The sequence below is a fragment of the Triturus cristatus genome, chromosome 4_2, assembly GCF_964204655.1.
Source record: "Triturus cristatus chromosome 4_2, aTriCri1.1, whole genome shotgun sequence".
Taxonomy (NCBI): domain Eukaryota; kingdom Metazoa; phylum Chordata; class Amphibia; order Caudata; family Salamandridae; genus Triturus; species Triturus cristatus.
Window position 1 is genome coordinate 625,451,353 of NC_140586.1, and position 72,089 is coordinate 625,523,441.

A 72,089-nucleotide genomic window follows, 5' to 3' on the forward strand; every position below is an offset into this window, starting at 1 on the left:
ATTACGTTAACATAAATATGTATTGAAAAATAAAATAAAAATGTATGTTTATTTTTTTTAACTTACATTCATTATTTATTATTTTTAAGGTTATTTAAATATTTTTAAATATGTTTTAGTTAATTATAGTTATTATTTTATTATTTTTACATTACTTTTACGACATTTAATTTTTTTTATATTTTGACTAACTATATTTTTTACAACAATATTTTTGATTCGATATCTTTGTACTTACCTGTTTGTAGATAGGAATTGGATATTTTTGCATTCTATATTTTGTCAACGATATTTTGGCAGGTCAATATTTTGGCATTCTATATTATGTCAGTGATCCAAAAATCTGTCGAGAAAGGGGCGATGTGACACCCCAGACGGACGCACAGCATACATTAAGCATGATTCTGATGCCGAAATATCAATTTTCATCTTTTTATTCGAATTTCTTCCAATTTAAACGTTTTCATCCATAGTTTTTATTGACACAAGAGAGACGACTTATGTTCTTTAAATCCTTAACAACTGCAGACATGCCAATCCAGGCCTTATACTGTAGTGCGGTACATAAGTATTATCCATTCAATGATCCAAATAACCCAATGCATTTCGGACCTGTTTTCGGCCCTTCGTCAGGGGTACTCTACAATTTAAAAACATTGTTGTCAAAACGTGCATTTTAAATCACTCCAATGCGTCAATATTTACACTGAATTGTACTACTTTTAACTTGTATGCATTAACGTTTTCCCGCTAGAAAAAACCTTAGAGTTATCCCTAGGTTGATGCTCAAAACCACCTCCCCAGTTCTTATTTTTCAAACCTTTTGTAATTATGGCCCAATTCGATACCATGACACCCCTTCAAAAACACGTTATTGCCCAACACCTAAGTTACCCCGAACCTTTACCTTCTAGATCAGCTACCAAAAACGCCTCACGATTGAAGCGCAGGCCTCCGTCTCCTGAATGTTTTCCTAAATCTGTGCTTTCAACACCTGTACTCTATTTACGCCCTCCTCCTTTTCGTACCTTCCTCTGTTAACCCTATGTCTCCCTTACCATTAGGCAGTCACCTGCTCTTACGTGTTTCTCAACAATCTTTTGTGATGAATTTCGAACGTCGACGTTTTAACAATAACCTCCACTTTATCTTGCCCTAGTAATCTTATTACGTTCGAAATAAACTCACCATTCCAAATCTGTGGCTTGTCATGTTTACCAAAAACCTGATCTACTACATGTCCCACAATCCACTGCTTGTACACACCTAAAATATAACTGTACCTAATTTATAAAGATGATTAATTACTTCTTCCTCCCCCATTGCGCATCAATCCTAACTTCCCCGCCCATCCTTAAGATGACATGTAACGTTAATTCTATACAATTCATATCTACTGATCCAGAAATAACATCAGAAAGAAGAAACAACAGAGAAAAGATGGGTGGTGTTAGACCTGACATCCTTGGCATGGGTTTCCCTTAACTTTTTAGCTTCACACCTCCTGTTTTTGCTGACTATGTATTTGCTGGGCTTCAACTCTGTGCACTTTACCACTGCTAACCGGAACTAAAGTGATTGTGCTCTTTGCTTAAAATGTGGTAACATTGGCTTATTCCCAATTGGCATATTTAAGTCCCTAGTAAACTTCACTGCATATGCCAAGGGCATGCAAATTAAATGCATGCCCTTGCTACTAGTGGATCTACAGCAGATTGTGCCACCCACGTCAGTAGCTTCATAAACATGTCTGGGGCCTGCCATTGCAGAGCCTGTGTGTACAGTTTTAAACTGCCATTTTGACCTGGCAAAATAAACCTTTTGACAGATCCAAACCATCCTTCTTAATACAGATAAGTCACCCCTAAGGTAGGACCTGGATAGCCCAGAGGGCTGGGTGCAAGGTATTTAAAAATATGGACATGTACTTTCAAGTGGTACATGTCCTGTGCTGGAAGGTTGTTTGTTATTAGGTGCAGGTAGGTACAAAAGCTAATAACAACACCATAATCACAAATAAGGTCCAGTAAAGTTTTAATAAATTAGTCCTTGCTCAACCCTTGGTAGCTTGGCTCACAAGCAGTCAGACTTAACTTAGTAGACAGTTGTGTAAAGCATTTAAAACACCAATAACAGTAAATAAGTAAGATACAACACTCAATAAAAACCTAACACCAATGTATATAAATAGGAAATACTTTTATGATTAAAATGACAACAAAATGACAAAAATCCAATGTGGGGAACCGGAGATATGAATTTTTAAAGATTAAATGTAAAAAATGTGCTTTCTAGTGCTGAAAATCATAACGTGTCAACTTTGGACATGTGTTCACGCTTGACCCGGGACCAAGTCAAAGTTTCAGGCCGACCATGATGGAGCGTGGGTCGGATCCAATGGAGAAGTTTGGGCCGGTCAAAATGCTACCTTCGCACGTAATCACTTTTTTTGTTCTTTTTCTCTTGACGTTGAGTGAGTCTCCTCGGCTGGCTGGGTTACGGTTCAATGACAGCAGCTTGCTTCAGCGCAAGGTATTGGTGAAATCCTGGAGGTCTTCGTTCTTGACGATGAAGAGCTTTGGAGCATCAGTGGGATGAACATTGAATTTCAGGCTGTGTTGTGGTTCGATGTTGCCTGCTTGACTCTCATCGACAGGTCAGGCAACTTATGGAACTTTTTCACAAAAATTCGCCAAATGATTTCAAACTTTGGGATTTACTTCCAGAAGGTCCTTTTGGGGTCTTGAAGTGTCCACAACACAGCCAAAGTTCCAGAAACTCTGGGTCTCAACCTTGGAGAGTTGGGCCAACAATTCCCACAATGCACCCATTCAAATCCTTATAAAGTCTACTGGATGCTGGCCAGCTGGTCTCTTCTTGAAGGAGTTGATGCAGGTGAATTCTTGAACCTCGTTTGTACCTGTTGCTTTCAAGGACACCAGTCCTTAAACTTTAAAACAAGCCAAAGTCCTCTTTTGTGAAGCCCAGATTGTGCAGTAGGTGCAGTCCTTATGAGTTCATTCCTTCTTGGTACAGACCAGGGGTTCACCAGGGCAGTCCTTCATCTTCTTTTTTCTAGGCAGGAATCTGGGTTGCTGGGCAGCTCTCTCATAATTATTCAAGTTTCTTAGCTCGAAAGAAATGGGGTTACCCCTGATCAATGGGGTGAATAGTGCCACCCTCTGTGATGACCACTTCCTTAGAAGTGTGGCATTTTATTGTCCCAGAAAGAACTATTTCACAAAAATGAAAGTGTGGAAAACCTTGCCTGAAGCTTAAGGTCTGGCAAACCCAACTCACATGTGTTGCTAACATTTCCCTACACTCCCCTTCCAGCCTGTCTCTTAATTCAATTACAGAAGCTCCTGCCTGGCCGTGGGTTTAGAAAGTGTGGGAGGGTCTGGTTCCTATCCTTACTGTCTTTATCCCTTTGAAGACCAGTTTTGCTACCCAAACCTCTCCCTGCCCTGGCAGCTGCTGCTGTAGAGCTCCTTCCTCCAGATGTCTCATTTGTCTCTGCCCAGGCAACCTCACCCCTCATTTGGCAGCTTGGATCAGCCTGTCAAAGGCTGGCCAATCAGGAGAGGCTGCTACACGGCTGATTTGGGTAACTTTTGGAAAGCAGTCCTATAACTTCTTTCTTACAATAGCTGTGATAAATCCAACCTTGTCAAGTTGTTGAATTCATTGCAACTATTTATATGACACTTTGAATTAATATTTTAGGTCACTCCAGACAAAAGACCGACTTTATAAATGCTCACAAAAAGCCTTCCCATGTTAACCTATTGAACTTATGTACTACATGAGGAAAACAAAATTGTCAGTTTCTTTCTCACCAGGGCATATAAAACATCTTTAATAATGTCCCTGCTTATTTTAACATGGCACTCTATCCTGGGGGGCACCTAGGACGGCCCTTAGGGGTGGAATATGTGTAAAAAATAAGGTAGTTTAAGATTTTGGAAGTACCTTTTATTCCAAAGTCGAATTTGGACATAGTTTTATTTTAAAAGAAGCCTGCAAGGCAGGGCTGGCTCTTAAAATGACAGCAGGCACCACAGCTGTAGACACTTAAGAGCATTAAATCTACTGGGCCTCTAAACCTACATGCCTCACCATTTACAAGGGACTTAAAGATAGTTTGTCAATACCAATTATAATTACAACAAATTACCATTTACATTTTTAGCAGAGCACTGGCCCTAGGCCAGGTTAGCAGACCCCATCTTCAGCAAGTTCCTGACCCCTAAGTGGTGCCTCTCAGGTCCTGGAACATTGGTGTGGCTGTAGAGCTCTTGAAATTAAGCTTTTGGGCTCTCACAACATTGAATGGGCCCGTTCTAACCAGAACAGCTTGCTTGCTCTGAAAATCAGCACAAGCCGCCCCAGCCCATCTCTTTGCACTGCTGCATCGACAGCCCATTAGGGACCGCCAACATAAAGCTCCAGCCTGCTTGGCCACGATGCCTGGTCTACTCTTCTTGACACGCCGACCACTGCCTGTGACGCTTTCCTTGCTCCCGGCGCCCCTCTCCATCACGAACGGTACTTTTGCCACAAAACCTGGGAAGGTAAAACTTCAGTGGAATTATTCTGGGACTGTATCTGACCCGCGCTCCATTGCGGTCAGCCAGAATTTTTTTACTTTGAGTTCAGTGCGACCAGATGACCGCGGTTGGTGCTTTATGCTTTTAGGTGCTATATTGCAGTTTATTCTTTAAAAATTCAGAACTCTGCTTCTACTGACTGAATTATGGTAATTAAGGTCTTGTTTTATTTAGTAAATTAAGATCTATTTTTCTAACCTGGTGTGTGAGCTTTTTATGTGGTGTTTTACTGTTTGAAGTGTTGCACAAATACTTTACACATTGCCTGATTGCTCTGTGCCAAACTACCTTGGGGTGAGCACAGGTTTATTTGGGGTTTGCTTGTGTCTCACCCTGACTAGAACTGTGGTTGCTGCTTGACCAGGGCTCACACCCCAGTCAACCACCAGTAAGCCAATTTCCAAGAGTCAGTATAGGAGTTATGTATTAATTGAGGAAAGAAACTTGGGTATGATCAAGATTTTTTGCTCACATCTCAACAATGGCATCTAATAAGTGCACCGGATCAGTGCATTGCACAGTGGCCATTTTGGCCATATTTCTGTTTTTTTCAAGTATGCAGAGGGTAATAAGTGACCGTGTTAAGTCTGCACAGTATTTCATTTAAATGCTATTGTTAGTTGCAATGTTAATTGGAAGTATACTCTTTCGCAGAGGGTACATCCTTAATATGTACCACAACCAAGAGCTTCTTCCAACACCCATTTACTCAGTGGTTGGTAAGGAATGCAATTTTGACTACTGTTTGTATACTCAAATATGAAGAGTAAAATGTTGGGTTGTCCAGAAAGTATCTTTGGGACTGGGGCCAGTACTACTATGAAACAAACGTAGGTCAGGGTATTCCATCTACTATAAATGATGAATATTTTGTTTCTTACCAAGAATGGGTAACATAATTATACACTTCAAAGATATTTACTTTCCATTATTATAAACTATTTGGCATTTAGAACGAAAATTACCTTCCATGTCACCAACATGAACATTTATGAACTTTGGGCCTGATTACGCTCTTGGCGGACAGGGTTACTCTGTGACAAAATTACAATTACAATAATACGGTGGACGGGATATCCCTCACGTTTGTGATGGAGTATCCCATCAGCCAAGTTCGTAATCAGGCCCTTTGTCACAACATGCAAATCCACCAAGAGAATATTAATGCATAGTGTTTAAAACAGTTAGAGAAAAGACCCTGTTCCCATTTATGGAGGGTCCCAATTTTACAGTAACTGTTTTATCTACACAAGCATTGGACTGTCCATTCGAAAGAAACTAATATTCACACTGAAACAAACATCATGTAAAAATAAACAGGTGTTCTGAGGATATAACAAAGAGCATTATATGAGTGCAAGGGTACAGGGTACAGTCTATCACAGCTGTTTATTTATACAAGACCCTTCTAAAAGATACAAATATCAGATTCTGTCTGCAGTTGTCAAAAAAAAAAAATCTGGGCTCCTGTTGCTAATAAAGTTTCAGTAATTGGCGTTGTCGCTGGTGCGTTTAAACCATGGTGCAAAAGTATGAAAATTCTGAATTTTTTGCCAGAATGAGATATAGTCACCAGCCTCCTATCTGTAGTAAAAAAGGCATACATGTAGCAAAAATCCCATTTAAAAACAGACTCAAACAGGACGTCCATTACTCTGGCAATTGAGGTCATACTGTTTTGAATGAGCATTTATCATTTTCAGAATCACTGATAAATAGGGAAAATAATATTTCAAAAGGTACAAAAATGATTTATTTGGGAGAAATTAAATTATACAATGCAGCAATTCTTACCTGCCCTCGTGATTTGAGTCCTGTTGATATGTAGCTGTCAGTAAAGCTGTACTAAAGCATGAATAGTTTCCAAGAAAACTTTCCTAAGGTGTAGCTTGAAATGGATTTCGAACTGCAGACATTTACAAAATTTCCTGAGGTCTCACTATAGTTATGCCTAATATCCTTTGGTACTGCTGTGCACCACATTGGGAGCTGCGCATCGAAACTGCCTACGCTTGCTCTATCAATAGGGAGGCAAGTAAATTGGCCTATTGTCTTTGGAGACAAGTCAACCAGCCTGTTTTGTGTTGCTGGTTGGCTACTTCTCATGAAGTCTTCAGGTCAGTCGACCAATGGGAAGAAGAATAGCTGTGCGCCTCAGGACATCTCCTGACGATGAATGAGACGCTGCCCTGCTGGTTACTACTGATTTCAAGGAGAGGTTTCACCATTTCTTAGCAACCTTGCTGCTCGCTGGAAACCAAATTCTGATGTAGCTAGTCAAATCCCAGGAGCTGGTTTATATCTTTTAAGAGGCAGTAAAACTTTTCTCTTGTGTGCACTTCATTTTTATGTATTGTGACTTGGAAATGTGATCTGGACATTTGGGGGCCGATTCCGATCCTGTAAAAAGGCCCTACGAATCGTCGTACGGAGCGTTTTCTTCATACGACTCGCACCTCAGGAAGTACGATTCGTACAGAAAGCCTATTTCCGTACGAATCGTACAAAACACCGTACGTGGAAAACATGCCTACGATTCTGATCCGCAACAGCTTGTACGTGATGTCCGGACGCATTCAGGCAGCGGTTTCCGGCCCAGCAAGTATGATTCGTCCCTACATCACTCCGTACGGCTCTTTTTATACGGGAGTCAAACACAGCCGGAAAAGCAGAGTTCGACGCGAACCGCTACGCAACGGAGCCCCGGTACGTGACGTACACACCATGAACCCCATCGTACGTGTCATCCCAGTCCTCTTGGCCTACGACCTGGTGCGCCGCACCCGATGCACACGCTGCAGAAGGTGAGAACAACACCCAGGGGCCGGGGTGGGTGTGAGGGGCAGGAAACATACCCCATACACAAACCCAAACTCATAATATGTTGGCCAGGCTCTGGTCACTTGGGGGGGGCTTGTCCAGCAACCCCTGTGTACCGCAACAACGGAAGTGGATGTGTACGGTGCATACCACACGTACCCCTACGGCACCATGACAACTCAGGTACGAACCGTACCCACGCATAAATGCGTGGGTATGGTGCGTACCACACGTACCCCTACGGCACCATTACAACAGTGGTACGGGCCGTACCCACGCATGGATGCGTGGGTACGGTGCGTACCACACGTACCCCTACGGCACCATGACAACTCAGGTACGGACCGTACCCACGCATGAATGCGTGGGTACGGTGCGTACCACACATACCCCTACGGCACCATTACAACAGTGGTACGGACCGTACCCACGTATGAATGCGTGGGTACAGTGCGTACCACACGTACCCCTACGGCACCATGACAACTCAGGTACAGACCGTACCAACGCAAGAATGCGTGGGTACGGTGCATCCCACACGTACCCCTACGGCACCATGACAACTCAGGTACAGACCGTACCCACGCATGAATGCGTGGGTATGGTGCGTACCACATGTACCCCTACGGCACCATTACAACAGTGGTACGGACTGTACCCACGCATGAATGTGTGGGTACGGTGCATACCACACGTACCCCTATGGCACCATGACAACTCAGGTATGGACCGTACCCACGCATGAATGCGTGGGTATGGTGCATACCACACGTACCCCTACGGCACCATGATAACTCAGGTATGGACCGTACCCACGCATGAATGCCTGGGTACGGTGCATACCACACGTACCCCTACGGCACCATTACAACAGTGGTACGGACCGTACCCACGCATGAATGTGTGGGTATGGTGCGTACCACACGTACTCCTACGGCACCATGACAACTCAGGTACAGACCGTACCCACGCATGAATGCGTGGGTACGGTGCATTCCACATGTACCCCTACGGCACCATGACAACTCAGGTACGGACCGTACCCACGCATGAATGCGTGGGTACGGTGCATACCACACGTACCGTTACAGCACCATTACAACAGTGGTACAGACCATACCCACGCATGAATGTGTGGGTACGGTGCGTACCACATGTACCCCCACGGCATCAGTACATTTGGGATACGAGGCGTACACACGCCATGAATGTGGGCTTAGAGGACTGGCCCAGCATGTTAACATCATATTGGTGTGTGTGTAGGTCCAGGCCAGCAGTGTACAGCTCCAAGGGGGTGCGTGGGTGGGTGCATATGACTCCCAGCAGTGTCCAGACATATGAGGGTTGGGTGCATATGGCTCCCAGCAGTGTCCAGACATATGAGGGGTGGGTGCAGAGGACTCCCAGCAGAGGACAGACATATGGGGTGGGTGCATATCACTACCAGCAGTGGACAGACATATGGGGGGGCATATGACTCCCAGCAGTGGACAGATATATGGGGTGGGTGCAGAGGACTCCGCGCAGTGGACAGAGATATGGGGGTGGGTGCATATCACTACCAGCAGTGTCCAGACATATGGGGTGGGTGCATATCACTACCAGCAGTGTCCAGACATATGAGGGGTGGGTGCATATGACTCCCAGCAGTGGACAGACATATGGGGGTGGGTGCATATGACTCCCAGCAGTGGACAGAGATATGGGGGTGGGTGCATATCACTACCAGCAGTGTCCAGACATATGAGGTGTGGGTGCATATGACTCCCAGACATATGAGGGGTGGGTGCATATGACTCCCAGCAGTGGACAGACATATGGGGGTGGGTGCATATCACTACCAGCAGTGTCCAGACATATGGGGTGGGTGCCGAGGACTCCCAGCAGTGGACAGAGATATGGGGTGAGTGCATATCACTACCAGCAGTGTCCAGACACATGGGGGTGGGTGCATATCACTCCCAGCAGTGGACAGACATATGAGGGGTGGGTGCATATGACTCACAGCAGTGGACAGACATATGAGGGGTGGGTGCATATCACTACCAGCAGTGGACAGACATATGGGGGTGGGTGCATATCACTACCAGCAGTGTCCAGACATATGGGGGTGGGTGCAGAGGACTCTCATCAGTGGACAGAGATATGGGGGTGGATGCATATCACTACCAGCAGTGTCCAGACATATGGGGGTGGGGGCATATGACTCCCAGCAGTGGACAGACATATGAGGGGTGGGTGCATATCACTACCAGCAGTGAACAGACATATGGGGGTGGGTGCATATCACTACCAGCAGTGGACAGACATATGGGGGTGGGTGCATATCACTACCAGCAGTGGACAGACATATGAGGGGTGGGTGCATATGACTCCCAGCAGTGTCCAGAAATATGAGGGGTGGGTGCATAACACTACCAGCAGTGGACAGACATATGGGGTGGGTGCATATCACTACCAGCATTGTCCAGACATATGGGGGTGGGTGCATATCACTACCAGCAGTGTCCAGATATATGATGGGTGGGTGCATATGACTCCCAGCAGTGGACAGACATATGGGGGTGGGTGCATATGACTCCCAGCAGTGGACAGAGATATTGGGGTGGGTGCAGAGGACTCCCAGCAGTGGACAGAGATATGGGGGGGTGCATATCACTACCAGCAGTGTCCAGACATATGAGGGGTGGGTGCATATCACTACCAGCAGTGTCCAGACATATGAGGGGTGGGTGCATATCACTACCAGCAGTGTCCAGACATATGAGGAGTGGGTGCATATGACTCTCAGCAGTGGAAAGACATATGGGGTGGGTGCAGAGGACTCCCAGCAGTGGACAGAGATATGGGGGTGGGTGCAGAGGACTCCCAGCAGTGGACAGAGATATGGGGGTGGGTGCATATCACTACCAGCAGTGTCCATACAAATGAGGGGTGGGTGCAGAGGACTCCCAGCAGTGGACAGATATATGGGGGTGAGTGCATATGACTCCCAGCAGTGGACAGCCATATGGGGGTGGGTGCAGAGGACTCCCAGCAGTGGACAGAGATATGGGGGTGGGTGGATATCACTACCAGCAGTGTCCAGACATATGAGGGGTGGGTACATATTACTCCCAGCAGTGGACAGACATATAGGGGTGGGTGCATATGACTCCCAGCAGTGTCCAGACATATGAGGGGTGGGTGCATAAGACTCCCAGCAGTGGACAGACATATGAGGGTGGGTGCAGAGGACTCCCAGCAGTGGACAGAGATATGGGGGTGGGTGCATATCACTACCAGCAGTGGACAGACATATGGTGGTGGGTGCAGAGGACTCCCAGCAGTGGACAGAGATATGGGGGTGGGTGCATATCACTACCAGCAGTGTCCAGCCATATGAGGGGTGGATGCATATGACTCCCAGCAGTGGACAGACATTTGGGGGTGCGTGCATATCACTACCAGCAGTGGACAGACATATGAGGGGTGGGTGAATATGACTCCCAGCAGTGGACAGACATATGGGGGTGGGTGCATATGACTCCCAGCAGTGGACAGACATATGAGGGGTGGGTGCAGAGGACTCCCAGCAATGTCCCACTCCCAGGAGGATGGATGTCTTTCACACACTACATGACACACCACATGTGGGTGTGAGGACATATAACACATGCATACCCACCCATGGCGGATGCAGCACAATACACACCCTGATTTCATGCCAACAGACTGTATAGTCATGTAACTGCATAAAAAACTAAGATAGCCAAAGGGAACACACACTGTCACGCACATCCCAGGACTGATAGGAATGTCCAGGTGCTGGTCCAGCCACCAAGATGGTGAATCTCATGGAAGGAATAGGGTTCAATGCCATTAGATACAATGCCCACAATTGTGAGTCAGGTGCCCAAATACCCTGCATAACACGTACCATTTGTGTGTTAGGCCGGGATTACACACATGCATAGTGCTGAAAAGGGACAATTTGTCCCTGATGCCATTCCTACATACCCAAAACACAAGTACAGTGACTAGCAAGGATGGCACAGACGATTTAGCAGGAAACATCGGTGAGCAGGCATGGCCATTGTTGAAGGGATCCGTCACCAACAAAGGAAATGTGGACACAGGTCTGCACAACAATTGTGCAACTGTTTGCAGGGACGATGTCAGGTGCCACAGAGGAAGGAACACTCCTTGGGACAATGTCTCCAAAGGAAATGAACACACACTACCAATGATTATTTGCACAGACATTGTGATGACACACAGATACCATGGTCCGCATCATGACCATCATACAAAAACATATCTCAGAACCCTAACACATTACCAGAACACCAACTTCATGAACCTCATCACCAACATCAAGTACCTGAAATGCAATAGTGTTGAAAGTAAAAGAAAAGGCTTTATTCAGCACAGAAAAATAATAAATTAATAAGACTATGTACAAAGGCCAATGGCCTGTCCATTTCTCGAGTCCAAGGGTGGACGTAGGGGACCGCGTCCACCCCTACCTTGCCTGCACAAATGAACCTCAAGGATGGTCGACCGGGGGGGGTGTTAGACCTGGCACCTTGGCGTGTGTCTCCCTTCCACTTTTTGCTGATGTGCCTCATGTGTTTTGTTGGTGTTAGCTGCTCAGGGCACTGTGCCACTGTCAATCAGTGCCACAGTGCAAGTGCTCCCTATGAAAAATGTATACATTGATTGGTTTCCATGTTTGGCTTCTTTGGTTTACTATCAGCCCCTAGTAAAGTGCACCAGGAGTGCCAAGGCTTGTAAATACAAATGCTGCTGGTGGGCTTGCAGCACTGGTTGTGCCACCCACAGGAGCGGCCTAGTAAAATGTGTCTAAGGTCTGCCATTGCAGAACCTGCGTGCAGTCTGGTACTGTCATGCTGACTGCGCAAGTGCACCTACTTGCCAGTCCCTAAAACTTCCCTTAACTACATATTAGTCACCCCTATGGTAGGCCCAAGGGCAGGGTGCATTGTAAGCATAAGGTAGGACATGCCCTGATGTGTGTGGCATGTCCTAATAGTGAATTACAGCCATTTTCGTTTTTCACTATTGAAAGGCTACCTGCTCTCCATAGGCCAGAATGGGCTGCTGGAATTATTACACTCTATAATCCCAGCGGACACAGAGAGCATGGTAGAAAGTCAAGTTTAGTATGCCTGAACTCAGAATAATAACATACTTCTTTTAGTAAAGTTTATTTTAATATCCTGTGTTTGTAAATACTACTTTTAGAAAGTTAGTATTTACTTGCCTAACCATTTCAGTCCGCCTCTGCTGTGTGTGTGTGTGCTGCCTAGTTTCAGTGAGGGTCAGGGCTGGGGAATTCCAGGAGAAAGGCTGGCTGCCAGGTGGTGGGTAGAGAGATTACACCAGGATGGGTGGGAGGAGTACACCTTGACTCTGAATAGGGCTGTGCTCTGCCACCACAATGCTCGCTCTGCCCCCTGTGGAGCGGCTGATGTCTCTGCCCCGTGCACTGAAAGGAAAGAGCAGAGTCACCACAACAAAGTGCTCCAAAACCGGACTGAGCCAGGCACAGGCCCCCTGGCCACACAGAACAAAAGAAACTGTGTATAAAAGAAGGAGCCCTGCTCCTAAGAAATCAGATCCTGTTGACGCCAAGAAGAAACTCTGCCTGAGAGAAGGTCCTGGGAAAGCTACATGGAGGAGTACTGTCTCTAGCCTGAGAGACTGGCCTGTGGCGGGTGCCTTGCTGCAAGAAGGAGAGAGGAGGAAAAGACTGAAAGACTTTTATCCACTTGTGCATCTTAACAATCTCCAAGGGTTTGCTTGTGAAATTGCCCCCTGAACTGCGCCCCAGGAACAGTGGGCGCTACCCCTCCCTTGAAGAAGGAAGCTGGTGCATTTCCCCCCTTCAGCGCTGACACCGGAGATCTGAGTGCGACTGGGAATCTGTCCCGCACTCTGAGAGCCTGTGCACCCCATCCCGCCGAGCAAAGCGACCTCTGCACAACTGTGCCGCATCTAGCACCGTAACGGCCTGCCCCGTCTGGCTGGAGCACCGCGAACTGCTGCCCCCTCGAGCCAGAGCTTGCACCGCAAGAACGGACCGTCCGGTCCAAGCAACGTGAGTCTGTGGCCCCCGAGCTATAGGACCCACTGTGAAGACCGCCTGCACCGGAGCTCGCCTCCCCAGGACAACGCCCTGCTGACAGCGCCTCGCCGCTGGAATCGCCTCAAGCCGCCGCCCCCTCCCTCTTCAACATCGCAACGGACGGTGGAGTCAAGAACTGCCCCACAACGCATCGCTGCCCCCCCCCCGAGAAGCCGGGCCGCACCGCGACGTGGGACGCCCCCTCTACGACTGCTGAGTCGCCTCGACCCCACAAGAAGAAGCAAGGTACTGTAGCTGACCCGCAACGTATGGCTGCCTGGTGAAGAACTGTGCGTTTTTTAACTAAATCCCTGCGTACCTGCAGCGTACGGCTACATCGTAGAAGACTGTGCGCTCTCCAAAGCGTACATGCAGAGTACGGCTGCATCGTAGGGAACAGTATGCCTCATCCTGAAGCGAACGGTACGTCACGTACTTCCCTGAGATTGATGGCCCTGTACGCTTGCTCATGCGGGAAGCGTGAAGTGTAGTGGGGCTCTTCCGGTGGAGTGATACGACGCGTACGCAGAGCGCTACGAGGCGCGCAGACCTCAAAGAAGTGTCGTTATTACCCCAGCCTTGCATTGATAAGAACTGTGGCATCCTAATACCGAATTGGAACATTGTGACAAGTAACTGGAACCGTTTTTAAAGCCTAAAAGACTGTAATTGAAACCTGCTGAAGAAATCTATATAAAGAGATATATTTTTACAAATACAGTCTTGTGCCTCTCTGTGGTGGGTTGGTAGTTATTGTGGGACATTGCAAATTCTTAACCATATGTACTCTAAAGTTTAGCCTGACTGCTCGCGACACACTACCTAGAGGGTGAGCAGGGGTTATTGTCTGGGAGTAATCCTTTGCCCTGACTTAGAGGAGAGGGTCCCTGATTGTCGCAAGTGCATACCTGCGCCAACCAGAGACCCCCGATTCTAACAGGGGGCATCATCTGTGGCAGTACCAGGCACTTCAGGGACAGGAGGGGGTTGGGTAGATGTGGTGGGTGCAGGGCTGGATGTCTCCACCACAGGGGGTGGGGCAGCGCCAAAGGTGGAGGTGAACACAGCGCTGCACACTTCTGCTAGGGTCTCCATCCTAACCCCTTCACCTGAAGATACCCCAGGGCCAACGGAGGGTGTGGTGGCCGAGGGATGGGGTGCAGTGCTCTTTGGGGAGAGGGTGGATATGGGGGGGACTCAACTCCCCTGCCCGGGGACTTCCTCGCCCGCTTGTGGGGTGGTGTCACAGTGTGGGTGTGGGCTAGATGAGCCATGTAGATGTGACAGTTTGGCAGGGGAGCTAAGGGGAGTGGTTTTGGAGGAACTGGGTTGTGAGGACTGCGGACTATGACTGTGGCTGTATGTCTGTTGTCTTCCCCAGACCCTGTGGGTGTGCCTACATCCCCATGAGTGTGCGTGCCAGGATGTGTGCGCTGTGCCTTACTTGTGGGTGTGCTGGATGTGTCTGTTGGGGTGCGTGGCCGTGACTTTCTGGGTGTGCGTTGGACAGGCATGGGAGAGGGCAGTGTGGATGAGTCCGGGGTAGGGGGGGATGGAGCACTGCAGGGCAGTAACTGCTGCCGTCAGTGAAGAGTCCATGGACCGCAGAATCCTGCATTGGTCAGACATCATTGCTGACATGCCCTCCATGAACAACACCACCTGTGTGAGCAGTCTAGTCTGGTCATGGAGGACCTTCAGCATCGATGCCTGCCCAACCTGCAACTCCCGCAGTATGTCCACAGACTCTTCACTGAGGGCAGCAGGGGTGACAGGGGCAGGGGGTGCGGTGCCTGGCACGAAGGAGACATGGTGGGATGCTGCACGGACAGGAGGGACGGGAGCAAATAGGAGGGCGGAGATGGGAATGGAGGAGGCGGGGACAGATGTGGGGATGCTGCCAGTTGGTGTTGCAGCCTCCGCTTCCTCAGGAAGTTCAGCCTCGGACCCGTCGGCGTCGTAGCTGCTCTCGCCTCCAGATAGGTACTCCAACTGTCTCCCCTCGCCTTCCGTGCCACTGGCTCCTGCTGACTCCACAGCACTGGCGGCACTGTCGCTGGGTCCCTCCTCCAGGTCCATGCAGGTGTCTCCCTCGGTTTCGATTGATGATGCTGTGGGCAAGGATAAGAAACCAAAATGCATCAGTCACCTGTATACATCTGACACATGAGCACAAAACAATTGGTCACAGTGCATATCTGGCAATGCATCATGAGTAACAACTACATTACTCCGCACATATGTATGCCCTGTACTGCCCATTTGGTAGACCCACTATGCCACTTGGACACCATGAAAAAAGAACACACCAGGCCACAACTTGAATGAGAAATACACTGAGAAGCTAGTGTCTGTGAACTGGTGAGCACAGCAATACAATGAAGTCATGCCACCTCTTGTTTACCCTGAGAGAAAAAGTAGTGGTGCACCCAAGGTAAACTAACACACCTCAATACTCAAGGTGTCACCACACTCAGAGACCTGTAAGTACTTTGGAACACAAAACAAAAAAATGTTGTTACCTTGGGACTCACAGTACTTTACACAATCAACATGTTTTGAATGTGGAAATTCGCCATCTCGTGAAAAGAACACTCATGTGCCTGGATGAAATATGTTGCACAAGGCAGTGCACACAAAAGTACATTTACCCTGTCATTGAAGAATTTGACACCTTTTCTAAGAAGCCACAGTTAGAAATAAATGGTGTTGCAGAAAGTACATATGCATGTGCCCACGGAGGTCTTGATGTCTTGACACTCGTTAGTTCGTATCACCAACAACAAAGGAGTCTCACAAAATCCAGACCACAGTGGGAACATGTATATGGAGAATCTGCAACACCAATTAATTCTAGCAGTGGCTTCTTTGAAAAGGTGCCAGTGTGTTCAATGAAAGTGGAAAGGCCATTTGGTGTGCACTTCCTTGGGAGATATCTTTCATGCAGGCACATCTTTGTTCTTAACACAAATCATCAAATTACCACATTTAAAACATGAAGAACTGTTGACAAGTGCTGTGAGTGCCAACGTACAATTTATTTAGAGTAACAACTTGAATTATGTCATTTGTCACATGGCTATCTGTCACCTGATTACACAGTTGGCTACACATATGACCTACTGCCTGTCATCTGGAGTGGCACACATGTCCACACCCAGGACAATGCATAAGCTAATGGGCCTGCAATTGGTTTGAAAAAAAGCCTAGCTGTACTGTGGGGACACCCTCATGGCAAGCCAGAATGTACACACAGATGTCAGCACACAAAGTCAAAACTGCGTTGCATCTGAACCACACACAGGTGCCAAAAATGTATGAGCACAATACATGTTTGTAAAAAACTGACACACGCTGCAAAGCACGAACATTAAGCACTGGCCACCATCACAGGGGCACTGCACGTTGATTTTCTGTACAGCCAATTCTCACACACAAGTCAGAACTGGCAATGAAAAATCAGGGTTGCACATGTATGCCCCTCCCGCACACCCCCCCCATACCTGAGTCAATGTGACTGATACAGATCAAGAAGTGACACCTCTTATTCAGGGTTACAATAACTGTGCTTGAAAACTTGCTTCATTAACACAACATCACCTCGTGGGGCTAGCAGCACATATTTGTGACAAACAACCATCAACAGATTGTTGTGAATAGCCACACAGGCACTGCCCAGTGTGAGTATGCACAAGCAAAATGGTTTATCCCTGTCCAGTGGACACATGTAGCACACATTTGAAAAATACAAACTAGGTCAGGTAACAATGCCACAGAGGCAGACCTATGCTGAACCCACAGTGAATGTGCACAGTGTTGGATGACACACATGATTAGGAGGCCAGGGTGTCTCAGGGGACTGGAGTGGGCACACTGCTCCGTGGTCCTGGAATGAGCTGAATGTACCATGTTCAACCGTCATGGCACTATGCATATCTCCCACTCATGCACATCATGTCTGAGGCCACAACATTGGTCATGCATGCTGCAAGGGGGTTCAGTTGAAAGCTCACACTCCTATGTTGAGAATCATCATCAGTGACAACAAATATGGATCCCCAACATAGTGAACAGGTCATGGCACAGGCAAGGTACCAACACAAGTCACAGACCACCCTCCAACATGATGCAGACAGCTATGTGCACTTAGATTTACTGGCACCCTAGATGACCATGTGCAAATGTGATTACACACACACCAGGGGACACATGTCAAGGAGGGGAAGGGATGAAAAAGAGCCCCAGGTGACATTGGGGAACAGAAAATGCACTGCACATATCAACTCTGGGAGTGTATTCATGCGAAAGAGCACTTTCAAAAGCAGGCGACAAATAACACGACCAAAAGCCATGTACCCACCCCCTCCTTGCTGCAGTCTCTCCTGTTACAGCCTATCGAGGTCAGGGAAGACCACCGCCAGGACACGTCTCATGTGGGGGGTCAGGCGTCGGGGCCGCCGTGGGGGCGAGGACTGTCGAGCCCCAGCTGGACCCGGGCGATCCGCCGGGTCCAGCACCAGATGTCCTGCCACCTCTTGCGGACCTGTGGCAGCTGCCGGCTACGCTCCCCCACAGTTCTCACGGCCCTGACGACGTTGTTCCAGAACACCCCCTTCTCGTAGGCAGTTACCTGTCAGGATGACAAAGTGACACAACATCAATACACCTGCTCCATGTCCCAGAGACACACATTAGAACACCTTTGAAATGTTGAACAGGGCATAGGATGCTGACATGAATTGCCTCATTCACAACAAGAAATAGCCCTGTGTGCAAGCGCCAATGCACTACATGGCATTGAAAGTCAACAGGTGGCATGAGGGGTGCAACACACTCACTGATCATGCCACACACTGTGCAGCACATGCAACAGCGGCTGATGGCCAGCACGTGCCAAGCAGTCACATGTCCCACTCCACTGATGCACCCTCAGCAGACTAGACAGACACACCCAGGCACAGATCACTCGCCTGTCATTGACAACAACGGATACAACCCTCACTCTGCACATGTGCCATTTGCCACTGGGGAGTCACAGGTGTCATGTTAGCTCTGCAAGTCAGACACAAAGCACGGCTTTCTTGTCACATTAGATGGGTAGATCTGTTGCCTCCACCATGCAGCTGTGGTGCAACACTTCACATAGATACTAACCCACATGACAATGAACATTCACACACATCAATGTCCATGAGGCCGTACACATCATTTGGACACTCTCACCACAGGTCCACTCAACTCATACACATGTGTGGGTACAGTCACCTGTCACACCAGGGGGACCACTGAATCACCTCAGGACAACAGGAAAAAAAGCCACCAAGGATTTGCCAGGCTGAATGTGTCATGCACTATGCAGTGAAAGTCACTGTAAGCACTATGCAAGTGAGGAGTGCACACAGGAACTACATCATGCTCTGCATGAGAGCCATAAGCATGACCCCCCGGGTCACACTCTAAACAACATTGCATGTGTGTCCCACCTGGACACTATATTGACTGTCACACAACAGGTGCATAGGCAAAGGTAGTGGAGTTAGCACTCACCTGCTCCCCTGGTCTCCCATACAGGCTGGTGTAGTGTAGGAGGAGGACGTCCAGCAAGGCCTCATTCTCCTCCAGGGTGATTGGCTGGGCCCTCTCCACAGCACGTGACATGGCCAGAGGAAGCAGAGACAGCAGCAGTGTTGTCGACTCTTAAGTTGTGAAGGCAAGTGCCCTCTCAAGGGTTCTGGCTGCCTTATATCTGTCCTGCTGAGGGGCATTCATTTTGAGGAGTCCGTAGTGATTGGTCTGAATCATTCGCATTGTACGTTTACTCCAATCCCTTTAAACATACACCAGTGACAGCATTTGCATCGTTCAAAATTTGAGCATCATGTCAAGTCAACAACCACTTTGCAACATTGTATTTTGTGGTCAACTGACTTTTCCAGGACACCTGATAGACAAATTTCAACTGAAAACTCGGTATCCATGACAATCAGCATGCATGTATGGCCTAACACTTGTCCCTTATGTGTCCCCTATGTAATTGTGAAATCCACACACAGGTACTGTGCGTTTCACACGTACCCCTACAGCACCAGTTGTACAGTGCGTTTGACACGTACGTGTACGCACTAGTAGTACACGTATGTGTACTAATATTGCGATCCCCTTACGGGTAAGCACTAGTAGTACACGTACGTGTACTACTAGTGCATACCCGTAAGGGGATCACGTACGTGTACTACTAGTGCGATCCCCTTACGGGTACGCACTAGTAGTACACATACGTGTACGCACTAATAGTGAACATGCGTGTACTACTAGTGTGTACCCGTAAGGGGATCGCACTAGTAGTACACGTACATGTACTACTAGTGCGATTCCCTTACGGGTACGCACTAGTAGTACACGTACATGTACTACTAGTACGTACCCGTAAGGGGATCGCAATAGTAGTACACGTACGTGTACGCACTAGTAGTACACGTACGTGTACTACTAGTGCGTTCCCGTAAGGGGATCGCAATAGTAGTACACGCATGTGTACAACTAGTGCGTACACGTACGGGTATGCATTTCACATGCTTACATTGGTAATACAGGCGTACACATGCCAGAAATGGAGGGCTACGAGTCACACAAGGATGTCCATCAAGTACTTGTCATTGCATACTTTCATGTGCAGGCCCTAGGTGTGTTAGCCAGTGATATTGCACAGGTCATCTCATCTAGCTGCACAATTGATGTGTGATGACCTGTGGACACATGTCATGTGTGATGGGGCATTATGTGGCACACATCACCTTGACACTTGCCACATGTGTGTCTGTAGTCCAACTGTGTCATGCGCAGCAGCAGTGGGATGGCACAGTCATCAACACCCGCACCTGTCTCCTAATGCCACGGACAAGGACACTCTATCAACTGACCTGTCATGATCAGCGTGACCCTTTGGGACTATGTCAGGTGTGTGTCATGTGTTCCCATGAGCTTGATGTCAGTGTCCTGTCAACTGCATCTGCTGTTGGTGCATCCAACAGGGGTCTGTGTGGAGATGGGCATGGAACACATCTACGCACACCATGCCACATGTGGATTCCCACGGCTGTAGGGTCTGTGTGCATCGGACATCATATTTTCCCAGTCATACATGTGTGTGTTGTCTCAATGGCTGTGTCTTTGTGTTGTCACGTGTACCCCTTCATCGCACTGTGTTTGATATGTACATTTTACATCCCATGTGACCTGTGCATGTGCCTTTCAGTCAGCTGTCTGGATGAGATGACATCCTTCCAATGCAGCTATGTGGTTGTGTGTCACTCCGGTGATATCTGTGGCTCTTCACTCAGACTGGCCCCCAAATCATTTCAGGGCATGTCATGTTGACTTGACAATCAACAAGTGTATCTGGCTTTTTGTAGGAGTGCCAGCAAGCTGGCATATGTGTCCTGTATGTATTGCACACACCCAACTCCATAGTTACCTGATGTGTATTAGCAGTGTAGCATGTGCTATGTCCATTGACATTGATATTGGCAGACTCTCAATCTTCATTCTTACAAACAATGTCTTGCAGGGCACCGTCTGTCCCAAGACCAATGCCAGACTTGGGTGCCATGAGGGAACGTGCCTGCATCCGACGTTACAGATTTACTCAACAGTTGATTGAGGACTTGACCGACAGGCTGGCACCACACCTCCAACCGCGACACAGGTATCCTACTGCGCTGACCCCAAAGATGAAGGTGATGGCAGCCCTACATTTTTTTTGCCACTGGTACGTTTCAATTCACCATAGCTGATGTTGGTGGCATGTCACAGACAATGTTCAGCTGTGTCCTGCGTGATGTTTTAGCAACCATGTTGGAGCACCTTGATGAATTCATCACATTTCCTACTCCTGAGGAGTTGACAGATGTCAAGGGTGATTTCTATGCCCTGGGAGGGATGCCCCATGTCATTGGGTCCATTGATGGTACACATGTGGCTTTGTTACCACCACAGGCACAGGAACAAGCCTATCGCAATAGAAAACATTACCACTCGATAAATGCCCTTGTGGTGTGTCTTGCGAACATGCTGATTTCCCATGTCTGTGCACGTTTTCCAGGATCAGCACACGATGCCTACATCATGAGGCGTAGCAGGGTGCCACAAATGATGCTGCGGCTGCACAACGAACGAGCATGTCTTGTTGGTGGGTATACACTTTTTGTCCTATGTGTTGCAGTATCTTTCTCTCTTACGGCATCTCCTGACCCACTTATTTACATGATGTTTCCATGTAGGGGACTCTGGCTATCCCAACATGCCATGGCTGATTACACCTCTCCGCATCCCAAGAACAGCTGTAGATCACCGGTACAACAATGCACACGGACAGACCAGGCGAGTGATTGAGAGGACGTTTGGACTCCTGAAGAGCCAATTCCAGTGCCTGGACAAGACAGGCGGGTCCCTCCCTTATGCCCCGGAGAAGGTGTGCAAAATCTTCCTCGTGTACTGCATGCTGCACAACATGGCAGTTGAGAAGGCAATGCCACTCATCCTGGATCCGGATGAGCAGGAACATCCACCCGTGGAGGATCAAGGGCTTGCTCACGGGGCTAGTGATGAGGAGGAGGTGGGCCCATGCCACAGGGCTCTTCTCTCAGCGTGACGATCTTCAATGTCTCCATGACCCCCCTCTCCACCATCACATGCGCACACGACCTCATCATCATCTCGTATGCCATTGACACCCAGCTGCTCCTCAAACTCACCAAAGACCCAGCCATTGCCAGATCCAAACTTCAAGAATGCATGAGATCCATTGAGGAATGGCTGAAGATCAGCCACCTGAGACTGGACTTGGACAGGACAGAGGTCTTCATCTGAGGATTGTCCCCTTACAGCTGGGTCAACTCCGTGTGTCCCACTGGTCTGTGCACCGCACCAGCACCCAGTGGCCACGCACGCAAGCTGGTGTTCATCATGGACCTATCGCTCACAATTACCATGCAACTCATCACCATCTGTACCTCATGCTGCAACACCCTCAACATGCTGCAAATGACCCACAGATGGATCCACTCCAAGGCAAGACAGACCGTCCCCCTGGTCCACGACACCAGCCGGCTCAACTACAGCACCGGCCTCTACGGAGAACAACAGCAAAACTGCAGGAGAAGTTGTCCACATCCAGGGTGCATCCGCACACCTGATCTGCAACATCGCCCGCCCCAGCCACATCACCGTCCACCTGAGATAGGTACAATGGCTCACTGTGTGCTGCAGGATCACCTTCAGACTCCTCAACCACACTCAGGAGGCAGTCCACAACCCCAGACCCAACATTGACCTTGGATGTCTGTCATCCAACACCCCATTGGCCCAACTCCATGCAGCCCACCTTGCCCTGGCCACCATTCATCACATCCACATAAAAACTGCATGCAGGAGATAGTTCTCCCACCTCGCCAAACAGACCGGGGACTCCCTCCCCGGGCACATCAACATGACCCATGACCTCTACACCTTCATGATACTCTTCCAAATTGGTCTGTCTGAGCAGTATTGCAAGCACCCCCACAGCAGCTTGAGGCCATCACGGGTGAGTATGGGGCTCCATGTCTGTATTTTGTGATACATTGTGACCCATGTGTGTCCTCGACCGGACTCAGATCCAAGTGTATTGATGGCTGGAGTTTGTTCCACACTCAGGCATACTTTGACATATCCCCACACGTATGTTGTGGACTCATGCTAAATGACTGCAACATAAAATTTCATGTATTAATTTTTTATTTATAGCTCTGGGGCGTGATTTGTGCACAGAAAAAGGTGCAATGCAGGGACCATAGAATCCAAAGTTCACAGGGGGAGATGGGATCCTTGGCATTTGAAGTCATCAGAGTCCAGACCACAGTGTTAGGCATCATTGGTCAGACTGTGACCAGCAAGTCCATGTGGCAGATGATGTCAGTCAATGAGGTGATGCTGTCACACATGAAGGCCAGGTGCCAGGCCAGGTGACCTGGGAGATGTGGATGGGCCGCTGCCTCTCACGGTCTTTTCCGTGGACCACCCACCTTCCTCGCGGGACCCTCAGATGCAGGCCTTGACGATGCTTGGGACGCTCTGTCGGACGAATCCTCCTCCTCCTCCCTCCCTGTGGCTGGTGGTGGTCTGCGCCTGGTGGCACAGGGAGGGTTGCCCATGTTGTCGGCGATCCGATGAAGTGAATGGCTTATGTCCTTTGCACTGCCAGGTGCTCAGCCAGTCTTGCCTCCATCCATCCTTGGTGTTCTTGTTGACTGGCGTGTTGCTCGGCCTGCTGGTTCTTGATCTATGTGAGGGTCACCACTACCTGGCTGAACTCCCTGGTGTCACTCCGGTATGCCTCCATGATGTTGTGTATGTGTGACATACCGGTCCCTTCAGCTGGCTGGTCAGGTTCTTGCCTCCGCCGTCCTCCATTCCCACCACCCCTGCCCACACGAGCCTGGCCTGCCGTTGTGGGCACATTGGGTCTACGGGATGGCAGTGGTGGTGTTGTCTGCCTCCTCCTGGGTGCCCGCCGCACCTTGTCCCTCCTGGTCAGACTGGCTCAGTTGTTCACTGCAGGCAGGGCTCCTCGGTGTCTCCTGGGATGTGGCAGGAATGGGGGTGGTGGTTGGCACAGATGTTCCTGAACCAGGTTCTGCAGGGGCTTGGACACCAGAGGGTCCAGGTCGGTCGGTGTCATTCGCGGAGTGTTGAGAGGCGTCGCTGCCGATGGGATCAGGTTCCTCCCGAGCCTGTGACTGTGATTCTTCTTGCCCATTGTTGGGGGGATATTCATCACGTTGCCCTGTGTGTGAGAGACAGACAATGTTAATGCTGTTTCATGTAACATGCATGTTTGATACACATTCAAGTTGGCACTGTTCCTCCAGGTAGTTGTATGTGCCTAGCATTCTCCTCAATGTTCACTTGTGGATGGGTATGTTGCGGGGGACAGATTGATATGTTCTCCTGAGTCTTTGACATGTCGATTTGTGGCTTGGATGCTTCTTCGGCTATGTATTGGTCTTGCTGTGTTGCATGTCCATTGTGACAGTGGGTAAATCCATTGCCTGTCCCGGTGGTGTCTGCTTGTGTAAGGGGTGTGTGTGACAGGGCCTGCTGGTGGGTGTAGTGTGATTTGGCCCTGGGGCTCCCAGGTGATGTAGCTGTCCCCCCTTGGAGCATGCTGCCATGACAGTGAGTGTGAGTTCCTGTCCTAGATATCTGACCTTGTTGTCTTGGTGTTTGTGTTTGCACTGGTCACAGGAGGGCCTTGTGCTGCCTACACCAGGGCCAAGTGTGAGCTATCTTGTCAGTACTTTCCCAATCCCTGTGCATTGCGCATGGTGCATGGGTATGTAGCTGGGCCATATAGGATGAGCGCAATTGTGTCTGATTTATTATTCAAACATGCGTTTTGTGCCACCCACCCTCCCAGCATACCTGACATCCATTCTTGGGTTGGTGCTTCATGTAGCATGGGACATAGCATGGCCTTGCTTTCTCAATGGGGCATACACATGTTATTGGCATTAGCGTAGTTTTTGACTGTGGTTCTGGCTGGTGATGGCTTGGGGGTAGTTGCGTGCATTTGGTGTAGTTGGGGTGTGGATGCCATTACCCCCATGTTACGTATGTTGTTTGTGTACTCACCAGGCTCTGCTACTCCTTGGAGTCCATGTACTCCCACCGGCGGAAGCAAGGCCATCACCTTCTCCTCCCAGGGATGGTAATGTACTGGTCTGCGAAGCGCACCGCCTCCAGTGATGTTGCTCTGGGCGTAGTCGTCATTCATTTTTCTCTTGACCGCCCTCCGCAGATCGTACCACCTGGCTTGGCATTCGGTCCTGGTCCTTCTGATGGGTGCAACAGCATTCACCCTATCGACGATCCTCTGCCACAGGCGTGATTTTTCTGCTATGCTGGTCTGTCTGACCAATGTTCCAAACAGCTGTGGCTCGACTCTGATGACTTCATTGACAAGGATCTCCAGCTCCTCCCTTGTGAACTTTGGATTCTTGTCTGTGGGCATGGTGTGGGGTGAGGGTATGGATGGTTGTGGGTGTGTGGGTCTGAATGTGACGGTGTGGGTCTGAATGTGGAGAGAGGGTATGTGTGAAGGAGGTTGTGTGAAGGTGTATATGTTAAGGTGGATGGGTGCAGTTGTTGGTGTGTGCTCTCTAGTTGCAGTGAGTCTGTTGCAAAGGCTCATGGTTTGTGTGTGTGGGCCCATTTTATTGGTCCATTTGTGGGTGTGGCTCAGTTTGAATTTTTGGTGGGTGTGTTATAAGGGGTGGTTGTGAGTTTGCCCCTCTGTTTGCCTGTTTGGATGTGTCCAGGTCAGTCCTTTCCATTATTTGTGCAGTGTAGACGTGTTTTGTGGTGTGCGAGTCGAATAGACTCTCCTTGTGCTGTTTTACAGTGTCCGTGGTTCAGTACGATACAGGGGTACGAGTCATACAGACACACACCCCCATGCGTTGTGTATGTACGGTGCATACACCGCCATTGCTATGTATGCTGCGTACACCGCCATTGCTATGTACGGTGCGTACACCCCCATCGCTATGTACGGTGCGTACACCCCCATTGCTATGTACGGTGCGTACACCGCCATCGCTTATGTACGGTGCGTACACCCCCATTGCTATGTACGGTGCATACAACCCCATTGCTATGTACGGTGCGTACACCACCATTGCTTATGTACGGTGTGTACACCGCCATCGCTTATGTACGGTGCATACACCGACATTGCTAATGTACGGTGCGAACACCCCCATTGCTATGTACGGTGCGTAAACCGCCATCGCTTATGTACGGTGCGTACACCGACATTGCTAATGTACGCTGCATACACAGACATTGCATATGTACAAGTCATTCCCCGTGTACGGGACGGACGTTTTCTGTACAAATCGGAAATCGGAAATCCGGTCCGGATCGTACTAGTATGGTCGGACTTCATTATTACAATTCGTTCGGAAAAGTGTCCGGGTACGTCTCGTACAACTTTTCCCGATCTGATTCGTACGGATAGGGCTGATCCGTATGTACTTTTTCCCGTACGAATCGTACTTCACGGGTCGGACGTGACTTGTACGATTCGTACGGAAAGAAATACGGATACGAGTCGTACGGGAAAAAAAATTACAGGATAGGAATCGTCCCCTTGGTCTTTGGGGAAAGAAAACTCTTCCACAGACAAAATTAGTAGATTACCCAGTTGGAAATGGTTATTATACGTGAGACACTTGAAAGCATTTACCAAAATGAATAAGAGTGTTAGTGATGGAAATTCGAAAGCCAGACAATAGAAAGAGGATTATTAGACATTTCAGTGAGTAGGAAACTGTAGGCTCTAGATCAGTGAATGTTGGATATTAATGGGGCGGCCACCCAAGAGCTCTATCCCAAGTTTGATAACATCTTCCAGTTTGTCTTCTGGAGTGATATTGAAGACATAATTTCCTGGACAATTCATCCAGTGAAAAATCAAGGACTCATGTTCTCTAGATATAGGATCATATTTAAAGTCAGATGTTTTAACCTCAGTCATTCAGTTCTGTCCATTCTACTGAGTACTGCCTTAATATCATTCTAGCTTCTTTTCTCACTGAATGGAGTTGCAAGTTGGGCGATGCACCTTTTCTGATGTCTCCAGTACTGTCCGCTTGAATTCATTCTCTGCATGTCTTTTTCAATATACTGTGCCACAGATGGTGCTGCCAGGATCTTGCAGCGAATTCTTGAACTGTGTTGGTTGATGGGGTGTTAACTTCTTGTAGGGTTTTACCCACATAAACAAGGTCCCAAGGGCACAACGTCTCATAGAAAACGACCTTGGTAGTGCAATTGGTGAAATGCATTGCGTGTGCTTTGGACATGACTAAACTGAAACTCTGTCCCTGAAACAGTTTGCTCACTTATAATAATAATAACAATCATAATCTTTCTTTGGCATAAAAAAATATAGCCATAAAAGTGACAGTTTAAAAAGAATCATACAACAAATTCATATATAAGCTACGAAGCAACCTAATGTACAAAATTAGCAAGCAGAGAGTCCCGTATGTGTTTTTATCATTATTGATTTATTAGGTTCACTAAACTACCAGAAATAATTATTGTGTTAAAACAGGATCAATCAAACCCTGGTCAGCATTTATTAAACATGTTTGAGTAACACAGATGTTCCTAAAAATCACCATCAATTCATTACATTTATAGCTGCATAACAATGTGCAAACTAGCAAGTACTCAAGTGACCTACAGTCACCTGTAGTCTTTCTTGACCTTAAGATCTTAAAAAATTGGAAACACAAAAAAGTGTATGAGCATCAGGTAAAAGCTGTGAAAACAATAGGGCAACAGAAGCCTGCCTGAATCTGAGATTTTTTAAAAGCCCTAAACAAAGATTTATTAAAAGCGATAGTTTCGACCTTTGACCCCCTTAAACGCAGTAGCAGAGATCATTCCCCCAGTTATCCTTCACGGTACTGGCTGATTACACGGGGCTACAAGTGACATGATCAAAGGATTATGTTCACTAAATGGGCTGTGATGTATATTAAAAAGAGATATAAACCTCCTCAGTGTAATAGACACAAAAATAAAATCAATAAATGTTGAGCAACCTCTGGCTTAATAGGTCGGAGGCACCGGTGAATCAGGGGGGATGGCAAGCAGGTCCAAAGTGTGTGGTAGGCCATGAGTGTTTAGCAGGGCATTCAAATCCCGCCATCCCGATGTCTGTTCCATTTGCAGTCTCTCACTCAGTGTACAAGTGGACCAATCTCGAAAAGTTACTGCTAAGTTGGAACATAAGTGACAGTTTAAATCTCCCCCTAGGATTAATTGGGTCTGCGACAAGCATTCCCCCTGAATTTGCTCAAGACGTCCGCTTAACTCAACAAGGCTTGCCGACCCTTGGGGCTGCTATCTTGCATTATGAAAATGAATGAGAACAAATCGATATGATTTGCTTGTCAGTGTGAGCCCTTGTGCAACTTTGGAATCCCACATCTTGGGCATCATAATGCAATGGATCCTAAAACTATAAACATGATTGAGCCCCCCTTGCTCTCCAGAACTCAAGCTTTCTGCCGGGCAAAAAAGCATTTTGTAGCCCACCAGAAAAAAAATGGTAACAGTCTCCTGCGTTTCCTGAATTCATATTATGTGGAAGTGTCTGATAAATTGGAGCCACTGCTCGTCCAAAAATCTTCATGCTAATTCTGCCACATTCCAGGAAACGATATTTAAATCATCCCCCCTAACCCCAATCTGATTGAAAAAGGGGGCAATGGGGACCTTCCCATGGGCTGCCAGTCCCCTATGTCCAAAGCATGGCCAATTATTATCCAAAGATTGAGCTCATCAGTCACAGGGCACTCAACAGGGAGATCAATATCTTTACCCACATCCCCGCCCTCTCATTGTCAGTCTAGATCGGGGATAAATGGATTAAATGAAGTCGGTAGTCCCCCATACGGGGAGGGCCCCCTTCCGAAATGATGGAAGGTGTAGGGCTGAGGGATGGACTATGAAAAAAAACCCAGTGGAAGTGGTTTTATCCGAGTAAAATGAAAATTATTGAGAGGTGTGAAACAGAATCTTATGGGCCAGTTCTGGGTATCTGAGCATGATGATCATGCTATCACCTTCAGATATTTTCTTGGACCATCCAATCCAGGCAACCAAACTAGTCATCAAGATATGCCTGTGATCCGCTATATTAAACTTAGCGTGTTTACATAACCAATGAGTTGCTTTGTTAATCAATTGTTCCGTGGACTCATCCTTCCAGATGTTCAGGCCTGGTACCCCTACCAGGACCACAGTGTAGGGGCAACTACCTGGAGGCAGTTCTATTACTGGTAAGTCGGGCTGTTTGAGGTGGATGAACTATCTAAGTTAGCTACCCGTTGCCGTGGCTTGTGACCCCTGTGGATCGGACCACCATTGCGTGAAGAAGGAAATCGAGGTTGGATTATCAAAGGATCATGAACCTGTGCCACAGTCCCTGGTGCGCTAGGAATAACTGGGGGGATCTGAGTGAGGATTGGGACCCCTATAGGGGGAATTATTGTTTGAGCAGTCTGTTGCCACAAAACCGCTGTCTGAGCGACTTGAATAAGGGGAGCCAATGCATTATCAGCTTTATCAAGTGTGACTTTGGTTTATTCCAAGGCTTTAGTGATTTCATTTCAAAAGTCAGACAGTAAACCTGTCAGTACTTAAACAATTTTTAGTTTCATAGGAGCACATCATTCTTCAATATCCTTAATGTCCATCACAGCGGCACCCACCCCTTTGCAGGTTCAGTTTTCCGGTTTACTCACCGCAGTTTCTTGAGTTCAGGGGGGCCACTCAATTCTGTGATATGATTGGAAACAATCAAGGCTGTGTTACGTGTATTTTTCCCTAAAGTGATGTTGCTCTGTCTGGGACTAGAGGCCCCTGAACCCTCCTGTACTTGGCCCATTGCTCCAATTGATGGTTTGTCAGCAGCTAAACCCAAGGTCCCACCCATCATAGGAGTCACTACACCTGCCTTGTCCAAAGAAAGTCGCCTCTCCACCCTATCTATTTCTTTTGTGATTGCACCCACCACTTTTACAAAGAAAGAGTCAATAGTTCCCTAGGACACCTTTGCACATTATGCTGCAGGCCCCATATTGCACTGGTCACTTTAAATTTCCACTGCCCTGCCCCACTCTACAAGCCTACCTAACATGACCATTCAGGCTTTGCAAAACTGGTGCAGTGTGTGCGCTTCGACCCCTTGTTGTACAAGGTCTTCTTCAGAGTCCACAACATGAGCATGCTCTCATTCATATCCTTATCCTGATGCATGTGAGGCTGACTCAGCTTCCAGGAAACGGAGGTGTCTAGATCCTTGTCGCTGTTCAGAATTCTCACTTCTACAGGCTCAGCTCATCAGAAAAAGGCAAGTCGCATTCAGTGGTACTGAACACTCATCTTTCTGGGCAGTCCATGAACCCTGGTGCATGTAGAATGTCTGTTTTTGGCAGTGACATTTTCATGATAGCCTAGTATCTGAGTAGGCCTGGGCGAAAATTCCGTTCCGCTCGCGGAAATTGCGTTAATTTGACATTTTCGGGTTCCGCGGAGAGCGCAAAAATGTCAAAATTTCCGCAATCCGCATCTTACCCGAAATTTTTTTCTTGCTCACGCTGAGAAAAAAATATATTCTCGCGTGCACGTGATCGCCTTCCCTGAATCCCCGCGTTCGCCGACAAGTTTTCCCGATCCGGTCGCATTCTCCACGAGATGTTGGATTGGTGGTAGCCATTTGCGCTGTCTCGCGACAGTTCGCGCCCGCATTAACGTCATTTGTCGTGTGATCACGTCATTCGTTGCGCGGTCACGTCTTTCTTCTCGCGATCATGCACCGCGAGAGTATGAGATGATTGAAATCTCGAACACGTCATTCTCCACCGCGAGCGAGAGCGTGAGGATGGCGGAACGTCATATCGAATGCGAGCAGGCGGGACAAGTGAAAACAAGATGGCCGCGCCCGTGAGCAAGCACATGGGTAAGTTGGCGAGCCGCTATCATGCAGAAAATACCACGAACAGGCGGGAAAAAACTTCTGCGTCTTCGCGATATTTCCACGTGTTTGCGGAGATTTTTAACATTTTCCCGATAGTTTGCAAAAGTGAATTTTGCAAATTCCGCCCACCCTTATATCTGAGAATGCTTTATCCAGGCACCAGAGAGTACCCACTGCTCTTCTACCAAAACTAAATATTTGTTCCTGAGATTTCCCCATGTCAAACTACATTTTAAGCAATGTAACATTAAAATGTTAACATTGTCAATACTCCTGTTAACTTAATATTTGCCTTTTACAATTTTATATTATTGTGTAGTATACCAGTGGTGTGTTTAGTCCTGCAACGTGATGCTGCTCTGCTGTGTGCTGATGGAGCAGGTGCGTCAGGGAAGTGGACATGGTAGGTGGGTAAAATACAGGGAGAAGGTTGGAGCAACACAGACTTGCAGAAAGTCTGTGCCTCAGAGAGGCGGTGCATGCACATAAGAGACAGCATTCAATTCAGATTACGTATGCAAAACAGGTGCCACAACTACACCGTCAAGATGGGCTCCGTTTTGCTCAACCAATAAAAGCAAAATCATTATTGGAATATGTACAACTATGCAATACTCTAGTGGGGTGATCTCAATCAGGCAGACACTTCAGTCAAGCAATAACTAAAGAGGCCAACACAAAGAAGCCAATGGCTGAAATGGATTTATGGTTTAAGAAAGCAACTTGGGACATTGAAAGAGGGAAGAATAAAAGATACAAAGTGAGAGTGAATGAGATGATAGTATACAGTGTCACTTTGTTTGGACGAGGTGGAAAAAAATAAAAAATACATTAAGCAAGATGATTTTAGAGCTTTTAACAAATATCAACTCTCTACCCCTAATTAATTAAGGAGGTTCGATGGGCAATCAACGCTCAGTCAAAATCATTAAGCATACCTGCACAAAAAGACTTTTCCAGTTCTCGGTATTAGTAGATTTATTCAATTCAGATTATCAGTACAGAAACCAAAAGTTAGTTAGATCAAGGAAATCAGCAAAAAAAGAGAATCATAATAAATGTAAATTGCCATGTGCCTTTAAACAAGCACAGCACATCTGGCAATCGAACAAATACTAAACTTAAATAGGCCTAAATATAGAGAGGACTATAAGCATCAAGCCCCCAGTAACAACAAAGAAAATAAGATTCAATCAGGCTCGTCCCAAAAAAGCATGTCTTTTGTAATGAAGGAAACACACATATGCATTGTGTGATTTTATGTAAATAGGCAGCACTAGAAGTGTTACTTGCATAGCAGCAATCACATTCATAATTTCAAAATAGCACATTATTTCCTTTTGTTGTCAAATAAATAATTAGTTACACTAATGATATAGTTCATTAGTGCAGAGACCAAAAGAGCTGCACATTCCACATGATGGAGGTTAGCTAATAGCCTTGCAGTGTTGCAATACAAGTAAATCACTTTCTGAAAAAAACAAATATAAGTTACATTTGCACACAAGGACAAAACCCATTGCTTGAAGCTGTATCTCGATAATTTTATGTAGACAAGACACTGCCCCAACAGCTGCAATGTGACCAACATTCTTGTCAATGCTGCCTACATATGCGAACTATTTCAAAGCTATATTGGGAACCATCTTCTAATAAAATATTTTACTTTTATGCAACCATACCAGTTTTAGGGAGGTCTCCATAACCCTGCATGTCACAGCTGTGAATCCTGGAAAGCCTGTCTCGGCCTCTCCTTCTTCTGAGGATGCTAAAGGAGTCTATCTAATGAGTTTGGTAGTCCTAACGCCCATTATCCTATAATCTAGAGACAATTTAATCTCTATATGATCTACACAACAATAATAACAGGCGTCTAACTCATAACTGGAAATGTAAAAACATTGTTTTCATTTTCTGCACTGTACTCTCAAAGCTGATTTTGCCAAAAATATATATACTGTCCCTGAGTCTAATCAATACGAGTGCTTATCAGCTAGATGAACACACTCTGAAACATAGGAAAACAACAAATGACATTGATGTCGAATACCTAAAACACGCAATAAGATGGTAAAAGTTCCAAATCCTATGTGAGGTCGATGTGTTGGTTGCCATTATATTTCAAACAGTATAACATTCTTAAGGTAATAGACAATGCATATAATATTGTTTTTAAACTTTACATGCATGTTCGCTTGTAGTTGATTTGTTCTTACTTTCATAAATCTTTAAAAAAACAAACGTCAATATAACTTGTTAGTATTGTGTAGCTAAATTACTTTTTTGCATATATGAGAATCCCATTCTTCAATTATGCCTAGTGTGCTACTATTATGTCAACCTACACACTCTAATCCCAAAGGCCTTTGTAGGGTTTTGTTTTCTTGCAGTTCTTTTAACTTTGTGTCACTTAATTCTGTGTTCAAATAATAGGACTGTGCTAGCATGAAAGTCTTCTGGATTGTCTGCAGCCACAGGGGCTGTTTCATCGCCTCCCACTTTTACCTATTAGGACTTTCTGGAGGTGCCTAATTGCTAATTAATCATAATTGTTCCATGACTCATTCTTGAACATTTGCATTAATCCTTCTAAAAGTGAAATGCTATGTTGTGTATAGCCAGAAGTTTTTTTGCGGTTTTATGGAGCTCGAACTGAAGGTGTTGGAGACCTTCACATTAGCACCAGCTACATTACACAAGGTCACGTTAATTTTTTTGCCATAGGAAGATTAAATAGTTTGTCCAGAATCACAGGATGTTGAGCCGACACCCAGACTCGAACCTGGTTCCCCAGTTTCAAAGTTGGTAGCTCTGGCTGCAACGCCACATCCTCTCCCAGTTCTTGCTAGGAATAGTATAACACAACCTGAAATTTAGAACAGCCACACAGGATCAACCTAAGGCACCTTTCAATTGCAACAACACATGAATAGCACACAAAAAGAGGCTGCTGCTGCATGTAGTATGCGTAGGAAGCACATGATTTCTCTTTTTTATCTGCACAAAAAGCCTGTGCTCTAAATATGAACAAACACCTCTTCCTGCACACTGACAATGCTGGCAGCAGTCATAGACTTAACTGAAGCTGTGTGGCCACCACTGCTGACATTGTGTTGGAATGAACCACATCTGTATTGTGACAGTTGACCTCTGCCGGGAATGATGCTCTTGGTTGGGGGGTTAGTGGACCTGTTTTAATCCGAGCAGTGCCCTGTTGCTGTGTGCTGATTGGTGCAAGCCACGAGGCTCAAACCTTGGTTTTCCAGCTTCAAAGTCGGCAGTCTAGCCGTAAGACCACATCCTCTCCCCATGTCCCATTGTCTCTCAACCTGAGCAGATTCCAAAGATTTCAGAGGTGCAGATAGGACAGCAACTATGCTATTACCCTATCTCAAATTTCTCTGTGGGCATCCTAGGAAATCTTTCCCTCCGAATTAATCACTCTGTTCATTTTTTTATTGGTTTCTCTGATCACTCTTACACAATGCACTTTCACTAAATTATTCCCTCACTGGTTGCTGTGCCAATACTCGTGTTAACGCAGTCGAAAACAGTGGATAGAGGAACAATTATTCCTCTGTCCAGTTTGATTGCATCCCAATTTCATCTTACACTGACTGACCCAACAGACAAGCCATCTAGTCTCCTGCATCACATACACACAGTAATTTTGCCCTGACTGGTCTGCGTTCAGCCTCTCAACCAGGCACACTGCCTTATTCCTCCCAAACACATGCTTGGACCCTACAACATCGCGGGAAATCAAGGAGGTAAAACTATGCAAGAACATTATCACATATAATCATGCAGTAGATGCTTTCCAAACAAAACATTTAGAAAGTGCTTAGAATCTTGTCCCAGGCAATGCCTGACACTTCCTAACAACACAAACTACTCATTTTGCTCTGTTACTGAAGCCCACTTGGATTTGTGTTTTTTTTAACCTTTTAAAAGTCATATCTTTACTTTTGTATGTTGGAGTTTTTGTCATTTTGGTCATGCATTATTCAGATAAATATTGGTTATTTTTCTAAACTGTTGTCCTTTTGTAGTGTTTTCACTTTGTAACTTTGTGTTTATGCACAAATGCTTTACACTTCCCCTCCGAGATAAGACTGACTGCTCGTGCCAAGCTACCAAGGAGGTGAGCAGGGTTTATCTTGACCTTGTGACTCCCTTACCCTGACTAGAATAAGGGTCCCTTCATGGACAGGGTGCAAGCCACTGCCAACTAGAGACCCCCATTTCTAACAGGAATGAACTCCTTACGGAGTAATTGTTCAGTGTGTTTGGAGAGGTAAATGATTGTAATTCTTGACAATACACTCTTAGGGAGAGTAAAAGCGTAACATCTCATTCTTTCTGGAAATTCTGCAGCTACCTGAAACTGATGAGACAGGAGTTTATTATTTCTCTGATGTTGAATTTTGTAGAGAGATCAAAAACACAACCAATCTACATTAACCATAGTCAGTAGGTAGGGTGGGTGTTATTATCTACCTTGTTCCATAAGCCAGATTGTAATCAGTGCAGAATTTAGCTCAGTTTTATGTGTGATCTCTGAAGTACATCCACATGAACGTTAATTCAAAACTTCATGACTCATGACCCAGTCCATGAATAACTAAGTTTGAAGGGGTGGTAAGTTAACAACACAAAGCCCATTTAGATGTTACCTGCTCAGTGCTAAGATGAAGACAAATCCCTCCCACCCCTGAGATGTATGTTGCTTATATTTCCTTATGTGTAATGGCTTATTGACCTTTTTCTTTTACATTGCACAGCTCACAGTCTAGGGTATGTTTTTAAAACTTGTCTGGCTCACGTTTGTCCATACATTTGCTTGATCCCTGTGCTCTCTGTTTTTCATGGTATACAATGATATGTCTCAAATTATTGCCACATTCTGCAATTCAGAATTTGTATCTATGGACAGTCTCAGAATACATGTAATAATAAAGAACGCGTTAGTGAGTGACATCATAGACTATTTTCCTCATATTATCCATTATGTTGAAAGGCGCTGTGTTAGGTTCTTCAGAATTAAGTCTATGCTCTCCGTGGTCTTATCCATCGGTATTTGTAGGTATATTTATTTGAATCCAGATGTCTTATACTGAAATCACAGTAGAACCTGGGCCCTTTGGCACATGGTTTACATTCACACTGTGTTGGTTTACTGGCCATAGAAATCATTCATGAAGGGTCTTATTTGGAATGAGACTGGATATTGGACTGTTTGTCGGTGCGATATGAGATAATCTGGTCCCTTTTAGCAAATGGCTCATTGTGGCTGTTATTCTGTATGTCATCCTCTTCCATATGGTGATGTACCAATTTATTCATTGTCTATAGTGGGGAATCAACATATAATACAGGGCAGAGCTGGGCCGAAAGTGCCTGGGATGCATGGCAGAGATAGATGTGTGAGGAGTTAGCACTGCTGGCAGATGTGGCCATTGACCATCAGGTGGAAATGTGCATTGCTCAGAGGGATCAGGGAGAAGAGGTTGCTGCACCCTGACAGCCTGTGACAGAGTGTGGAACAAAGGGCGCTTAAATAGACCCTGTCTGAGGCCTTGCAGTACATCTTTCTGCTCTCCTAGTCCAATCCAATTAGAAGTGAAAGAAGACATTGACAATTAACAGTACTATGTGACAGCCATAAAAGACAGGGCAGGCCACAGGGAAATGTCTTTGTAACTCCTTTTCTGCAGCAGACTGGTTCTGAATCATCCCTGTGGAGACCGACTTGTTCTTCTTGTCTCCTTAAATCATTCTGACTGTCCCTAATGACAGAGTTGGTATTTAGTACCTTAGAAACAGGATCCTTATCTTGTTTTTATTTCCCCTTTTTCTCTGCGGAAATGTCTCTGCTTCTTGTTTGGACTTCTGAGCTGCACTAGTTCAGTTGTACTCCTGATTGACTGCAGAACCTTTACTTTTCTTCTTGACACCTCCCTTACAGCTCTCCTTACCAGTTCCCTGATGTAGGTAGAAAAGTTGATTCTGTGGAAATGGAGTTATAGCAGCAGTGTCCTCCTTCTCAGGTAGCACACCAGGACTTGGGGAATAGAAATTAATTTGTACTTTATTTTCTCAGAAAGGTGACTAATGAGGATCTCCATGTCAGTGCAGATTCCTGACATCTCTGTCATCTGTTTCCCTACCCAAGAACAGAGAATCCTATCTTTGCTTGTTTACATAGGCAGTGTCCGTGCTTTCACACTGGAGTGGGGCAGCAGTGCCTTCACGTAACTCCTGAGGGATATAAGGTTAATAAGCTCTTCCAGTAAACAACACCCGAACATAGACATTGGAGGGACCATTAGTCTTATTGCCTTTCTGTGTAATATGTGGTTTTGGTGTTATGCTTTTTAAGATATTGTTCACTGTTATGATAACTAAAGCTTTGGGCAACTGTCATTGCATCAAACACTGGCCTGCCAATAAAATACCATTCTGGAAATCGAGATGCTAAAATATATATTGACATATGATTAGAAAATAAAGTATGCATTTGGAATGTATGTCATGGCATAAATGTGGCTGTGTTTGATCTACTGTTTCATTATTTGACTACTGCTTTGATAGACATCAAAGGCACTAAATTAATGCTATAGAAAGGGGAATCCATTTTCTCACCTCCTTTCTTCTTTGCTTCTTCTGCCCTAAAAACGTTACAAATGGCAATATATATATTTCCATTTATTGTTGTTGGATCAGACCACCTTTCACCTGCTTTTCAATAGATATTGGTAATTCTGTTTGATGAACCACCACCTGCACATCATGCCACTCTGAGATTTGCAGATGATTTCTCCTTGGTTCGTTTGTATAGATCAGATTTTATCACCTTTCATTGTTATACAGGTCTAATTGAGAGTCCATTAAAATACACATTCCTACATTTCTTTACTCACCAAATGCAGCCACCGGATATTTGGAGGAAACACTTTCCAAGGCCAGATAGCTCCTTCTCTGGAACCCCTCTGGTATCCATACAATATCTATAGTAGGGTTATCTAAAATTCAGAAAAAAAATCCCAAGTATCTTAGAACAGCTAGTCACTAGCCAATGGACCACATTTATTCAGAGAAATGAACTACAACTCCCTTTCCTAGTAGGATTGTGAAATTTAGTGCATGTGCATAATGACAGCCAGTTAGAAATGGGGGTCTGTAGTTGGCAGAGGTAGGTACCTTTGTCCAAATAGGGACCCTTTCTTCTAGTCAGGATAAGGGGGATACACACATTAGATAACCCCTGCTCACCCCCTGGGTAGCTTGGCATGAACAGACTTATCCAAAAGGCAATGTGTAAAGTATTTGTACTCAAATTGAAGTACTGGGTATTTTAAGCCCAGCGGTGCAGGGGAACACACCCTATGACTTCGGGGTTCTTCCTGTTTCAGACCTACAGAAACACAGAGTCTTCTGGGTGAAGTCAAAGATCAGTTTATTGGCTGCAGACCAATTACAGGCGTCCTAGAAGTACAACAGCGTGTATGTTCTCAGGAGACTGCTGAAAATCACAGAAACGGGCTTCTTCTTAAATACAGAATATCCTGCCTCAGGCATACATTCCTTAGTTTACGATATGGCCATTACATGTAAACATTTCAAACGAAAAGGCAGAGTCATGATGACCATCCCACATTCCAGTTAAGCCAGCCCGTAATTATTTACCCAGCAAGGCTCAGATCCCACATCAGATATCGATAGGCCCCAATAAACATGAGCATCTCCTGTTTGGGAAACAAGCCATAAAGCAGGAACAGTCAGGTGCGAAAGAGATTAGCTGGAGGCTCGTGTAGGATGAAAAGACTTTATGGTGTGTAGAGCCCTGATGCTAATCACAGGTGGCCAGAGGACGGGGAACTCGTGAGACCAGTTTGACCTGGGGCAGCGGAGCCAAGCTGCCCAGGTCACAGAAAAGTCAAAGAAAGGCACAGATGGCCAACGATACAAAATGGAACCCACGTAGTGATATGAAATAGCGTATACACAGTGCATTCATAGCTAAAACGTTACAAAAAGCACTTGTACATACCGCATTAACCATTCGCGGTTCACTAATACCGGGATAGACAGGGGTAGGGCCCTGCCTCCTACGCGGTCCCAAATTCTAACGTACGACAGACCCTCCTTTTGCCCTTACATAGGCAATAACTATACTCATTTCAATCCGAGTCTAGGTCAATATTCATGAAGTCATGGAGATGTTGCTGTAGCATCATCCTATTACTTAGCTTGTCCCTCGATACAGGTTTCCTTACACATAATGTAGCACAGAAGCCACATATCGCAGGAGCACACTGTATGCACAGACAGAACAGGAAAAGGATGGCTAAGACCATTCCAATGACCATCAGAACTTTCCAACCCCAGGCAGATATCAGTTCCCAGAACCACCCCACCAGTGACCAATCTCCTTTATCCACGTGTATGGACTCAGATATTTTATGTAGTTTGGAGATGGCTTGATAAACTGTTGGAGCGTTGTCTGGTATGAAAATGCAACAACTGGATTGGATAACCTTACATACCCCACCACGGTCTGCAAGTATGACGTCTAGAACCATGCGGTTCTGCAAAGTCATGAGGCGATCTGCTTGGAGCTCAGCTGTCAAATTACCAAGGGCACCAGCCGTAACATTAACAGTGGATTCAACCACACGAGTCAGCTGTCTCAGGTTCCTACTTTTGACCATAGGTCCCCAAAACGGCAGGAAACCCAAAAAGAAATCTCCCGCTTCCTGACCGGCAGTATCCTCCTTACTAATCACGCCTCTCACAACTCTGGTCTTGTGATAGTCGGAGGCAGCAGTAAATGTTGGCGGTAGCAGATTTGCAATATAACATGTGCCCGAGAAGTCAGGGGGCAACCATGTATATGCTCGGTCATTGCAGATAAAATATGTACCCTTGGCAGCCAAAAACGCAGGGGAAAACTGTGACGGAAAAGTGTACGTTTCAGTACAGTCACTTCTTCCCAGTTGAGCTCTAGGATTCTGACCATTACCTTGCAAACAGAACCGACCTATGTGAGGTACGACCCAGATTGGGGATGAGATTTTCCGCTGTCTTTCACCTAGACTAATACTATACCCCGTCGCGTTCCACCCTACATAAGCTCTCAATTCTTCTTTGGGAATGGATGAGTATGCATCGATATCTCTACTCATATCGGTCTGATGGAACGCGGTTGTCGCGGAGAGTACGCATCTAGTGCATAGAGAAACATGGTCTGGAATGCCCATGACGATCCATTGTAACTATACGGCAGCACTAGATAGGGAATACCCTTGTTAATGGTATGTGGCATTAAACCACACACCCAACAATTTGTTGTATTCATGACTAGTTGGTGCTGGTGCAGGAGCTGAATAAACGAGTTATTCACAAATTCAGACCGTCTAGCTTGTTCATGTTCAGGCAGAGGGTGAAAAAGAGTGTGAGGAGACAGTAGGAGGAGGTATAGGCTGTACAGTGGGTGCAATGGGCTCTTGAGAGGAGAAGAATACAAATCCTACAGTAAACACTATCATACTACATAATACAAACAGGCATAAAAATACAAAACGTTTGCGCTTCATTATTTTACACATTCTTGTTTTAAAGTTCATTTCCTCAGCGGGTCTCTCCATCTTGAAAAACTCCATCCTCTAATCGTGCCGCTCGCGGCGGGTGAGTATCTTCTGCTAAGGAGTACGCCTGTCAGTCCAGGGAACGCCCTAGACCAACCAGAACCGTCGACCTAACGTCTTCGGCCTGTACCACAAAGTCTTGGCACCGCGACCCTGCGGCTGAACCCGGATGGTGGTTCGAAAAACAAAAATCAAGAAAGTCCTTCAGATGGGAGAGCTCTGGTTATCAAAAAATAGAAAGGTAAAAGAAAAAGAATATTTATTTGTCCATAGGCCTTGGTCTTAGATTGTAATGGAGACGGCCATGTACTGTTTGATCTTGGTGTGGCTAATCAGTTGGTAGGGAATAAGAAGGATACGAGATCCAGTCGCCTTCCAATTAGTAGTTATATATCAAAAAAGAGTGGATCACTTGAACCTGTTGTCCAGGGTTTGGTGGTTATCCGGCCGTTCCTTAAAAAACCCTCATTCACGTTTTTAGGTGGATTGTCTGGCGGTATATCTTGGTTCTCCGCCTTGATAACGTGATTGCATCATCATCGGGTTTAGTGTTGTGCTACCTCCACCTGGAGGGAAACCACTGGATATTACAGTAGCGATCAGAGATCAAAAATGGACAAGGTGCTCATGTGTCGTGAAACAGTGGAAGTTAAAAAGGGATGTTTTCTCATGCTACCTGGACTTTAGTCTTTATTGTTGTCTGGTGCGTGGAAAAAGAATAAAAATAGGGGAGATTGTGCAGCACGGACAGTTAATGTGTCCGCTGTACAGTCAGTCCAATAGGTGGGTCGACATGTTTCAGCTCTTTACGTGCCCAGGAGGGTCAGGTGAGCTTTCATCAGGACCAGGGGGTGTTGTCTTAAAGAAGGATGTTGTCCACTTTAAGGGTGAGGAGTTCGGAATATTTTTCACTGATCTCCTAGTTAAAGGTTTAGTACCTATGGTGAAAAGGAGGACGAATAACAAATTATATGTTGGTGAAATTACTTAAACAACTGATTCTTTCTTAGAGATTCTTTAAAAAGGGGGGTTTCTACCCAGAGTACATGACGAGAAACAAGCAACATGGCAATTCTTTATATACAGTAAGAGCTGCAAGGTGAGTTCGAACACGCCACTGGTTACATAGCAAGTATAGATGGCAAATCTTTGCAATGATATCTGTATATGTTGTCTAATGGTTTAGTTGAGGGCATTTCAGAGGGGTGATCCTGGTTAGTAAAGGAATAAACTTTTATACGGAAAGCTATACGTAAGGTTATCTCAGAGATACTTTTTGAGTCCTCAACGTAAAACACAAATACCCATGCGATATTTGTGTTGAGGGTCATTGTACAATGTGTAGCAAATTGCGGGTTATAAGGGGTGATGTGTTACGGAGAAATACTCAGGTGGTTACAGAACAGCAGTGATGACTATGATTTGTCATGTGTACAGATGATAAACACTGGGAAGGGTCTATTATCCATAAATATTGTAAACTTCATGACTACTGATAGTGTACCACTCACATCGATTTTTAACAGAAAATATGGCGGCATACTTGAACGTGCTCATTCATACATTCACTCGATCTGTAAACACACGTTTCTCTCGATATGAAAAAGCAACCGTTGTGGGGCTTCTGAGAACCTCTGTTATATTGCATGTTTAGGCAGTACTTCGAGGCTCTATTGGGAACACAGAGAGAGAGACGGCACACAGCATGCGCAAATTATATAGACAGTCATTGCTTGGGTGGCCTTCGTACCTTAAAAGCTCGGATTTCGGGCTTCTTAGGAAGAATGGCAGCGTAGTGAGGCTGTGAGAGGAGGTCAGAGGAGAGGGGGGGAGAACAAGGTGAGATTTAGGAAAAATAACCAAAGAAGTCTTGAATTAACGTTACGTGTCTCCGTCTCCAAGGTTTTCTCCATACCGGGAGTTCCGCTCTGCACGACTTGTGCTGACGCTGTCTTCCTGCTTGGTGGAGTACCTTTGCGCCGAGCGTGGCAGGTCTATATGTAAGTAATTTTGAAAAGATACATATCCAGAACGTCAACAATCCATTCCACACCAGGATCACCTTCTGGAAGAGATATATTGACGACATCATCATGTTCTGGGAAGGAACAGAAGAAGATCTAAGAGACTTTCACAATTGGCTAAACACACGAGACGAATGTCTAAAATTTACCATCAACTCAAACAAGGACCATCTGGATTTTCTTGATCTATATATTTATGTAACTGATAATACTATCAAAACAAAAACCTTTTTTAAACCCACGACTAAGAACAGCCTTCTCTCTTTCAACAGCTTCCATCCCCGCCCACTCAGAGAGAATTTACCCTACAGTCAGTTCCTGCGCCTAAAAAGGAACTGCAGTGAGCTGAGTGAATACAAAGAACAAGCTGAAGACTTGCGCATGAAACTACTCAAACGCGATTACCCCACGAAAATTGTGAACAAATGTCAAAAGAGAGCAAGAAATCAACACAGAGAGAGCTTGCTAGAAGTGATACCTAAAACACTACCATCTGACCAAGTAACATGTGTCACAACATATAACACAGCCAGTAACATAATCAAGAAAATAATCAACAAAAACTGGCGCATTCTGACCTCGGGACATCTAAATTGGCCAAAACCACGCTTCGCAAACAGGAGAACTCAGAATTTTAAGGACATGCTAGTACACACTCGTCCTTTAGAAAAAAAGACACTTACAACTACAAGTACTTTATGGAACCTGCCACCAGTGGTAGGCCATTTCCCGTGTGGACACTGCTCCGTCTGTCATCTAACAGAAACAACAAAATCCATTGAATTGACACCTGACTTAATGTGGAAGATGAGACAACATACCAACTGTAACACCACCCATGTTATCTACATGATTACCTGCCCGTGTAATCTGAGATACATTGGAATGACGTGTCGCAAGATAAAACAGCGAATCTGCGAACATAGAAGCAACGTCAGATGTAAACGTCACACCACCAAAATGAGCAGTCACTTTATCAACCACCCACATACGCTTGATGACCTCAAATGGATAGTCATAGAGTCTATGGTGGCTGGGTCACAAAATGTCGAGAAACGTCTCTTTACACAAGAACAAAGATGGGTACACCGTCTAAAAACAAATATAACAGGTTTGAACGATGATATCCCCTGGTTAAGTGTATCGTGAACATGTCAAAGACTACTTTATCCTATGGCCGGAATACGATGCTCCGCATAATGATACCTAAACGATTTCTCGAACAAACTTTATTGGCATCCTAATGATTGACAATTTCTTAAAAAACCCCAAGCCAACACAATTCTCATTATGAATTTGGTAATATTACCATTAATCACGCCTTGCCTAAGAATCTGTCTTTTCAAAACAGGTGTAGTGGTAATTTATACTTGCGACACTTTTTACACTGTTTTTAGTGGCCTATACAAGTAAAGACTGTGAAAAGCGACAGCCTTGTATGCTGCTGCTCTAATTAATAGTCTTTTTTCACTCTTAACTGCATAAAAACGTTCGAGTCCGGGCAATCTCCACCAAGCAGGAAGACAGCGTCAGCACAAGTCGTGCAGAGCGGAACTCCCGGTATGGAGAAAACCTTGGAGACGGAGACACGTAACGTTACTTCAAAACTTCTTTGGTTATTTTTCCTAAATCTCACCTTGTTCTCCCCCCCTCTCCTCTGACCTCCTCTCACAGCCTCACTACGCTGCCATTCTTCCTAAGAAGCCCGAAATCCGAGCTTTTAAGGTACGAAGGCCACCCAAGCAATGACTGTCTATATAATTTGCGCATGCTGTGTGCCGTCTCTCTCTCTGTGTTCCCAATAGAGCCTCGAAGTACTGCCTAAACATGCAATATAACAGAGGTTCTCAGAAGCCCCACAACGGTTGCTTTTTCATATCGAGAGAAACGTGTGTTTACAGATCGAGTGAATGTATGAATGAGCACGTTCAAGTATGCCGCCATATTTTCTGTTAAAAATCGATGTGAGTGGTACACTATCAGTAGTCATGAAGTTTACAATATTTATGGATAATAGACCCTTCCCAGTGTTTATCATCTGTACACATGACAAATCATAGTCATCACTGCTGTTCTGTAACCACCTGAGTATTTCTCCGTAACACATCACCCCTTATAACCCGCAATTTGCTACACATTGTACAATGACCCTCAACACAAATATCGCATGGGTATTTGTGTTTTACGTTGAGGACTCAAAAAGTATCTCTGAGATAACCTTACGTATAGCTTTCCGTATAAAAGTTTATTCCTTTACTAACCAGGATCACCCCTCTGAAATGCCCTCAACTAAACCATTAGACAACATATACAGATATCATTGCAAAGATTTGCCATCTATACTTGCTATGTAACCAGTGGCGTGTTCGAACTCACCTTGCAGCTCTTACTGTATATAAAGAATTGCCATGTTGCTTGTTTCTCGTCATGTACTCTGGGTAGAAACCCCCCTTTTTAAAGAATCTCTAAGAAAGAATCAGTTGTTTAAGTAATTTCACCAACATATCATTTGTTATTCGTCCTCCTTTTCACCATAGGTACTAAACCTTTAACTAGGAGATCAGTGAAAAATATTCCGAACTCCTCACCCTTAAAGTGGACAACATCCTTCTTTAAGACAACACCCCCTGGTCCTGATGAAAGCTCACCTGACCCTCCTGGGCACGTAAAGAGCTGAAACATGTCGACCCACCTATTGGACTGACTGTACAGCGGACACATTAACTGTCCGTGCTGCACAATCTCCCCTATTATTATTCTTTTTCCACGCACCAGACAACAATAAAGACTAAAGTCCAGGTAGCATGAGAAAACATCCCTTTTTAACTTCCACTGTTTCACGACACATGAGCACCTTGTCCATTTTTGATCTCTGATCGCTACTGTAATATCCAGTGGTTTCCCTCCAGGTGGAGGTAGCACAACACTAAACCCGATGATGATGCAATCACGTTATCAAGGCGGAGAACCAAGATATACCGCCAGACAATCCACCTAAAAACGTGAATGAGGGTTTTTTAAGGAACGGCCGGATAACCACCAAACCCTGGACAACAGGTTCAAGTGATCCACTCTTTTTTGATATATAACTGTTTGATCTTGGAACAAGAGTTCAGGCTCTGTAGTGTCCAATCGAATTGACGGTGGCACAGCTTCTTGCAAAATATCGTCACTTTCCTGCGCTGAAGTTGTGCCTTTTATGCGTGCATCACTGAACGGCACAAAACGAGGTACAGTGTCTGTTTCAGAGTCAGCGATACCCTCCTGGACCCACTGGTCATACGGCAGAGGCAAAGGGATCCTCTTCACGTGGGCGCCGTGGATCCAGTTCCTTTTCCCCTTTACTCGAACAGCTGATCTTGTAGACAGTAGCACGAGATGAGGGCCAATCCAGCGGGGCTCATCGTTGCTTTTCCGCTGGAAGTTTTTCACGAGGACCCACGTGCCAGGTTCGATATGGTGTCCAGGAGCTTCAGAAGCCGGGGGGAGAGTATCATGCACCTGTTGGTGTAAAACACGCAGTTTAACTGTCAAATCATACAAGTAATCAAGCAGTACTGGGTGTTCGATTTCACTGAATTTCGTCGGTCTTGGCACACCGCATACATTGGCCGCGCGGCCAAAAACAACCTCGTAGGGACTAAGTCCCACTCGTGAATGCACAGTCATTCTGGTGGACAGGAGTGCTAGAGGCAGAGCGTCAGGCCATTTAAGACCTGAGCTCGCTTGGATTTTGGCCAGTTTGAGTTTTAGAGCGCCATTGTAGCGCTCTACTAATCCAGCTGATTGGGGGTTATTCGCAGCGTGAAATTTCTGCTTAATACCTAGTCCCTCACACACATTCTTCATCACTTGGCCCACAAACTCACTCCCATTATCACTCCACACCATTCTTGGCATTCCAAACCTAGGGAAAAATTTCTTCACAAGGGCTTTGGCTGTGGACAGAGCAGTGTTATCTTTTAGAGGATAGGCCTCTATCCATTTTGAGAAAGCGCAAACAACCACCAATACATATTTCAGGTTGTTGCATCTTTCCATGTGGATAAAATCCAACTGCAAAACTTCAAATGGATATGATGGAGGCGCAAAATGACCAGCTGGAGTTGGGGTTCCCCTACCAGGGTTGTATTTCAAGCATACCATACAATTCTTGACCACATTCTCTGCACACTTAGGAATTCCAGCATTCTGCCATACTGGAGCCAACAACTTACAGATTCCTTTCGTACTGATATGTGCCCTTCCATGTGCCATAGTAACCACTGGAAGCACATATGCATCAGGTAACAACCATCGCCTATGTTCTGACAAATCAATCCAACAACCATTCTCATCCAACTTACCCATACTTTCTCTCCACTTGCTTAATTCTTTCTCTGTGGCTTCAGCTTGAAGGGACTTTACACTCTCTATTGTGTTTTCACACATTCCAACATCACCAACCCATCTGGCAGGGCCTGCAACATACATTCGAGTCTTCACATCTTTTGCTGTTTCTTTCGCGACTTCATCAGCAAACGCATTACCACGACCAACATCATCAGTGATTTTCTTATGCGCACTGCATTTCATAATCGCAACTTGCAACGGTAGGGTCAGCGACTCAAGGAGATCATTCACCAACTTGCCATTCTGAATCTTAGCTCCATGCGAAGTCAGGAACCCACGTTCCTTCCACAATCGCCCAAAACTTTGAGCCACGCCAAAGGCGTACTGGCTATCCGTATATATGTTCACTTTCATTCCTTCAGACAACACGCATGCTCTCGTAGGGCAATCAATTCTGCTGCTTGAGCCGAATTTTGTGGCACACGTGCAGTTTCCACAATCGTGTGCAAAGTTGTGATAGCATATGCAGCAGTCGTATCACCATTTGGAAGTTTGAAACACGAACCATCCACCCACAAAGTACCATCACACTCGGTCAGGGGAGTATCTTTAAGATCCGCTCTCCCTTTCGTCTCTTCTTCTGTTCTGAACAGACAATCATGTTGCTCAATCTCATCTAGGTCTGCTGGAATTGGTAATAGCGTAGCTGGATTCAACGTGTTGCATCTCTTTATGTGTATATGATTTGCTAACAGTGTCAGCTCATAACCAGATAATCGCGCACTAGTTAAGTGTTGTGTCTTGGTCCTGTTTAACAATGTGTCCACAGCATGTGGAACCATAACAATCAATGTATGATCCATTACTAGTCCAGCAGACTGTCGAATAGACATAGCTGCGGCGGCTGTGGCTCTCAGACAACTTGGCAATGCCCTCGCTACCGGGTCCAAGGTTGACGAAAAATATGCGCATGGACGCGGTCTGTCGCCAAAGGGCTGTGTTAACACTGATAATGCGCAACCATCTTTCTCATGAACATACAATGTAAAAGGCTTGCTGTAGTCAGGGGTACCCAACACAGGAGCTGAACACAATGCGTTGCGCAATTCCAAAAAACTTTTCTGGCACTCTTCAGACCATGGGATAGGATTCGGTGTGTCTTTGCATGTTAATGCTAACAAAGGTTTTGCCAACAAGGAAAAATTGGGAATCCAATGCCTACAGTATGAAGTAATGCCCAAGAAAGCACGTACTTCTCTCTGTGTTCTTGGCACACTCAACTGTGCAATGGCTTGAATTCGTTCTGGGGTCAGTCTCCTTCCCTCCTTCGATAAGAGATGACCTAAGTAGGTCACTTCTTGTCGACAATATTGCAGCTTTGAGAGAGACACTTTGTGATGGAAGGCAGACAAATGACGCAACAATGACAAGGTAGCGTTTTTGCAAATCTTTTCGGTATCCGCGGCGATTAGTAAATCGTCGACGTACTGAATGAGGATGGCGCCACTGGGTAAAGCCAGTGCATCAAGCTGCGCTTTTAAAGCCTGACTGTATATTGATGGACTCTCACAGTAGCCCTGGGGAGCGCGTTTAAAGCGGAAGCTGCGACCTCCTAAACTAAAGCCAAAAATGTCTCTGCTCTCCTCTGCAATTGGGATGCTAAAGAAGGCATTCTTTAAATCGATCACTGAGAACCATGCAGCGGAGGCTGGAATCATAGTTAACAAGGCAGTTATATCAGGGACAACTGGAAACTGTGGTACAACAATCTTATTAACCTCTCTAAGATCAATCATAAATCTGTAAACAGGTGGCTGTGAAGGGTCCGTTCGTTTTAAGACAGGTAAAACAGGACTATTGCAAACGTTGCCTCTTGTCTCTTCAATTACACCCTTTTTAATCAAATCACTGACAATTGCTAACAATGCTTTCTGACCTTCATTGGAGATCTTGTACTGGGGAATACGTGGCAATCTGACATTGGCTTTTAAAGTGACCACATATGGCGGTATTTCCAAAAGACCCACATCATTGGGACCAGTAGCCCAAAGGACATCCGGAAGGGATGACAATTCAGGTGGCATTGCATTTTTAGACAAATACATCGGGGAAATCACTTTCTTACCTAATGTAAGTTGTACTCCTGAGGGAGAACGATATAGCGTCGCATGCAATCTTTTTAGCAAATCTAAGCCTAGCAAATTTTCACCACAACCTGTTGTTAGAATGAGGGGTGCTTTTAGCTCACAAGGTCCAACAGGTGACATAGGACTAGAAATCGGGTTCCGAACTGGGGCGCCAGAAAAACCTACTGAGACATTTATTTCGCCAGACAAAGGCGCGCCAGGGAGTTTTGAATGCATGATTGAACTCTTTGCAGCACCAGTATCCAGCAGAAAGGGCTCCGTTACATTTGCTGTAGTTACTTTAACATAAGGTGCGCTCTGATCCACTGGCACTGAAACAACTCCCTCTCTCTGGCTGTCCTAGTAATCATTATCTTCTACATTGTCGTCTTCTGCATAATAATCATTATTGTAGTACTGAGCTGTATTGCCAGTCGCATTGGCTTGCTGATCAAAGCTATTTATGGTATTTTGAGGCGGAAGAGGACGCGCGTTCTGGGGAATATTTCCACGCCCTCTGCCTCTAGGAGCTTGCTGACCACCTCTACCTCTTGCGCCATACGCATTACTGTTACGCTGCATTAATTTAGGGCAACTATATTTAAAATGACCTTCCTCTTTGCAATATGAACATTGGTTGGGACCTACAGGGATTCGTGGTTGATAATACCCGTTCATTTGCTGACTATTCTGAAACTGTTGGGGCTGCTGATAGATACCTTGTGTTTGCCTATAATTATTCTGTCCTCCACGTGGCGGATAGGCCTGCTGTAAAAGGACCTTTGTTTTAAGTTCTTTCGTTTTCTTATCTGTTCTATCCTTCTCATCTTTGTCTCTATTCTCATAATACTGTGCAGTAGCCAGTATTTGCGCTGAAGAGGAAACAGCCCAAGAACTTTCTGAGTCTTTTAATTTCTTACGCAACTCGGGAAGTAGATTCTGCACAAATTTATCAACAAATAACCGTTGGCCACCTTCAGTGCTCATGTCTTGACCACTGTGGTCGATAAACGTTTCTTCAAACCTGGTAAAGAAATCGGACACTGTCTCATCTTTCTTCTGCTTACATGCGGATAGTTTATCCCAAATTCACGCGCATCGCGGGCATTATAGTTTTCATGTAGGTAATAATTCTACCAGGGAGTTCTGCTACCAAAGGCTCAGGTTTCGCACCACCAACTTGTCTAGCGTCTGCAGCAACGATATTAGCCCATGTACCCCCTAGCTCTGCAGCATGATCCGTATTACGGATGGATCCCCATAAAGGCTGTGGAACAACATTCCCAAACAACATATCTATATCGGCTAGATTCATGACACATGATTCTGCAGTTTGTGATAACTCCTTATAATATCCTGCAGGGTTTTTACGGGGATCAGGCAATGTCTGCTTGAGCGCTAACACCTCAGATCGCTTCCATGGGACATGCACCCAAACACGCTGAAAATGTGCTGGCATAGCAGCAATACCATGAGCGGCATCAGCCACAACAGCTTCCTTCCATACCGGAGGGACTTCTCTCATAGGGTATTGTCGCGCTTTTCCCTTTCTCCCCACAGGGAAATCTTGTGTAAACAACGGCTGTTGACAATCATCATTCCTCAAGGATAATAAGATCGCAACTGCTCTATTGACATCGGGGCCCACAATCGTACCTTTTCCAAAATCGAATCTCACCTGACACAACTCCTGCGGGCTTGGATCTCTACCATGATCATCCAATTCCTCACAGAGAATTTCACACATTCTCTCGAACACATACCTCTGTTTCGGGGCATCCCATTGATGAAACACATCAACAACTGATTCCACATCATAGCATGAAGGGAAACCAATCCACCTACGCGCCAGATGATCTAACACCTCTTTCTCGTCAGAATCAGGCAGCTGACTGCGCAATTGCTTACGCTGTAAGGCAGGAGTCGCACTAGATGACCCAAAGAGAGGCGACATTAGACTAGTAACTACATTAGCTAGTCGTTGTCGTGCTGAAGGAGAAGTTGAGGCAAAAACGGGGGGATAGACAGAGGGAAGAAAAACAGATTCAGATACAGGTACCTGGGTAGTATAAGAAGGAGCGCCAGGGAAAGCCGCTGGCGTGTTAGACAAAGTCGCAGGAAGCGCGGGGGTAACAGGTAGCAAAACTGGCGGCCCTTGAGAGGGCTGCACTGCAGGGATAGGAGCCAGCTGAAGAGGAGCTGGCAGCTGCGGGAAGGCTTGCGGCATATTTACTGGAGGCTGCGCATTCACAAGCTGTGGAGGTGTGGTGGCATTTTGCGCATATGGGGGTGGCGAACTTAACAAATGGGACATTAGGGAATCTTTCTCATTCTCTTTTGTGTCATCTTGCACAAGGGGTGACAAAACAGGGTAACATTTATCAATCCCTAGTTTGCGCTGCCTATGTAACTGTTCCTTCATTTGTTCCTCCTCATTATCTTTAAATTGCACAGCTGCTTGCATCACTGACATACCTCTCTCTCTCTTATTTCTTTTCGCTAGCTTAATTTCCTTCTGTTTGGCTTCCTTTCGCCATAGGCGGAAAGAATCAAACAGCGCCGGCCGGGCTTTCTTTTTAAACAATTTTACTTCCAAATTATCTAAGATATCTGTATCGAAACTACCATTTTGGGGCCATTTTAAAACACCGTCCTTTCTGGTGTATCGGATCCATATTTCATTATATGCAATGGGGCCCACGCCATGTTTTACATAAAGCTCATAAGTTGGAGTTCCAATTGGAGGAACCGGACATGAATCCTCTAACTGGAAATCCCTTCTACAACTCAAACAAAACCAATTACCAAATACACTAGCACCAGGCATCTTCGCTCACTAGTCTAGTTCCAAACTTCAAAGGATTATCGATTACGATAGTCTCGTGAATACACGAGTCCTCTGGCTTTGGGGTTTGCAAACTCCAAATAAACCAAAATTATCCCGAAGGATACCAAACAAATTGGGAGGCGCTCCAATTATACTTAACTGAATATCGATGATCAATGGCGTCACCAGAAGACTCTCTCGATTGTTTCGCTCTACCCAAATCGTCAAGGGTCCAAAACAGGGCGATTAATCAGGGCAGCAGTCCTTCGTAGCCGTCGGGACGCGGAGAACCTCGCAGAAAAGACTTTCGGACCACGTCGACATGCAGGGGTCGATGAAGTGGCGGCCTTCCTCCAGAATTTCCACACGAAGCTCCTCACGAACCTCTGGCTTGGACCGGTACCACTGAAATCGCCCCGAGTTGGGCGCCAACTGAAGTACTGGGTATTTTAAGCCCAGCGGTGCAGGGGAACACACCCTATGACTTCGGGGTTCTTCCTGTTTCAGACCTAGAGAAACACAGAGTCTTCTGGGTGAAGTCAAAGATCAGTTTATTGGCTGCAGACCAATTACAGGCGTCCTAGAAGTACAACAGTGTGTATGTTCTCAGGAGACTGCTGAAAATCACAGAAACGGGGCTTCTTCTTAAATACAGAATATCCTGCCTCAGGCATACATTCCTTAGTTTACGATATGGCCATTACATGTATACATTTCAAACGAAAAGGCAGAGTCATGATGACCATCCCACATTCCAGTTAAGCCAGCCCGTAATTATTTACCCAGCAAGGCTCAGATCCCACATCAGATATCGATAGGCCCCAATAAACATGAGCATCTCCTGTTTGGGAAACAAGCCATAAAGCAGGAACAGTCAGGTGCGAAAGAGATTAGCTGGAGGCTCTTGTAGGATGAAAAGACTTTATGGTGTGTAGAGCCCTGATGCTAATCACAGGTGGCCAGAGGACGGGGAACTCGTGAGACCAGTTTGACCTGGGGCAGCGGAGCCAAGCTGCCCAGGTCACAGAAAAGTCAAAGAAAGGCACGTGTGCTCTAAAAGGCCCGTATTCGCTTCATGCTATATAGCCTATGTGAGGGCAACCATAAGATGGCCACCGATACAAAATGGAACCCACGTAGTGATGTGAAATAGCGTATACACAGTGCATTCATAGCTAAAACTTTACAAAAAGCACTTGTACATACCGCATTAACCATTCGCGGTTCACTAATACCGGGATAGACAGGGGTAGGGCCCTGCCTCCTACGCGGTCCCAAATTCTAAAGTACGACAAAATCACACAGTAATACAGTGATAACTCCACAAATGGACACCGCACTAGTTTAGAAAAATAAAGTATCTTTATATAAACTCAACAATACCAAAATGACAAAAATCCAACACGCATGTATTAAAAATATGAATTTTCAAAGGTTTTCAAAGGTTTCAAGCAACTGGGTCCATGGAAAACTATGGAAAATTATTTTACATGAAGTACCTGTAGATGCATCAAAATTCACAAGGCAAAACAGCTGCAGAGACGAGATGCGTCGTTCCTGAGACCTTGTGGAGGTAATGCTTCAGTTCTGCTGCACGCAGGTGAAGTGATGCGTCAAATCCAGTCTGTAGAGGAAAGTGATGCTTCGACTCCAAGATGAATCTGGTCTGCGGGTGATGCGTCGGGAAAACTTGCCACAAAGGTGTGATGCGTGGAAATCGGGGATTGATGTGGCGGCATTGAGTGGCAGTGTGTCGATTTCTTCAGCCTCGACACCCTCGATGTGTCGGTTCTTGAAGCCACGATGGGCGCTGCGTTGGTTCTGTAGCGGCAAAGAGTGGAAAGTTTTCTCGCACAGCGGTGCTGCACAGGTAAGACAGTGGCAAGAAGAACGATGCACTGATTTCTTCAGTTCTTCTTTTCTTCCAGCTCCCAGCAGCAGGGACAACCTCCAGAGGCCCACAACTGGAATAGACACCTCCTGGCAGGTCAGTACTCCCAGCCACAGAGTTCAGGGGCGCTGGAGGTGAAGTATTTGTGTCCCTGATACTTCAGAACAGGAGGCCATCACACACAGGCCCTTGGAGATCTTCTTCAAGCAGTTTCACAGCAAAGTTCCAGTCTTTGTCCTTTCCTTGGCAGAAACAGCAACTGCAGGCCAACCCCACACAGCACACAGCAAAGGGGCAGTACTACTCCTCACAGCTCTTCTCCTTGGTAAAGGTTCCTCCTGAGTTCAGAAGTAATCTAAAGTTCTGCGGTTTAAGGTCTACTACTTCTACCCCATTCTGTCTTTGTTCTCTTTGTGCAAGGGTCTATGAGCCCAGTCCAAACCAGTTCTGTCCTCACTGGTGCAGCAAGACCACAGGGGTGGATACATGATTGTGAAAGTAAGACATGCCCTCATCAAGTGCAAGGAAAACCCCTCCCAGTACTCTAAATTCAGCCAAGGTCTATTCAGCTCAACTCTGAGTCATCCAGGAAGGGCCGGGTACACCTAAACCCCTCCAGCGGCTGTCTACAGTAAATGCACATCCCCAGCCCCTGTCACTCCAAAACTAGCCTTCAATCCACAAACAGGCAGAGGTTAACAAAATGGGCAAACAAAAAAAATGCCTACTGTCTAAAAGTGGCATTTTCAAACACATAATTTAAAAACCATCTTCACTAAAAGATGTGTTATTAAATTCTGAGTCCAGAGAGCATAACCTTTATTTATCTATCTCAGTGGTCTCCAAACTTTTTGATTATGAGACCCCCCATATTTTGGACCCCCTCCCAACAAATATTTCTAGAACCTGGTACTCCTTATGACTGACAACCATAAATGTTCTCCAGAGAAACGATTAATCTGTGGTTGCACCTCATTAGTACCAGTTAAACACCCAAATATAGCAATAAGCAACACAAAGGTGACCAGAACAGCTTTACAGAGAGTCTTTTACTGAGATGCAACACCTGTTGGTGCTATTTAGTAACTTATGAACCTTTTGAGTAAGTAATTTTTTTTTTTAAATCAGCAGAATATGCGGCAGATGATGGATTCTGTGGCAAATGCGGCAAATCTATAATTTTGCTAAACTCGCTGCGGCCGCACAATCACATAATTCCAGTGGCCCTTCATATAATAGCTGTCATGCATGGGCTACAACTTTATTGCACAGTATTAGAAGAGAACCATATTATATTTCATGGGATGCTGACTGCTTGGCATTTACAGCTACATGTAACTGGGAAGTAGCTGAATATCGTTCATCATAATTAAAACATACGTATGTTTTTTAGGTCTTTCACCATCAGGTAGCTACATGTAAAACTGGCAGCTTCAATGAACAATAAATACATTTTTAAAAGTTGTTACTTGTTGGCAAATGCACTATAGTAAGATATGAAAACTCTATTAGTTAATGCACTGCAAAAGTCTGTGTGAAACCAGAGAGCCACATAATTAAATCATGGTTGATGCAGTGGAGAATAGTGACTTGGTATTTTTAATGCTGTGAATATGTAAGTCTTTATTTTATACTTTTTTTACCCACAGTATAAGATAGACCACTACAAAAGGTTTTGAAATAAAATCGTGCTTCTAAAATATATGGGCTGCTTCCAAAATATAGAGGCTTATTTACAAGCCCCTTGTGCTGCCGGTGTGTCACTTTTTATGACGTTCTGGTTGTGCAGAGTGCATACCATATCTACAAGGCCTCGCAAAGTCACTTTGCATGGCTTTTCATGGCCTCCTCGATATGGTGCAAGGCAATGCAGTGCAAGTCGATGAATTGCCTTACACTGCGTCAGGGGGCATTCCATGGGCTTTGTGGTGGGTTTTCACATGGGTTTTGACACATTCCCAGATTTACAAGGATCTGGAAACCTGAGGATGCATCAAAACTATACGCTGCCCCAAGGGAAGCGTAATTAGGAGAAATATCTTTATTGCTCCTTGATTGTTTCCTCTTTCTATGTGTAACACACATAGACAGAGGAAAAAGCCTCCATGGATTTTCTTGCGCAGAAAGGCGTGCCTTCGTGCATAAAAACAATCCTGCCAACAATGCAGACACCCTTGCACCATGGTGCAAGGGTGCTTTCATTGGCGCTAGGACCAAATTGTGCACTGGCAGAAATGACAGGGCTGCAGCGCAAAAATACTTGCAGAGCTGCCCTACACCTTTTTTTAATTGTAAATAAGGCCCATAGATTTTAGTAATACCCAGACCCTATGTAATGCAATTTTTTTTACATAATTGTCCCTTCAACACCTGATCAGGGATAGTAAGCACTATGAAATACAATGACAATTAAAAGCAAGCACTTCACAGCTCAGTTAACTCTGTGCACTTCCACTCAAAAAGCTTCAAGTGACTTGATCAATAAACTGCAACAGCACTCTCCGGCCCTGAGAAATCGAAACCAGGCAGACAGCTAAACACACCTTTCTGCCAGTGTGCTGCTGGTCTGAAAGAAATGCAAATGTGCACAACAAGTTAATCTACAAATCCTCTACATTTACAGATTAACTCCTTGCACACATTTGCATTTCTTTCAGGCCAGCAACACACTGGTAGAAAGGTGTGTTTAGCTGTCTGCTTCGATTTACCAGGACAGGAGATTCCCTGAAAAAACCCTCCAGGGAAAGCATTTTTCTTTTTGCAAATAAAGAGCGCTACCCCCTTCTCATGACTCCATGTCCCCCCTGGGGGTCGCGACCCACAGATTGAAAACCTCTGCTCTATCTTGTCCCAATGGGATATTATACTGGTAGCATGTTACAAAGTATTTCTTATTCTATTCTATGGGACAGATAGCCTTTCAATAGTGAAAAACGAAATTGGTAGTATTTCACTTTCAGGACATGTCACACACACCAGTAAATGTCCTAACTTTCATGGACACTGCACCTTGCCCATGGGGGTACCTTGGGCCTACCATACATGTAAGAAAGGTGAAGATTAGGGCCTGGCAAGTGGGTGCACTTGCCAGGTGGACATGGCAGTTCAAAACCGCACACAGACACTGCAGTGGCAGGTCTTGAGATACCTCTTGTCAGGGCTACTCATGTAGGTGGCACAATCAGTCCTGCAGACCCACTGGTAACATTTGATTTACAGGCCCTAGCACACTTAGTGCACTTTACTAGGGACTTACCAGTAAATCAAATATGCCAATCATGGATAACAAATCATGATAACAATTTACACAGAGAGCATATGCACTTTAGCAGTGGTAAAGTGCCCAGAGTCCTAAATCCAGCAACAACAGGTCAGGAAACAGTAGGAGGAAGAATTAGAAAGTTTGGGGATAATCCTGCAAAAAGTTGATACAGCAGTGAGAGCTGGTTGGAGCTTGAGGGAACTGTGGGGCCAATTGAATGCTCTGGGGGAACTAATAAATAATAATGACATTGGGTAGCACAAATGAGGTGGAGCAACGGAAGACAGAGTGAAGGAGAACATTTTACCCTTGAACTACCGCAATTCAAGTCCCAGATATCAGCAGTTCAAAGATGAAAATCATACAATTAAAATAGGGTAACGCTGGTAGCTCCTTGTGTGGGACAAACACAAGAATTGGGAGGAAAACCATCAAATGAGGAGCTGGGAACTCAGAAAGACAAGAAAGTCACAAAATCATGAGCTGGGAACTCAGGCAAAAAAGTCACTAAATCATGAGCTGGGAGCAGAATGAGAACCACAGATCCCAGAAAATGACCCACTTTTATTCCAAGAAATGAAGTACAACTCCCTGTCTATACTGAAGACAATAGGTCTGCCAAAAGACATCAAAATCTGTCTGTAAAAGAGATATAAATACAAATGCAGACCCCTGTGCACAATCTATATCAAGAGCACATTTTGACTGTTTCTTCACACCAAATCTTTCTAATCTTACAAATAGTGATCTGCTTCTTTTCAAGTATTTTGCACAATTTTGCAGATCTGAAAGAAAAGGGAAAATTAATCAATTTTGTAATTTACAATAATGTTTATAAATTGTTCCGGTATTTTTCAAATACACAGTAGTGATTAGTGGTGTAGTAAAGACGAACATTAGAAGATAGGGAAAAATTCTGGTATGAGATGTTTGGTACTTCATAGATCTTATATTTAACAATATATAGGGCGTGAGGACCATGTTTAAATCCTGACATAAAGTGACTTGATCTGTAAATAAAAAAGCAGGAAGTGACAACACATTTTAACCCAGGACTTCACAATATAATCAGTAACATGTGCAAAGCCATTGCAAATGTAACAGCCTCACTAGATTTGATAACATGTTGTTAGTTACAAGCAAACAAAATAGAAAATCATGAGAAGGATTTCCAATAAGCATAGTGCAAACTCACTGTTGCATTAACCTGTGGAGTTAGGGTCAATGTCCATTTCAATATGAATACCTCAATCAGAAATTAATGCAACATTCCCCATTTTAGAGAGAGAACCTTGCCAGCTAGATATGTATCTCATTCTCAATGTTATGTTATGTTACAGGGATTTATATAGCGCACGATTACCCAAGGGTGTCCTGGCGCTAACCATTATTCCTGAGCGAGGGGACAGAAGTTTTAACACTACCCATTGAAAACCAGGTCTGTTGTCTCTTGTGAATAGGTTAAATCTAAGACTCTTGCCACTCCATGCATGGCAATTGTCCAGGAGACACTTAATGAAAAGGGACGGTGAAATGTTTTTTTTTTTACAGCTATTTTGAGATTTGCATACCTGATTATGTTTTCACTTCTTCCAGACATACAGTTTTGTCCATCTCATTCACCCTTTTATGTAAACTCAGAGCTTCGAAAATAAAGTACAGTGTAGGCCTAATTCTGTAAGCTTTTTGTAAAATATTTCATTTTGAGTTCAAATTCACTATCCTGATTCAAGAAACCAGGTTTAGTGAGAAATTACCCTCACAAATAGAAGTTGCAGTGTGGTATAACTTTTTAATTCACAAAGTTAGGGTTCGGGATGAGGTGCTGCTGTTCACGGGTGTCCATCCCACACGAGTAAGTCAACAGTCACAAACTAGAGCTTGGGGTATTTAGCTACCTCTACAAGGTAGTTTCTTTCCCTGTCAAAACATGCTTCTCTGTTAGGGGTATAAAGAAGAGCATTTTTATAGTGTGAACTGGTAAGTAACAACCTATTAATTTAATTGTATAGAATACAGAGGGTTGTGTTAGAAATATTTCCCCTGTGGAGAAACAGAAACACATTTAAATGTGCAAATGCACATTTGTGCTGGATTTTGGTACACAATTCTCCACCTAGTGGAAATTCTGCAGAGATACATTTTACACAATTGAGCACAGTTGCAAAAACTAGGAGTGTCAGAGGAAATTCTTATTCTGTTTTTTTTCTGACTTTTGCCAATGACTATAAAGCACAGTCATCAGAATTACATTGAGAATAAAAGAAAATACAAATAAAAGATTAGCAATTTAAGGAAAAAGTAATGCTGGTGAGGAAGGGTTTGCAAGAATAGATCCAATACCTGCTTGTAATGCACAGAGAGTTCTTGGTTGTTGATTGAAGGGATTGCCAGCAAAGTAACCTTGAAAATCGTAAAGGATACGCCGCAGATGATTACTTTAAGCATGACTATAGCCTAAAGAAAACACAAGCAATTGCACGGCTGTATGAGAGCAGAAGTCGTGCAGTTAATGTGCATGCTATTCACACTTTAAATAGGGATACTACATAAGCAGCATAAACAGGCGCATAACATGTTTTGACCAACATTGTGATATTTGTTGAGCGGAATGCTGTGATTCTGTGTAGGATCAAGCAAGAGAAAGTAACTGTGGAAACGGTGTACATTCTTGAAATAGTCAATCCATATACTCTGCAAAAAAGTAGAATGTTGGACAAGATTAGATCATCACATAGAGAAATATTAAATGCACCATTTTTAGAGGCACTGCTGCCTGTATGTCTGTATGCAGTAGTGAGGTTTAATTGCACCACAAATCATTAAAGCCCATACACTAAGCATTTACATAGAGACTACACTAACATGCTTTCAAAGTAAGCAAATATGCAACAATATCTTAATTTTCTGCAGAGGATTTGCTTGGCGCCTGTATAAGTTTGCAAAGGGTAATAAATACATTGACAGGAGATTTGATGTCACCAATGTCATTTGAGATGTCGTCAGTGATGTCACTGACCATGTCATGAGTGATGTAATATGTAACATATCAGTGCATTGTTGGGGCGCGAGTTATAGTTAGCCCATCTAACTATAACAGCCCAATTTATCTGATTTTGTACGAGTGAAATGTCCAACTAACTATAACATCCCTGAATCCTGCGGTTTTTTCAGTGAATTTCTAAGGTTTATTAAATGCTAATTTTTAACTATAACATCCTTAAAACCTGTGTATTTTTTAAGTGAATTTCTAAGGTTCTTTAAATGCTTATTTTTAACTATAACGTACCTGAAACCTAGGGTTTTTTCAGTGGATTTCAAAGGTTTGTTAAATGAAAATGTCTTAGTATAATATGCCTCTATCCTAATGTTTTTTATTGACTACACAAATACATATATATATTTAAAAAAAGTTTAGAATAATTTATAGTTAGGAAAACTATATTAATTCTTTAAAAAAAAATTATTATAAAGAAGTAGCTCACCCTATGCGCACCCTACACGCAACCTGGGCGCATTCTCGAAGCCATTTAGAAAATTTGTGCGGGGGTCGCGACTTCGGCGTAATTTGTAAAGTATGAAATATCTTTAAATTAATTATGAATAAAAGGTTTGCATTAAGTGTTTGTCTAAATTCATTTACAAAACTATTTTTAAACTATTATTTTCAATACAATCCGTTTGAAAGTAATTTTGCTGTATGCACGGCGTATGCGCATATTGTGCATGACCCCTCCCCGCACGTATTTCTGTGGTCGCGACGTGATCGCGCTGGGGTTGCGACTTTGGCATATTTTAAACTTGAAAAAATTACTATTGAAACTTTGAATATGATATTTGATTGAACAGTTTTGCTAATATACTTAAAAGTTTATAGAAATTTCTAATTATTGTGTATAATCATGTATACGATATTTTGCGGGGGCGCAATGGGTGCGTGATGGGTGCGCGCACCCTAGGCGACTTGATGTCAGCACAAGCAAAAAATAATCTGATTGGTTTAAATCAATTTCATTGTGGAAGAGGGAGGATCCATCCTCTTGATATTACCCTTATTTTTCGTCTTTCACAGAGACAAGACCTGTTTCCTGCTTGTCTTCAAAACTTTACCTTTTTTGTGTGTTGTTTATTTTACAAAACAACTATGGCTTCCAGTCTTGCTGAAGTTGATCCTTTGGCCATTGAGGAAGAAGAACAAATGGTAGACCAGGGCAAGAAGAAAAAAGAGAGCATTGTGTGGGCTTTTTTCACTGTTCCTCACTGCGAAAAAAAGGTGAATACCCGAAAAGTTACTTGCATTATTTGCAAGAGAGTGCTGTCTAGAAGTTCCAAAACAAAATATTTGTGCAGTACTAGCAGCGTGAAAAAACATCTGGAGACTATACACCTGGTACACCTGGCAAGAGAGGAGAGGAGAGTTAAATGCTGCTGGCGAAAGGGATTGCAATGCTTTATCTACGTTAGCACAGCTTCCACCTGCTCCAAGGCCCCACATTCTTCCAAAATGTTTAAATGCAGCAGTTAGTTCCATTAAGTGCGACACCAAAGTCTGTATTGGAGAGCAGTGTGTGGACGTTATCTCTGCTGCTCTAAAAGCAGATAAATGTTAATTTTATAATGTGCTTTTGTTTTTGTTGGAGGAATCGTTTCCTGATCTTCATTTTTGTCTGTTGCGTTTAAAATAAAAAACACACAAAAAAAGTTTTAAAAGTTAAAAAATATAATTTTTTTTAAAATTGTTGTTTGGCGCAGTGATTGGATAAGGACATGGGACTGGCTAGGTGATTGGAGGAGTGCATAGGTAGTAACCGGGAGATTACTGAACTGTATAGGTAGTGCTCAAGGGATTGTAGAAGTGCATGACTTAGTACCTGGGTCATCGCGTGAGTACATGAGTAGTGACTGGATAATTAGAGTACTGTAAGGAGAGTGCATGGTGAATATATAAGTGCTTGGGTTTTGGCGCAGTGATTGGATAAAGACATGGGACTGGCTAGGTGACTGGAGGAGTGCATAGGTAGTAACAGGGAGATTACTGAACAGTATACGTAGTCCTCAAGGGATTGTAGAAGTGCATGGCTTAGTGCCTGGGTCATTGCATGAGTACAAGGGTAGTGACTGGATGATTTGAGTACTGCAAGTAGAGTGCATGGTGAACTTATAAGTGCTTGGGTTTTGGCACAGTGATTGGTATTTGGTAGGGATTTGGTATTTGGTAGGGATATTTGTAGAGCGCAGCGTTCGCTCCGGAAGGAGCATCTTGGCGCTGAGAATCCTTGATGGCCGGCCCTGGAGACAGAAAGGGGTTAGATGGCTGCTTTAGTGAGGTCATCGGGGAGGCTGAAGATCCAAGTCTTCAGAAACTTTCTGAATGGTTTTTCTTGGGTTTGTTGCCTGAGGTGTTTGGGCAGATTGTTCCATGCTTTGATGGCCAGGTAGCTTAAGGTTTTACCTCCCTTCGTCTTCAGATTATACTTTGCAGGAAGGATGAGGTTGTCCTGGGACGAACGGAGAGATCGCCTGGGGGTGTAGTGGGGAAATCGTCTGTGCAGGTATTTTGGACCGGATTCATTGAAAGCTCTGAAGGCGACGATTAGAATCTTGAATAAAATTCTCTTGTGGAGAGGCAGCCAGTGTAAGGATCGAAGGGCTGCGGAGCTGGAAGCTCTACGGGGCAGTTTGAGAACAAGTCGAGCAGCTGTATTGAGCACGCTCTGAAGTTTCGCGAGAGTGCTCTTTTTTGCCCCTGCCAGTAGACCGTTACAGTAGTCTAATCGTGAAATTATTAGGGCTACTGTTACACTCTTTCTGGCGTCGAGAGGGAGAAAGTTGAAGAACTTTCTTAAAGATCTTATTATCCCAAAACATTTACCGGCTACAATCTTAGCATGTTGATCAAAGGAGAGATCTGAGTCGAAAATGACGCCTAGATTCCTGGCCGTTGTTACAGTTTGGGGGGGAGCGACTGAGTCGTCTGGCCACCAAAGGGATGGGCAAAAGGAGGTGTTCTTTCCAATCGGGAGAATCTCCGTTTTATTTGAATTACACTTCAAGTGATTTGCGTTCATCCAATGGAAGACCTCCGTTAGGCAATTCTTGAGGTTGAGCTCGGCGCTGGTAGAGTTACCGTCCAAGGGCACGATGAGTTGAGTGTCATCGGCGTAGGAGGTTACTGGTATTCCAAAGGATTCAATCAAGGACAGGAGTGGGGTGAGATAGATGTTAAAAAGGAGGGGACTTAGGATAGAACCCTGCGGGACGCCTGAGGAAATCGTCTTCTCTTTTGAATGGAAAGGGCCCAGAGCGACGGTCTGTGTTCGGTCAGCAAGGAATGATCTTAACCAGGATAAAGCGTAGTCTGAGATCCCTATGTTCATCAGTCTACTGATGAGGATAGAGTGGGAAATGGTGTCGAACGCCGCGGTCAGGTCAAGAAGAATGAGGATTGAATTTTTTCGCTGATCTTGTAGCAGTTTGATCGTGTCTGATAGTTCTATCAGCGCTGTTTCCGTCGAATGTTTGGGACGGAAACCCGACTGCTGTGGATGGAGTATGTTATTTACTTCCAGGTATTGTCTAAGTTCTCTATAGACCAGTTGTTCAGTTATTTTTCCTAAGGCTGGGAGTAGTGAGATCGGGCGAAGATTGGTCAGGTCAGACGGTGGTTTATTGGCTTTTTTCATAAGGGGCTTGACAATTCCTTTCTTCCACCGGGGGGGACAATTCCTGTGCTAAGCGACGAGTTGACTATGTCGTTGATTGCTGGGTTGATTACGTCAATAAGTTGGTGAAGAATTTTGGGTGGACAGGGGTCGGAGGGGGAGCCTGATTTGCAGGCCAGGATGACTTCTCTGGTTTGCGCCAGTGTTACAGGGGAGAAACTGCTCAAATTACCGGAAAAAGAGTCAGAGGGAGGGGAAAATGAAGAGGTACAGAGAGGAGGGAAATTGCTTTGAATGGAAACAATTTTGTCTTCAAAATAGTCGGAAATTTTGTCGCATAAATCTTGTGATGGAGGTATTTCTGGTTGCAGTGCTTTGGGCTGGGTGAATGACTTTACTATAGAAAACAGAGTCTTTTGTTTTTGATGGGATTCTTTGATGGCGTTCACATAGTAGGATTTTTTAGCTGATTTAATACTCAAAAGATAGGTTTTCCTTGTTTGAATATATAAGAGACGGTCGTCGATGTCGTAAGACTTGCGCCATTTTCGCTCTGCTTTCCTACAGAGTAGGTGAGAGGTAGCAAGGTCGGGGGTAAACCAGGGGGCATTAATTTTGAATTTTTTATGAGAGATGCCTTGACGTTCAGGGGGGTTTCTGGTTTTCATTTCATGTGCGAGCCAGTTGTAAAAGAGGTCGGCGTCAACTTCTACATTTCCGGACAGGGTAGGGGTATGGGATTGATTCATAGGTTTAAGAGTCAAGCTTTCTTGGACTTTTTTCCAATTGATAGGGTTGAAGGGGCGTGGGTTAGTATTGTTGCGAGAGGGGGAGCGCACGCTATGGATGTGGAACAAGATCAAGCTGTGATCAGTCCAAATTTGGGGAAGCGGGGGCAGGGTGATAAGAGAAGAGAGATTGGTACATACAGCATCAAGGGTGTGACCAAGCAGGTGGGTGGGCTGGGAGACTAGTTGTTGGAGATTAAACATTTCTAGTGTTTGAAGAAAATTGATGGCTTGAGTATCAGATTTGGAGTCGAGATGTAGGTTGAAATCCCCGAGTAGGGTGAAGTGGGGATACCGGAGAAGAAAGTGGCCCAGGGAATCGCACAATGAATCAAGAAATTCAGTGGCATTACCGGGCGGGCGATAAATAAGACCACCAGAGAAGGAGGTTTGCTCGTTCAATTTAATTGAAAAACCTAGGCCTTCGGTGTTTTTTAGGGGCTCTAGGTTAAAGGAATGGCAGGGGAAGGTGTTCCTAAGTATAATGGCGACACCTCCACCTCTGCCTTTCGGTCTGTCCTGCCTAAAGAAAGAGTAGCCTTGAGGTAGGGAAGCAGCAATATCAGGATTGCTATCTTCTGTTAACCAAGTTTCGGTTATCATTAGGCAGTCTAAATCAGAATCGCAGATGAGATCGCATATGTCTTGATTATGAATTAAAGTTCTGAGGCCCTAGGATCCCAGGTCCTGGAGAGTATTGCTCAATTCAAAAGAATAGATTCTCGAGGGAATAGACTCAAGGCACTGGACCTCTATGGCCTTAAAAATTCATTAAGCTTTATAGTAGTGAGTCAAATCCCCTCTCTCTTGTAATGAACCATGTTCAGGCTTTTGGTAAAAACAGAAGGTTCTTTTTATTCGTGTTTTGAATGGACATGAAAAATCAAATGAACATGAACAGCCAACACGTGTTTCGCCCCCTAGGCTCAGTTCAGGCCGGGGCTTTCTCAAGGCTGGGGATGTGCTTTCAAAATTCTTTCGATATTAAACATCTCAAACAGGTCATATTATCTCCATTATCACATCATTCTTTTCACAGGTTACTTGTAAAATACAGGTATACCAGCCTTTTCAGGCATAAGATCAGGATCACAGCGGGAATACCGTCTCTGGTCGTCTTCCGCGCGGAAGACGACCAGAGACGGTATTCCCGCTGTGATCCTGATCTTATGCCTGAAAAGGCTGGTATACCTGTATTTTACAAGTAACCTGTGAAAAGAATGATGTGATAATGGAGATAATATGACCTGTTTGAGATGTTTAATATCGAAAGAATTTTGAAAGCACATCCCCAGCCTTGAGAAAGCCCCGGCCTGAACTGAGCCTAGGGGGCGAAACACGTGTTGGCTGTTCATGTTCATTTGATTTTTCATGTCCATTCAAAACACGAATAAAAAGAACCTTCTGTTTTTACCAAAAGCCTGAACATGGTTCATTACAAGAGAGAGGGGATTTGACTCACTACTATAAAGCATATGTCTTGATTATGCTTGCACATAGAACGTGCATTAATCAGACCTCCTTTAAAGAGCGTTGGGGCGGCCTTGGGTTGTGATGGATAAGTGGGTGTAATGGCTGAATGATTTGTAGTCGTCCAGAGGCAATTTTTACAGCTGATAGTGCCCGCAGACTTAGTTAGATCGAATATACAGGGGCAGCGTTTGACACCCTGTAATCGATAGAGGTCTTTAGGGAGGTACCTAATGAAGGTTGAGGATTGAGCAGAGTTTCTTGCGCTAGGCGCGGTCTTGGCGCGGACGGGCGCAGACGGGCTTGCCTTAGGCGCGCCTTCGGCGAGCAAACGGCGCTCCCGCTGCGCTCGTCCGCTGCGCTGGGTAGGTCGACACATTTGTAATGGTCGTTATGGGCGTGGCCTCGCAGTGGGCGTGGCTCCGCCTTTGGCGCGCTGGCGCTGTTGTCGTTTCCTGAAGGAGGGGGTCTGAGTGAGCGCGAAGCAGCAGCGCTTCAACTATCAGGTGAGCACGAGCGATTTTGTGAGGTTTAAAAGCAAGTTATTAGTGACAGTTTTTAAAAAATATGCAGTTTCAGCAAAAACCTCCGGCTTTCCGCCTCAGAGGGGATCAAGAATGGTGTCGTTACGCTGTCCTAGCGTTTAAGTAGTGGTCGGTGGGCGTGGCCTCGCAGTGGGCGTGGCTCCGCCTTTGGCGCGCTGGCGCTGTTGTCGTTTCCTGAAGGAGGGGGTCTGACTGAGCGCGAAGCAGCAGCGCTTCAACTATCAGGTGAGCACGAGCGATTTTGTGAGGTTTAAAAGCAAGTTATTAGTGAAAGTTTTAAAAAAAATATGCAGTTTCAGCAAAAACCTCCGGCTTTCCGCCTCAGAGGGGATCAAGAATGGTGTCGTTGCGCTGTCCTAGCGTTTAAGTAGTGGTCGGTGGGCGTGGCCTCGCAGTGGGAGTGGCTCCGCCTTTGGCGCGCTGGCGCTGTTGTCGTTTCCTGAAGGAGGGGGTCTGAGTGAGCGCGAAGCAGCAGCGCTTCAACTATCAGGTGAGCACGAGCGATTTTGTGAGGTTTAAAAGCAAGTTATTAGTGACAGTTTTTAAAAAATATGCAGTTTCAGCAAAAACCTCCGGCTTTCCGCCTCAGAGGGGATCAAGAATGGTGTCGTTGCGCTGTCCTAGCGTTTAAGTAGTGGTCGGTGGGCGTGGCCTCGCAGTGGGCGTGGCTCCGCCTTTGGCGCGCTGGCGCTGTTGTCGTTTCCTGAAAGAGGGGGTCTGAGTGAGCGCGAAGCAGCAGCGCTTCAACTATCAGGTGAGCACGAGCGATTTTGTGAGGTTTAAAAGCAAGTTATTAGTGACAGTTTTTAAAAAATATGCAGTTTCAGCAAAAACCTCCGGCTTTCCGCCTCAGAGGGGATCAAGAATGGTGTCGTTGCGCTGTCCTAGCGTTTAAGTAGTGGTCGGTGGGCGTGGCCTCGCAGTGGGCGTGGCTCCGCCTTTGGCGCGCTGGCGCTGTTGTCGTTTCCTGAAAGAGGGGGTCTGAGTGAGCGCGAAGCAGCAGCGCTTCAACTATCAGGTGAGCACGAGCGATTTTGTGAGGTTTAAAAGCAAGTTATTAGTGACAGTTTTTAAAAAATATGCAGTTTCAGCAAAAACCTCCGGCTTTCCGCCTCAGAGGGGATCAAGAATGGTGTCGTTGCGCTGTCCTAGCGTTTAAGTAGTGCTCGGTGGGCGTGGCCTCGCAGTGGGCGTGGCTCCGCCTTTGGCGCGCTGGCGCTGTTGTCGTTTCCTGAAGGAGGGGGTCTGAGTGAGCGCGAAGCAGCAGCGCTTCAACTATCAGGTGAGCACGAGCGATTTTGTGAGGTTTAAAAGCAAGTTATTAGTGACAGTTTTTAAAAAATATGCAGTTTCAGCAAAAACCTCCGGCTTTCCGCCTCAGAGGGGATCAAGAATGGTGTCGTTGCGCTGTCCTAGCGTTTAAGTAGTGGTCGGTGGGCGTGGCCTCGCAGTGGGCGTGGCTCCGCCTTTGGCGCGCTGGCGCTGTTGTCGTTTCCTGAAGGAGGGGGTCTGAGTGAGCGCGAAGCAGCAGCGCTTCAACTATCAGGTGAGCACGAGCGATTTTGTGAGGTTTAAAAGCAAGTTAATTAGTGACAGTTTTTAAAAAATATGCAGTTTCAGCAAAAACCTCCGGCTTTCCGCCTCAGAGGGGATCAAGAATCGACTGCTTCTGTCTGATCCTGCCTGGGCTGAGATAATTCTCCGACCGGAGATAAAGACATGGGACTGGCTAGGTGATTGCGGGAGTGCATAGCTAGTAACAGGGATATTACTGAACTGTATAGGTAGTGCGCAAGGGATTGTAGAAGTGCATGACTTAGTGCCTGGGTCATTGCATGACTACATGGGTAGTGATTCGATGATTAGAGTACTGCAAGGAGAGTGCATGGTGGGCTTATAAGTGCTTGGCTTTTGGCGCAGTAATTGAATAAGGACATGGGACTGGCTGGGATAATGGAGGAGTGCATAGGTGGTAACAGAGAAATTACTGAACTGTATAGGTAGTGCTCAAGGGATTGTAGAAGTGCATCAGTTAGTGCCTGAGTCATTGCATGAGTACACAGGTAGTGACTGGATGATTAGAGTATTGCAAGGAGAGTACAAGGTGAATTTATAAGTGCTTGGGTTTTGGCGCAGTGATTGAATAAGGACATGGTACTGGCTAGCTGATTGGAGGAGTGTATAGGTAGTAACAGAGAGATTACTGAACTGTATAGGTAGTGCTCAAGGGATTGTAGAAGTGCATGAGTTAATGCCTAGGCATTGCATTAGTACATGGCAAGTGACTGCATATTTAGAGTACTACAAGGAGAGTGCATGGTGAATTTATATGTGCTTGGGTTTTGGCGCAGTGATTGTATAAGGTCATGGGATTGGCTGGGTGATTAGAGGAGTGCATGGATAGAAACAGGGAGATTACTGAACTGTATAGGTAGTGCTAAAGAGATTGTAGAAGTGCATGACTTAGTGCCTCGGTCTTTGCATGGATACATGGGTAGTGACTGGATGATTAGAGTACTGCAAGGAGAGTACGAGGTGAATTTATAAGTGCTTGGGTTTTGGCGCAGTGATTGGATAAGGACATGGTACTGGCTAGCTGATTGGAGGAGTGTATAGGTAGTAACAGAGAGATTACTGAACTGTATAGGTAGTGCTCAAGGGATTGTAGAAGTGCACGAGTTAATGCCTGGGCATTGCATTAGTACATGGCTAGTGACTGCATATTTAGAGTACTACAAGGAGAGTGCCTGGTGAATTTATATGTGCTTGGGTTTTGGCGCAGTGATTGTATAAGGACATGGGATTGGCTGGGTGATTAGAGGAGTGCATGGATAGAAACAGGGAGATTACTGAACGGTATAGGTAGTGCTCAAGAGATTGTAGAAGTGCATGATTTAGTGCTTGGGTCTTTGCATGGATACATGGGTAGTGACTGGATGATTAGAGTACTGCAAGGAGAGTGCATGGTAAACTTATAAGTGCTTGGGTTTTGGTACAGTGATTGGATAAGGACGTGGGACTGGCTAGGTGATTGGAGGAGTTTATGTAGTAACAGGGAGATTACTGAACTCTATAGCTAGTGCTCAAGGGATTGTAGAAGTGCATGACTTAGTACCTGTGTCATTGTATGAGTACATGGGTAGTGACTGGATGATTAGAGTACTGAAAGGAGAGTGCATGGTGAAATTATAAGTGCATGGGTTTTAACGCAGTGATTGGATAAGTACATGGGACTGGCTATGATTGGAGGAGTGCATATGTAGTAACAGGGAGATTACTGAACTGTATAGGTAGTGTTCAAGGGATTGTAGAAGTGCATGAGTTAGTGCCTGGGTCATTGCATGAGTACATGGGTAGTGACTAGATGATTAGTCTACTTCAAGGAGAGTGCATGGTGAAATTATAAGTCCTTGGGTTTTGGCACAGTGATTGGATAAGGACATTGGACTGGCTAGGTAATTGGAGGAGTGCATAGGTAGTAACAGAGAAATTACTGAACTGTATAGGTAGTGCTCAAGGGATTGTAGAAGTGCATCAGTTAGTGCCAGAGTATTGCAAGAGTACACGGGTAGTGACTGGATGATTAGCGTACTGCAAGGAGAGTGCATGGTAAATTTATAAGTGCTTGGGTTTTGGCGCAGTGGTTGGATAAGGACATGGGACTGGGTAGGTGATTGGAGGAGTGTATAGGTAGTAACAGGGAGATTACTATACCTTTGTAATAAAAACAAAACATGAAGGCTAATAAACTGCACCTTATATGAACATCTTTCAAACTACACACTTCTACTGCATCTTCAACTATCTAGAAATATGCAGCATCATTCAACTATGCCTTCAAACTGACTATAAAAACAAGCTTAATTAATAACATCAGTAAGCTTCTTAAAAAATACACAATATTCAAGCACAATGAAACTTATTCCAATATACACCTCTACATTTAATAATATATTTCAAACAACACTGTTTTAGAATAATTTCACATCTTTTTAAATAAACCTCAAAAATGTATAACTCACGTTGCAAATAAATCTGTTAAATGAAAAATCTCACACACTCAGACAGGATTTTCTTTTACACTCAGTCAAAATAATGTACCAGACTCAGGAAGGTTAAATCAGTAATTGCATGGATTCCCTCTCTTTTTCCATACAAACGCACATAAGCAACAAATGACATTGCTTTCTATAGTTTTTCAAATTGTAAATCACATTTCCATTGGTTACAGATAATAACTCTTATCAACTGACTTCTTCACCCCTTCTGTTTAGTGCCAGTTTTCATAGCAACATCTCATGCAACATTCAACTTAACTGACAGGTCACAAGTTCACCATATTTTCAAGTTCACCACACAATGTTGCAAATGGAAACAGCAGGTGTGGTTGCCTTCACAGAACTTGACCTTATCCTTTCTACTGTACTTTGAAAACATGTTTTACTAACCAATAAGAAAGTTGCTTTTTAAAGAAAGTAAAATACACCCTATTTTTGAATGTACAATGATCTTAAACAGCCAATCAATTCTCTTCTTTCTTAAAAACAGCACCTTCTCCACCAATTTAGATTCCTCTCATTCTACCAACTGGCTACCTCAGCTACAGACATCTTTTGATTACCTACAGACATCCCTTCAAGATGTTTTCTGTGTGGATTGTTGGGCACAGCAATGTATTCTGGTGCAAAAGGTATGCTGAACACAGAGGTTTTGACAACAACTTAGCTTTGCAAAATGTAGACATAAAATGGATTGGGCAGAGAGGGTTAAAGTGGCAGCAATTAATGCCTTTGGTTAAAACCTTTTTGCATCTCCAACCACCCCTCGCGTTCACACCAGGGAGCCGCCACCCATCACGTTCACACCAGGGGGCCGCGCTGGGAGCCGAGCTAGGGTCACGACTCCAAACTTTTGGCGAAAAAAACCCCGTCTGCTACCAAAAATGTATATTCGCCCCGGGGACCCCATCCCCCGGGGCATGCCAATATCTTTTCATTTTTTTTAAACTAGGGAGGGGGACTGTGTGGCCCCCCTCCCGGGGCATTTTTGGCCCTGGGGACCCCATCCCCCGGGGCATACACTCACAGTTGGGGACCGTGGGGGAAGCCCCAATGCCCCCACAGTCCCGCCGGCTCCCCACGTCCTGCGGGAGCCGGCATTGCTTTCCATAAAAGGAGCTGCTGACATGCAGCTCCCCTTGTGGAAAAGCAATCCTGCTTTGCTTCGTAGAAGCGAGAGCAGGTTTCCCTGTTCTCGCTTCCATGAAGCAATGCAGGAGTTTGCTATGGCAGGTTGGGACCCATGCTCCCACCCTGCCATAGCAAACAGCAGTGTCAAGAGGGTGGGCACCCCGGGA